We start from the raw sequence: 68,904 nt of genomic DNA on the forward strand, positions 1-68,904 counted from the left end.
AGAATGTAAGAGAGTGAAGAAGATAGAGAGAGCTAGAGTGAGTTGAGTAGAGAAGAGTTTTTCTCTTCCTCCTTGTTTGTATTGTATCAAAGATTAGTTAATACAAATCAGTAGTTCCGTGGAGTAGGCAAGTTGCCGAACCACGTAAACTTGTGTGTGTTTGATTTCTGGAATTTTCTAACACCTGGTAATAGAGCTTGTTCTTGAAAAAGAAGGGTGTTTGATCCAAACCCAGAAATCAAAGTTTTCAAAACGTGTTTTTGAACATACCACCGTGTAGGGGAAGACGATAAATCCACTGGTGAAACTCCGGCGAAGAACTGACGTGCTGCATGCCTGAACGCGCCAGCACGGCCGACGTCAGGACTGCCCACGCGCATAGACGCGCCATACGCATTCCATGCTCCTTCACCAGACTACCCGTAACTGAACAGGGTTGAACCGCCACGTCATCAACCAGCACAACCATTTCGCATGGTCATCTGCCATGTCACCTGACCAATCAGTAATCCGCCTCAAAACATGCCACGTCAGTGATAATGACACACGACTGTGCCACGTCATCAATGGTGGGCCCGGTTTGCTTACGTGGACGATACACCATCAACGCCACGTCAGTCGTTGGGTTTTGATCCAGTGCGGCGCAAATACAGTTTCATCTGACACGCGACCTCATCTACACTGTCGATTGGTCCAAAAGTTGATTGATCAGATCTGAGCCATCCAAAGTCTGATTTTGGTGATTTCAGAGACGTTTCCAACGTTTTTGGCCATTCCGGACACAACCGTGAAATCAGATTCAGCAGATTCAAATTCTAAAATTATTAAAAATGATAGATTAAATAAAGGGTGTTGGAATTGAAAAATTTGATGAGACAGATTTTGGATATTAGAAAATGCAAATTGAAGACTATCTGTATGGGAAGAAACTTCATCTTTCTCTGTTGGGGAGCAAACCAGAGAATATGCAAGACGAAGAATGGCTAATTCTTGATAGACAAGTTTTGGGCATTATCCAGCTATCCTTATCTAGAAGAGTTGCTCACAACGTTACAAAAAAAAAAATCCACTACAAGATTAATGGAAGCCTTGTCTGGGATGTATGAGAAGTCATCAACAAATAATAAAGTGCACTTGATGAAAAAGTTGTTCGCCTTGAAGATGATAGAAGGCACCTCTATTACACAACACCTCAACAACTTTAATACCATCACAAATCAATTGTCATCTATTGAGATTGAGTTTGATGATGAGATTCGTGCACTCATTTTGCTAGCTTCACTTCCAAGCAGTTGGGAAGGTATGAGAACAGCCGTGAGTAACTCAGCCCGAAAATCCAAACTAAAATATGATGACATCTGAGATTTGATTTTGGCTGAAGAAGTGCGCAGAAAAGACTCTGGTGAAAATTCAGGTTCAACTCTCAACATTAATACTCGAGGGAGGAGACATGATATAGGCTTATCAAGAGGCAGATCAAAATCAAGATATAGAAGTAAAAGCAAGTTTGGACCCAGAAAACAGGTTGAATGTTGGAATTGTGGCAAACCTGGTCATTACATGAGGAGTTGCACAAAACTAAAAAAACCTGAGGCTGACTCTGTGAACGCTACCATTGATGAGGTACAAGATGCTTTGATTCTTGCTGTACAAAGTTCAATTGATGACTGGATTCTTGATTCTAGTGCTTCATTTCACTGTACACCACACCATGAAATGATGCAAAACTATATTGTTGGAGATCACGGTGTAGTCTATCTGGCTGATGGAAAATCAATGGATATAGGAGATGTGCAAATCAAGACAATGAATGGATCTATATGGAACTTACAAAATGTAAGACATGTTCTGTGGATTAAAGAAGAAACTGATCTCCATTGGACAACTTGACGATAGTGGTCATTCAATCCTTTTTTTTAGGTATGTGGAAAGTATCGAAGGGAGCAATGGTTTTGGCTTGTGGAAAGAAAACCGACACCTTGTATATGACCATAAGATTTGAAGACATCATTGCCTCTATTGAAGCAGAAAATCAGGCACAACTATGGCACTGTAGACTCGGTCATATGAGTCAAAAGGGGATGAAGATACTTCAGTCAAAAGGAAAGCTGCCAAAGTTAAAAAATGTTGATCTAGACATTTGTGAAAGTTGTATTCCTGGAAAACAGAAGAAGCTCAGTTTCTTAAAGGTTGGCAAGACTTTATGATCAAGAAAGCTAGAAATGGTACACACAGATTTATGGGGACCTTCTCCAGTGGCATCTCTTGGAGGTTCTCGGTATTATGTGACTTTTATTGATGATTTCAGCAGGAAGGCATGGGTCTACTTTCTGAAAAATAAATCTGATGTGTTTGAAACATTCAAGAAATTGAAGGCTATGGTTGAGACTGAATCAAGTTTGAAGTTGAAATGATTGAGATCTGATAATGGAGGAGAATACATTGATGAAGGTTTTAAAGAGTATTGCGATGTCAATGGTATCAGAATGGAAAAGACCGTTCCAGGCACACCACAACAGAATGACATTGCTGAACGGATGAACAGGACCATCAATGAACGAGCTAGAAGCATGAGGTTGCATTCAAGGTTACCTCATACATTTTGGGCAGATGCAGTTTACTTAATCAACCGTGGACTATCATTTCCTTTGGAATTCAGATTGCCCAAGGAAGTGAGGTACAAGTCTCTCATCTAAAGGTCTTTGGGTTATTTCCTATGTTCATGTAGATTCTGATGCTCGCGACAAGCTAGATGCCAAATCCAAGAAATGTTTCTTCATTGGCTATGGAGATGAAGAATTTGGATTTCGGTTCTAGGATGATCAGAAGCAGGAACGTTATCTTCAATAAGAAAGTTTTGTACAAAGACAGATCAAGTGTAGAAACAGATATGGCTGATTCAGATACAAGTCCATAAAAATCTAAATTCATAAGATTAGAAGGGCTTCCTGATGTTACCAAGCAGGAAAAAAAATCAAGAGCCTATACAAGAAGATTCAAGCATATTTGTACCCACTACTACACAGGAAGATACGAAGCCAAGTGAACCTATTGTTTATGTTCGCAGGTCGTCAAGAACTGTAAAACCCCACAATGGTTCACATTTCTTCTGAATTATATTTTGCTGACAGATGGTGGTGAACCACAAACTTATAAAGAATCATTACAAGATGAAAACTCAAGCAAGTGTGAGTTGGCCATGAAGGATGAGATGAACTCTTTGTTGAAGAACAAGACCTGGGAGCTAACCACACTACATGAAGGAAAGAAAGCTTTGCAAAACAAGTGGGTTTACAGAGTAAAGACTGAGCATGATGGAAGCAAACGGTTCAAGGCAAGACTTGTTGTAAAAGAGTTTCAACAAAAGAAAGTGATTGACTACTTTGAGATATTTTCTCCAATTATGAAGCTCACAACAATTAGAGTTGTTCTGGGGATAGTAGCTGCAGAAAATTTACATCTTGAACAACTAGATGTAAAAACAACATTTCTTCATGGTGACTAGGAGGAAGACATTTATATGCAACAACCAGAGAGGTTTGCAATACAAGGAAATGAGAGCCAAGTCTGCAAGCTAAAGAAAAGCCTATACGATTTGAAGCAAGCTCCAAGAAGTTTGACAACTTCATGGGTAGTTCGGGGTACACAAGATGCCAAGCTGATTATTGTTGTTATGTCAAACATTTTGACAACTCCTACATCATTCTACTATTATATGTGGATGATATGTTGATTGCAGGATCCAGCATTGAGGAGATTGACAAGTTGAAACAACAGTTGTCAAAACAGTTTGAAATGAAGGATCTGGGAGTTGTTAAACAAATACTTGGTATGAGAATTATTAGAGATAAAGACAAAGGCATACTAAAGCTTTTAGAAACAAAGTATGTCAAGAAGGTTCTCAGCAGGTTTAATATGGATAATGCTAAACCAGTAAGTACACCAATCATTTCAAGTTCAGCAAAGACCAGTCTCCAAAAATTGAGCTAGAATGTGGATACATGGTGAAGGTTCAATTTAAGGCATAAATGGTGGCATAAATCCTGCCGTGATTTATGGCCCCTGCTCCCAGCTTGGTCTATAAATAGACTCAATAAAGAGTTGAGAATGTAAGAGACTGAAGAAGATAGAGAGACCTAGAGTGAGTTAAGTAAAGAAGAGTTTTTCTCCTCTTCCTTGTTTGTATTATATCAAAGATTAGTTAATACAAAACAGTAGCTCCGTGGAGTAGGCAAGTTGCCGAACCACGTAAATTTGTGTTTGATTTCTGGAATTTCCTAACAGTACCCACATTCTAGCTCAGTTTTTGGTGACTGGTCTTTGCTGAGCTGTAAATGATTCCCCAGAGGTGTACTTACTGGTGTAGCATTATCCATATTAAACATGCTGAGAACCTTCTTGACATACTTTGTTTCTAAAAACTTTAGTATGTCTGTCTCTGATAATTCTCATGCCAAGTATTTATTTAGCAGCTCCCAGATCCTTCACTTCAAACTGTTTTGACAATTGTTGTTTCAACTTGTCAATCTCCTCAATGCTGGATCCTGCAATCAACATATCATCCACATATAATAGTAGAATGATGTAGGAGTTGTCAAAATGTTTGACATAACAACAATGATCAGCTTGGCATCTTGTGTACCCCGAACTACCCGTGAAGTTGTCAAACTTCTTGGAGCTTGCTTCAAATCATAGAGGCTTTTCTTTAGCTTGCAGACTTGGTTCTCCTTTCCTTGTATTGCAAACCCCTCTGGTTGTTGCATATAAATGTCTTCCTCCAAGTCACCATGAAGAAATGTTGTTTTTACATCTAGTTGTTCAAGATGTAAATTTTCTGCAGCTACTATCCCCAGAACAACTCTAATTGTTGTGAGCTTCATAATTGGAGAAAATATCTCAAAGTAGTCAATCACTTTCTTTTGTTGAAACTCTTTTACAACAAGTCTTGCCTTGAACCGTTTGCTTCCATCATGCTCAGTCTTTACTCTGTAAACCCACTTGTTTTGCAAAGCTTTCTTTCCTTCATGTAGTGTGGTTAGCTCCCAGGTCTTGTTCTTCAACAAAGAGTTCATCTCATCCTTCATGGCCAACTCACACTTGCTTGAGTTTTCATCTTGTAATGATTCTTTATAAGTTTGTGGTTCACCACCATCTGTCAGCAAAATATAATTCAGAAGAAATGTGAACCATTGTGGGGTTTTACAGTTCTTGACGACCTGCGAACATAAACAATAGGTTCACTTGGCTTCGTATCTTCCTGTGGAGTAGTGGGTACACATATGCTTGAATCTTCTTGTAAAGGCTCTTGATTTTTTTCCTGCTCGGTAACATCAGGAAGCCCTTCTAATCTTATGAATTTAGATTTTTATGGACTTGTTTCTGAATCAGCCATATCTGTTTCTACACTTGATATGTCTTTGTACAAAACTTTCTTATTGAAGATAACGTTCCTGCTTATGATAATCTTTTTATTCTGATCATCCTAGAACCGAAATCCAAATTCTTCATCTCCATAGCCAATGAAGAAACATTTCTTGGATTTGGCATCTAGCTTGTTGCGAGCATCAGAATCTACATGAACATAGAAAACACACCCAAAGACCTTTAGATGAGAGACTTGTACCTCACTTCCTTGGGCAATCTGAATTCCAAAGGAAATGATAGTCCACGGTTGATTAAGTAAACTGCAGTATGAACTGCATCAGCCCAAAATGTATGAGGTAACCCTGAATGCAACCTCATGCTTCTAGCTCGTTCATTGATGGTCCTGTTCATCCGTTCAGCAATGTCATTCTGTTGTGGTGTGCCTGGAACGGTCTTTTTCATTCTGATACCATTGACATCGCAATACTCTTTAAAACCTTCATCAATGTATTCTCCTCCATTATCAGATCTCAATCATTTCAACTTCAAACTTGATTCAGTCTCAACCATAGCCTTCAATTTCTTGAATGTTTCAAACACATCAGATTTATTTTTCAGAAAGTAGACCCATGCCTTCCTGCTGAAATCATCAATAAAAGTCACATAATACCGAGAACCTCCAAGAGATGCCACTGGAGAAGGTCCCCATAAATCTGTGTGTACCAGTTCTAGCTTTCTTGATCATAAAGTCTTGCCAACCTTTAAGAAAATGAGCTTCTTCTGTTTTCCAGGAATACAACTTTCACAAATGTCTAGATCAATATTTTTTAACTTTGGCAGCTTTCCCTTTGACTGAAGTATCTTCATCCCCTTTTGACTCATATGACCGAGTCTACAGTGACATAGTTGTGCCTGATTTTCTGCTTCAATAGAGGCAATGATGTCTGCAAATCTTGTGGTCATATACGAGGTGTCGATTTTCTTTCCACAAGCCAAAACCATTGCTCCCTTCGATACTTTCCACATACCTAAAAAAAAGGATTGAATGACCACTATCGTCAAGTTGTCCAATGAAGATCAGTTTCTTCTTTAATCCACAGAACATGTCTTACATTTTGTAAGTTCCATATAGATCCATTCATTGTCTTGATTTGCACATCTCCTATACCCACAATATCCATTGATTGTCCATCAGCCAGATAAACTACACCGTGATCTCCAACAATATAGTTTTGCATCATTTCATGGTGTGGTGTACAGTGAAATGAAGCACCAAAATCAAGAATCCAGTCATCAATTGGATTTTGTACAGCAAGAATCAAAGCATCTTGTACCTCATCAATGGTAGCGTTCGCATAGTCAGCCTCAGGTTTTTTTAGTTTTGTGCAACTCCTCATGTAATGACCAGATTTGCCACAATTCCAACATTCAACCTGCTTTCTGGGTCCAAACTTGCTTTTACTTCTATATCTTGATTTTGATCTGCCTCTTGATAAGCCTATATCATGTCTCCTCCCTCGAGTATTAATGTTGAGAGTTGAACCTGAATTTTCACCAGAGTCTTTTCTGCGCACTTCTTCAGCCAAAATCAAATCTCGGATGTCATCATATTTTAGTTTGGATTTTCGGGCTGAGTTACTCACGGCTGTTCTCATACCTTCCCAACTGCTTGGAAGTGAAGCTAGCAAAATGAGTACACGAATCTCATCATCAAACAATCTCAATAGATGACAATTGATTTGTGGTGGTATTAAAGTTGTTGAGGTGTTGTGTAACAGAGGTGCCTTCTATCATCTTCAAGGCGAACAACTTTTTCATCAAGTGCACTTTATTATTTGTTGATGGCTTCTCATACATCCCAGACAAGGTTTCCATTAATCTTGTAGTGGGTTTTTTTTTGTAACGTTGTGAGCAACTCTTCTAGATAAGGATAGCTGGATAATACCCAAAACTTGTCTATCAAGAATTAGCCGTTCTTCGTCTTGCATATTCTCTGGTTTGCTCCCCAACAAAGGAAGATGAAGTTTCTTCCCATACAAATAGTCTTCAATTTGCATTTTCTAATATCCAAAATCTGTCCCATCAAATTTTTCAATTCCAACAGCCTTTATTTCATCTATCATTTTTAATAATTTTAGAATTTGAATCTGCTGAATCTGATTTCACAGTTGTGTCCGGAATGAAAAAAAACGTTGGAAACGTCTCTGAAATCACCCAAATCGGACTTTGGATGGCTCAGATCTGATCAATCAACTTTTAGACCAATCGACAGTGTAGATGAGGTCGCGTGTCAGATGAAACTGTATCTGCGCCGCACTGGATCAAAACCCAACGGCTGACATGGCGTTGATGATGTATCTTCCACATATGCAAGTCGGGCCCACCATTGATGAGGTGGCACAGTCGTGCGTCATTATCGCTAACGTGGATTGTTTGATGGTCAGGTGATGTGGCGGATGACTGCAAAATGGTTGTGCTAGTTGATGACGTGGCGAGTCAACCCGGTTCAGTTACGAGTAGTCGGGTGAAGAAGGAGCGTGGAACGCGTAAGGCATGTCTGTGCGCGTGAGCAGTCCTGACGTCGGCGCGTGTAGGTATGCAGCACGTTGGTTCTTCGCCGAAGTTTCATCAGTGGATTTATCTTGTCTTCCCCTACACGATGGTATGTTCAAAAACACGTTATAAGAACTTTGATTTCAGGGTTTGGATCAAACACCCTCCTTTTTCAAGAACAAGCTCTGATACCAGTTAGGAAATTCCAGAAATCAAACACACACAAATTTACATGGTTCGGCAACTTACCTACTCCACGAAGCTACTGATTTGTATTAAATAATCTTTGATACAATACAAACAAGGAGGAGGAGAAAAACTCTTCTCTACTTAACTCAACTCACTCTAGCTTTCTCTATCTTCTTCACTCTCTTACATTCTCAGCTCTTTATTGAGTCTATTTATAGACCAAGCTAGGAGCAATGGCCATAAATCACGGCAGGATTTATGCCACCATTTATGCCTTAAATTGAGCCTCCACCTTGTGCTAAGTAGAGATGAGTTGTTCTCATTAGTATATAGTGGAGGTGGGGCATTGTTTGTCTCCATTTTACTAACAGATACATGGATAAGATTCCATACGCCTCAACTATCGGCTCTTTGATGTATGATATGGTCTGTACCAGACCAGATATTGCATATGCAGTGGGAGTCGTAAGTCGATATATGAGCAATCCTGGAAAGTAGCATTAGGAGGCAGTAAAATGGATCATGAGGTACTTAAAAAGTTCCTTGAAAACCTGTCTTAGTTTCACAGCTGGTGGTTTAAAACTTGAAGGGTTAGTAGACGCTGATCTAGCAGGAGATGTTGATAGCAGAAAGAGCACTACAGGATATGTATATACTCTAGGACGTGCTGTTGTTTCTTGGAGTTCTACATTGCAAAAGATCGTTGCTCTTTCAACAACAGAAGCTGAATATGTTGCAGTCTCAGAATCAGCAAAAGAGATAGTATGGTTGCAGAGTTTCCAGAAAGAACTAGGCAAGATGAATGGAAATGGTACTCTATATAGCGACAGTCAGAGTGCAATCTTACTTGCCAAGAATCTAACATTTCACTCTAGGACTAAGCACATTCAGATCAAATATCACTTCATTCGACAATTGCTTAACGATGAACAACTAATGCTAGAAAAGGTCTGTGGAAGCAAAAATCTAGCTAACATGTTAACCAAAGGAGTTACACTTGATAAACTGATATTGTGTAAAACTACGATTGGTTTTCAAAGATAAAAGATAATTTCATTGTTTGTCTCCAAGTGGGAGATTGTTAGTAAAATGGAGACAAACAATGCCTCACCTTCACTATATGCTAGCGAGAACAACTCATCTCCACTTAGCACAAAATGGTGGCTCCATTTAAGATATAAATGGTGACATAAATCCTGCCGTGATTTATAGCCCTTGCTCCCAACTTGGTCTATAAATAGACTTAATAAAGAGCTAAGAATGTAAGAGAGTGAAGAAGATAGAGAGAGCTAGAGTGAGATGAGTTGAGTAGAAAAGTTTTTCTCCTCCTTGTTTGTATTGTATCAAAGATTAGTTAATACAAATCAGTAGCTCCGTGGAGTAGGCAAGTTGCCGAATCACGTAAATTTATGTGTGTTTGATTTCTAGAATTTCCTAACACTTATGGCATAAAGAGGTCATCATGGATTGTAATATGTAGACAGAATGCAGGCAATCCTTGAAACGTTAATATTCCGGAAAGTAATTGCAGCAACCCAGAAAAATCATGAAAGAATGCTGATCTTTCATTTGGACAATAGCCACTGCATAGCAAGGCTAAAAGAATAACTTCTCTGACCTTTCAATTTCCTAAATGTTAAAGGACAAGCTTGGTGACAGCTTTGGTGTGGTGGAAGTCAATGGTGTAAAATAATAAATCAAGAATCGATCAATCAATCAAGTTGAGCAATTGCCTTAACAGCTTCCAAATTCAAGCAATAAATTTGAATCTAAACTAGAGGGTTGAAACTGTCTACAAATTACAACAACACTCCAAGGAACAAACTTACAAAAGAATAATCAGAAAAAGGAATGGCAATCAAATGCAAAAGCCTCTTGGATCCATACCCCCTTCTTAAGCTTTCTCTCGACTTCAACAAGTTTGCTTGTCTCTAGGCAAGCAATTGGACTACAACTATCCATCTGAACATTCTTGTTGTCTGAAAGGCGACTTCAAATAATAAAAAAGCAAATTATAAAATAGGAGAAAATATTACCACCAATACCTCCTTTCTTCATCTATTCTGACTATGCGGAGCAGCATCCAACCTTTTTCACAGCTGATACATCATCTTTGCCAACATTAATAGTCTGTCCCTTGGGCAAGGCTGCAGGGTCATCCCCAACATCAAGAGCCTTCCGGCTGACTACATGATAAATCTGAGTGAGCACTTCTGTGAAAGCATTTTCAACATTCAAGGACTCCAGGGCAGAGGTCTCCATGAAAAAAGTGTTCTCTCTCTCAGCAAATGCAGTGGCATCCTCAGTAGTAACTGCACGCAAGTGACGCAAATCTGCCTTGTTTCCCACAAGCATAATCACGATGTTGGATTCGGTGTGATCACGAAGCTCCTTTAGCCATCTCTCCACGTTCTCAAAAGTGACATGTCGAGTGACATCATAGACAAGCAAGGCACCAACGGCTCCTCGATAATATGCACTAGTAATTGCACGGTATCTGTATCAATGAATACAAAATAAAATGAAAACTGCCTTCCTTATTATATAATGAGTGGAAATAATACACACACACACACACACACACACACTTCCATTCTCTCCCTTTCTTTCTACTTGTGTCAACACAACTCATACAAGAGCAGATTGGATCACACTCCATCTCTCAAAATGATGTTTTTATCTCCTAGGGTGGATGCAAAATGAAGATAGAAAATAAACACAGAGATCAGATGAAAACACTGGACTATCATATTTCTTGTTCTCACTTTAGTCTTTTACAAATCCAAAAATGAAAACTAGCAGCAACTCAAAAACAGCTATTTGTTATCGAAGGTGCAAACCTTTGATCCCTTCCTCAGCAAATTCCAAATCTCCAAATAGACCAATTCAGGTCATTTCAGCTCCTAACATTTTTGGCATGGGAATCCCATTTTGATCTTATTTTCCATAACGTACATTTTACATTCATGCAAAAACAAAAAAAATTTTACAGATTAAGAAGGCCATTAACTACTCTACAACTACAACCAGAGCATATCATAACGAACTTGATCTCAAGTAACCAATGAAATGCACATTATGGCAATCTACTAACACCCTTTACCATCTTCAATATGCAAAAACACTAAGGTATCAAAAACCCAAATCAGAAAAGAAAGAAAAAACAAAACTTTATAGCATAAACCGCTTAAAGGCATACAGATCTGATAAACTCAAATGCAGATTTCACAAAACAAGACAAAACCCGTGTTAGAAAACTAGAAAGATCCATGATTTGAGATTAAGAAAAAAAGATTAGACCTTTCTTGGCCAGCAGTGTCCCAAATCTGAGCCTTGACAACTTTATCATCAACATGGATACTACGTGTGGCAAATTCAACACCAATAGTGGATTTGGATTCCAAACTGAATTCATTTTTCGTAAATCTTGACAAAAGATTGGATTTTCCAACACCAGAATCACCTATTAACACTACCTTGAATAGATAATCATAGTCATCATCAGCCCTGTAAGCACCCATCTGCTTCGCTAAATTTCTTGTTTTTGTTATATGGAAAAGGAAAGGAAAGGAAATGGAGAGTAATAAAGGTTTGGTCTTGTTGTGTTGTTGGGCTATATGTGGATCTGTGTTGTAGAGTTTTTGAATTTTAAAATGTTGAACATTCTTTGCTTTTTCTTTGAGGGAGGGAGGGAGGGAGGGAGCTTCTTGTGTGTTTTGTATAGAAAAATGGTGTTAGATATGAGAGAGAAAAAGAGAGAGACTCAAAGCTTTATCAATAAAATATTAAGGTTGAATTATTTCTTTTTTATTTTTATTTTACTTTAATTATAATAATTTATTTTTATTTCAGATTTATTTAGAATTATTTAAAAATATAATAATTATTATTTTTTAAAATATTTTACTTGAAAATATATTAAAATAATATTTTTTATTTTTAAAAATTATTTTTAATATTAACATATCAAAACGATCTAAAAATATAAAAATATATTAATTTAAAATAAAAAAAATATTTTTAAAAACGTTTTTGAAATGCAAAAACAAACAAACTCTTAGTATATATTTAATATTGTTGTAGCAATTGCTTTTTGTTTGAAAATATATCAAAATAATATATATATATATATTATTTTTTAAATTTTATTTTTAACATCAATGTAACAAAATAATATGGAAAAATAAAAAAAATTATTTTTAAACAAATATTTTTAAAATACAAAAACAAATTGTCTCTAACTATAAATTCACATGACTACATAGTCAAGATTAAAATGGAAAAAAGTTTCATTAACTAATAACTAGTTACTGTTACTATATATTAAAATTATTTTCATAAATTTTCTTTTGGTTTTTACCATACAAAAACAAAAACAAAATTATTTTCTTGGATAAAGTCATTTATCAATTATACTCGAATTTTCAAATAAAATAACTCCACCATAAAAGAGTCTTGAAATTATAATGATTTTCAAAAAATAAAAATAAAAATGAAATGTAAATTTGTTCAATTATATTTAATATCTCACAACCAACCCGTGTCCATCAGAGTCATGCCTTCCTGTTAAAATATTTTTAAAATTTAAAAATATATATAAAAAAAATCATCAAATTAATAATAAAAAAATAGAAAAAAAAATCTGAGAGCATATAATATGTTCTTCTAAAAGTTGATTCAAAAGAGACAGCGTCGTAAGATGAACAGTAAAATATAAAAAAATAGTTCTTTATAACATTGTTTCTGATTGCTATGCATTCATTAATTTTATTTATTTATTTATAATTATTTTTCTTTTCTGGTCAATTTTTGAAAGTTCTTGAGAAAATTTACAATTCACCTTAAGCTAACCACCTGGCTTCGAGCCTTCTAGATATTTGAAAAGGTATAGCACAAAATGGCAGAATCAATCAACATAGAGTATGAACATGGATTTATTTAATCACACCAAAAAAATAAAAAAATAAAAAAGGTGTACATAGAAAGGTCGTTAGTTTTCCATTAATTGAAAATCCCATTACTAAATTGATTTCCAATCGTGTTCTCCATTATGAATTTTAAATTTCTTAATCATGTTCAACGGTTCAATTTTCAACTTTTCTTTGGGGATCACACTTCCAGATGAAAATCTGATGTAAACACCAAAGTGGGATGTTGACAACATTGTTTGTCGTTGTCGTTTTCCTTTTCATTCAACAAGGTACAAGAACATGTAACGTTCATGTTTTTCCATCTCTACAAGGCATATATCAAGAAGATGATTTCAAAGATTGGTCCTTGAACAGTAGAAAATTCTTGGAAACTTCGAAAAATGCTCCCCCTTTAGATTAACCTTTAGCTTGGAAACAGCAGTAGCAGCAGGATTCTTCAGTACATACCAATATGATGAATTTATCAGACATTATTGTTTCAAAACCAAAAACACAAGATCCCTTGTATTATTTGTCAGTTTGGTATTTTTCTAGCATTACCTATATAGAGGCAGACAAAAAAACGAGGACAACAGGTAACAGCTTCTGGTGCACTCGATAGATTTCACTCCTTCAGCCTTTTACTCATGGTTTTACGCTTGTTAACTTCCAGGTATCTTTTTCTCAACCGGATGGTCTTAGGTGTGACCTGCATGGGCAAAGATTGTATCAGACACGTTATGGAAAAAGGTTCACTGCCATATGAAAATATACAGGACCTAAAATATGCAGCTAAGCAGCATGTGAAGGAGCTCGCGGTAGCAGAATTCAAAAGGAAAATGGATACAAAGTTCTGAACCAGTTCTTAAGAACCATGAGTTATATGCAAACTAAGTGTAAGTCTGGGGTCTGATATTCGATACCAGAAACAATCAGAGCAAAAGGTTACCCCTGTGACCATGTCAACCAAGAATGGTAAAGAGAATATTAAGAGAAATGTACCTCAATAAGCTCATCGGAAGCTACATAACCAATGGCTTCTTCAAGCGTCATCTGCACAAAATTGTTTTGTGATGTTAATAATCACGTGTAGATCTGGGAAGTTTTAATTCATAGCATGCAAAAAGCTGCCTAAGCTGTCTACAGCCCTTCACTTTTAATGGACATTTCTTGTTCAAGAGCTTAATAGAAAGTGTCAAGACTGCTTTCAAAGTGTTGTCAGAGTTAAAATTGAAACTGTTAAACTCAACAGAAAAGCATCAAAGTAGGTTTTCACACGTATGGTACTCGTATTCTAGAACAGGTTCCATAAAAATGATGTCCTATTTGTGGTGTCCTAGAAAGATCCTTCACTCCCATCCAGATGCACTTTCAATTTGTGCTTGAAAACTTTACTGTTATCTCTAAAACCTGTAAAAATTAAAAAATTAAAGTAGGTCTTCATACATATGGTCCTAAAATCCCAAGACAAGTTCTATAGAGCTGATATACTATCTGTGTAAAGTTCTTGTGAAACCCTTTTGCTCCTGTCCAGATGCATTTACAGTTAGTGCATGTACGAGGAAAAAGAGTTAAGAATCACTTGAACAGTAACTCTTCATGTTTTTTTTTCCAGGTTTTGTTTCTTATTTTTTAAATTTTCCAACAATTCTTCGTCTTTTCTCATTTTGTTTGTTTACTTGGGTGCGACACTTGTGCACAACCTGGATACCTGGATTATTCCTTCAGTGATTTCTAATTGTTCACTTCCTAACCATGAAGAAGAAGAAGAAGAATTAGTTTCCAATTGCATACCAAGCGAGGTGGAGAAAGTTTCACATTCTCATCCTTGCCAGCAGCACGCATGTTACTAAGTTCCTTTGCCCTAACTGGGTTGACCTGTTTAAGGAAAAAAAAATTAGTATCATTGAACAGTAAATGAAAATGGATAACATGGGAGGCATAAATCCTTCTTACATCAAGATCTGTATCCCTTGAATGTTCGCCGACAATCATGCCATCATATGTCTGCAAAATAAAGGATATGAAAGTAAGCAGACACGCTTATGCCTTTGAAAACAACTTTTAGCCAGTAAATGGCCATTGTCCTAGGATAACCAACCAGCCCAAAACTGCACAGTGAATGAATTATGATATAATCAACTTTTTCATGACTCGTGTGCATTCCATGTCAGTCCCATTTGTGCCTGGAGCAATGACAAGATGGTAAAGCCTTGATAGCATGAAAAATGGTTCATGAGAGAGATATCCTATCTATATTATTAACGGAATCTTTTGAGAGCACCTATTTTCAAAGGAGTACGGCGTAGTTGTTATGAATCAGGACTTAAAAAAAGAGTAATCTTAACAGAAATTAAATTTCTCTATGCATGTCTAACATGAGGAAGCATGGGAAAAATGTAAAAACATTTCTTCACTAGTTTCAGAAAAACACAGATTCAACAGTCAGAAAGATAAACAAACAGGTAAGTGTTTTCATTTTTGTAAGAAAACAACCTCCATCCCAGGACTAACAAAGAGTATTCCACGAGGTTCTAGACTCGTTAATGCATAGGCTGTAATAGCACCATAACCCATCGATACCTGTTCAATCAAGCAACCAAAATTAAATCAGGCCCAGAACAGAAAAATAGTAGTAAAAAAAACACACAACTTCTTACTTCAATGACAAGAGCAAAACATACAAAAATTAGGTCTCTATTACCAACACATGATTCCTAGGGAAAAAAAGACTGATGGAATACTCAGACAATTAAACATGTTCCACCATATAAATTAGGACTCTGCCAGCAGTGTTTTAAAATTTCTCCATACCCCTTAGATGAGGTTCTTAAATGGGTATTGAAAAGCTCATTCCAGTGATGTATCAATACAGGGCACAAGAAACAGGATATAAGCAAGTCACGTAAGACCATTCAATGAAATTACTCCGCTAAGTCACCAGGATCTAGGGAGTGGATGTTAAAAAAAAAGAAAACACTAGGGAAGGGGGGGAGGGGGGGGGGGGTGTAAATGACGAGCCAATAATCCCATCTTCATAAACAAGCCGGACCAATAGGGTCTACAGGAAAAATCAATGTCAAGGGTTATTTATAAGAGAAAGAGTAACAAGTACAAATAAAGCCACTAATGCTGAATAACACCAATTTATATGCATAAACATGGAGTATGCACAAACAAGGAGGTTGCTAATGCTCACTTAACAAGGTGATTGATTGCCACCTAGCTAGCAAAGTTTCCCAATACAATAAGAGTGTTCACATAAATATATAATGCCCCATGTAGTAGTAATGAGGAGAACCTCGATTGAATCATAAGACGATCTCCACTCAATTATGATAACAGTTTGGCTATTATACAATTTCAAACAAAAAGGAATGAGGAAGACATACCAATACTCCCTTTCTAACATTTCCAAGTGGGCCCCGATGTTTTGCATAGGCTGCAGTTTGCAAAATAAACCACATGAGCACCGTACAATAGAAAGAGTAAATAAAAAAAGCTTAAGCAAAATATTGGGATATGGGGGAAATTTAAAACACTGCAGGCAAATTAAGCATTTAGTTCACGGGAATTTTCTTCCAGTGCTCACAATTTAGATAGAGATTAATGCTAGATGGGGAAAAACTTTTGAACTGTGTTTGAGTCAGATCTTGCACATTTTGTTTGAATAGGAAGGCTGTTGAAAGTTGCAAGTTCTGCCATTTCTGAATCACATCAGTGCGTGTAATAGATGTACGGTAGCACCCACATTATGGATGTATTACACATGAAATCATTAGCATTTCTCTTGGATCAAAAACAATTCAATAATTTAACATACTTGCTCTGAGTTGGCATTGAATGAGATTTGTGAGATCCCTGGCAACAGCCTGTTGCCAAAACAAGCCAACCTAACTCTAGAAAGACTTGAAAATTTCCCCCACATTTGTATAGCTGGACAATGGACAGCCATGAGCATAGACAATGATTACAAGTGAAACCTCCCACACTAGAATTTGTGGACTATATATGGGAGGCCAGCACAGATAAACTAGGACCAGAGTCAGGTAAGAAAAAAAATTGTCACATCAATTAGGGATCCAATTACATCACACTAGGGATAAAACAATTTCCAAGAAAAAAGACAAGGAAACAGAATCTCAAGTAGAGCATACTCAGGAAAGCACGATGCATAAATCCAGTTCCACGTGTGTCACTGCTGAACACACTTCTGTAACCAACCAGGCCTCTGCAGAACACAATGAAAGAAAAACACGGATGTTGTACATTAGTGGCTTGATATAGTTCATAGTTGAATCAAGTATTCAGCAACTCCTTCTGTTAAAAAAGGCCCTCAATAACTCCAAATAGTAGCTTATATTACAAGTCACTAGGCCCATGATATCGAAAGGATTAAGTTGCAACATAATTGAATCATGCCATGTGCTCAAGCAACCAATGATTGAACTTATGTGAGAATGTTATAGCACACAACATAAAAACTCAAGCATGGGGTATTTCAAACTGAAAGCACAAAATATGAACTTTTTGGATAAAAATCAATAAATTTAGCAAAATATGAATTAATTGGATAAAAATTAATAAACTTCAGAAAAAAATGTATCCAAGTTTCATGGGGCGCTAGAAGCTAAGTTACTCATATTTGTACATATGCATATATACCTACAATGAAATGCATAATGTGCAGAAGGACAGTATAACCACACAAAAAAACCATTATTCATAATGTGTCCAAAAAATAAATGCTCTCATGCAGACAAGTTATACACCGACCTTGATGGACAAGTCAAGGACAATCTAGTCCTGCCAACATGCCCAGGAACAGGACCCATATCGAGAACCTCAGCTCGTCTATGAGATAAAGCTTCCATTATTAACCCCACATGCTCTTCATTTATCTGAAATAAAATCATATGTGAAAATCTCACAAATCTTGTGAAAGGAAACCATTACACATATAATTTTGAATTCTTACCTCAATGGTCACTTCTTCAATTGGTTCAAGCTTCTCCTTATTCTCAGTTTTATACCTGATTCAACAAAGTAAATTGTCCAAAATATATAAGAAAAGGGACATCACCTGGTTATGGTCCCCTCTATAGCAATGGAAATTAGATTGCAATAGTCGGTGCCTCATTTAACAATCAAACTCACATGACTCTAGGAGGTGAGACGGACAGCTCAAATCCTTCACGTCTCATATTCTCAATCAAGATCCCTGTAAAGCATAAACATCTGAAGTCAGAACCACGGTCAACAGATATTACACTTCATGCTATCAGAAATTTGAGACACATGAAAATGAAACTGATGTCATTGTAAACCTTAGTACTGTGAATTTTTTATGCTTAATATGAAATAAAATAGCACCACACAATTTAGTGTCAAGAAGAACAAACCAAGTTGAAGTTCTCCTCTTCCCTGAACCTCATATGACTCTCCAATGGCAGGAAGCACATTGATGGCAAGATTAGTTTCTGCTTCAGCCATTAACCGATCACCGATTTTCCCTCCAGTCAGCTAAAAACATATAAGAAACACAGAAGTAAAGAAGTACACAATTACTTCTTGTGCAGTGGATAACATTGAAACATAAATAAATATAATGGTTGCCCTAAATTGATGTCAAGCAAAACAATATGGAATCAACATGACATCTTGTAAGGTGTTAAAAGAAATTCAACAGGGAAAACTATGATGGCATTATTGATGACACTCTCGTAGTGCCATGACCAGTAACATTATGAAATTCCTTCTAATATCTTCCAAAGAAAAATCTAAAGAGATAGAAAAGGCTTGAGGATGGGAAAGAGCAAGGGATAACATCTTGGATACTCTTCTGAGCATCACTCCATAATTTAACAACATGTTCTAATTTATGTGCATTTTTTTCTTTAGTGGGACAATGGGGAAAAAAGCTCTGTTAGATTGAAGAAGATACATGAATGCAACAAGTCTTCATTGTTAGAAGTACATGAGATGCTAATCCTTTATACCTATCAAGAAATCAAGTCTCCTATCAGAAAAAAAGTCCAAAACAAGGAGATCTTTATCTGCCTATTTGTCAGAAGAGAAGCAAATAAGCATGCTTCGCAAACAGGAAATTGATTTGTCAATCTACTTCCCAAAGTGGCTTTAAAATCCCGAGAAGTTCATATAAGAAAAATCCAAAGAAGACAATCCACAATTAATTAAAATCTATATAAAAGTCATTTTCAAGTGTGATTCTCCACCTTATACGTGATATATATATATATATTGATTTACAGACATTACACATTATGACAGAAAAGAAAAGTGAAACACTTACATGGGTTCCATCTCGACCAGCAAGAGGGGAGTCATTGACACCAAAAGTCATAGAAATGGTCGGAGGATCTAGCTCAACAGTTGGCAATGCAGTCATAACCTAGAAGATACCATCATGACTAATTTAGATTAAACCCAGCTGTTAGCCTTTTAATTGGCATGGTACTTATAAAATATCATCATTGTTTCATGTAAAGAAAAAATCAGATCATGCTGAATTCAAGAAAAGTACGAGAAATCACTTAAATTCAGGGGCAAAGACCATACAGATTAAAAGGCATACAAAAGCCTATATGATGGATGATCGGATAAGTATTAGCATTTATATTTAGTAGGTAGTTAGAGATTTAGTTTCCATATCTACTTAGTAATTCTATTAGGTTTTCCTTTTTCTTTTTTTTTTTTGTTTGGGTGCCTATAAATAAACACCCAACCAGACATTCAGTTTGATTGTTGAACATTGAATAAAATAAACTTGAGTTTCTTCGAGAGAATCAGTTCTCTTTGTTTTGGTGATCTTAGTGGCGGTTCTACACAAAAGGTGCTCACGATGATGTACATAATGCTGTAACTAAAGTATGAATGAAAGAAAGCCTTGGCAATCATTTCATTTTGTCATACATAAGGTAGTTGCTTATGCTATTTGAAAGAAAAGAAGTAAACAATAATCTGCTAACATGCAGCCATGAGCAGGTATGTAATCAAGAATTCTGTGCTAAAACAAAGTGGTATATATTCAGTTATTTTTCAAAACAACAAAAATGTTATGCATAAATGGCAAAACACCCCACTGACACTGCGCAAACAAACTAGCAGTATACCTCCACATTAGCTACCGTGTGGCCTATTACTGGACTAGCCATCCCAGCCATGGATATTATATCACCAGCTCCAGCGCTATCAATTAGAGCCATGCTTGTACCCTTCTTTTTCATTAGCTTTGTAACCTACAAGATAAAAGATGAAAGTTACAAATTATCACAACCACTAAACAGCGCAATCATAGCATTGCTACAGTAAGTTATGGCATATTACATAAAACTGGTATCATCTTAAAATACAATTCTGAAGAATTAAGTATCCAACCTGAGCTATTTAAGTAATGTTATGTTCGGAACCAATGCCAGCCATGCATTTTTCAGCATAACTAGTTTACCAGATTTCATGATTTCAATGGAGTTGAATAAAAGTTCTTAATGATGCTAGTGGCGTTTGTCACTGGGTGGTAAGAAAAAAAGAGAGTTACAAAAAAAAGAGATGCAAGTACTTGGGGTTGCTGAAACTTAATAACAGTTGGAAGGGAATCAGAAATGGATAGACAAGAAAATCTTTACTAGAATTTATAAAAAATGAGTCCGAATATTGAGCATTGAAGCTTTTCTGCAACCACCCAAAAAGTGAAACTTTTCTTTGGGTTAAAAGGAAATGAAACTTTTTGTTCAGATCCAATGACAGGCTGAACTGAAGAAATAAATAGCTGCTGCATGAAGCTTCACGAACTATCTATATAGTTAACTTCTAATTATTTAAGAACAAGGCATTTCTTCAAAAGCATTTAAAATTAGATACAAACCTTTCCTTCTTCAATTTTTGTAACCCCAGAATCTGTGCTCCGTAGTCCATGAATTCTGTCTCCAACACGAACAGCTCCAGAAAAAACACGCCCAGTTAATATTCTTCCAAGATAAAAATCTTTTTCCATCATGGAAACCTGAAACGCAAATCTAGTTTATTAATTGAGAACATGAAAAGAACCCAAATATTTAAGGGGGGGAACAACACTATAATGAGTTTGGGGAAAATGGCAACAAGATCTTTTTCTTTTCAAATGTAAGGAACAATGTGTATCCTGGATTCTTAACTGACAGGCTTTACTTCCTAGTAATCTAAACAATTTTGAAATATCTACAGTGCATCATTCCCTTTGAAAGATGTTGAATAATCCTAAGACTCCAGATTCATGCTAGGTTTATCTATCTATTTCCTTTTTTCCTCGTTCTTCATTTTTCTTGCAGCTTCAGCTAGTTATATTGTGTACAGCTATCATCCTAATCACTTCTATTCACTTATTAACAAGTTGCAATGCTGTATGATTTCACCTAGGCCATCCAAATTCTAACATAGATTCCAGCATCAGGGCTATCCTAAATCTGCTCTTAGTTTCACATAATACATACGGAGAAATACCATCAACTATGTCTCTTGCTTATGCTTAATAGTTATTTTGTGTACAACTATCATCCTAATCACTTCTATTCACTTATTAACAAGTGGCAATGCTGTATGATTTCACCTAGGCCATCCAAATTCTAACATAGATTCCAGCATCAGGGCTATCCTAAATCTGCTCTTAGTTTCACATAATACATACAGAGAAATACCATCAACTATGTCTCTTGCTTATGCTAAATAGTGTACGATGGGTGGGACAGGATGTAGGTTTGGATATTTGAACAAGAGAAGAAAAGAAATATGAAAATAAAACTAAATTCCTATGATACAATATGCACACAAACACGAGTGTGCATATAAGATACATACATGCAGTTCAAGGCCAAAAGAAGAAATGCACACAAGCATACATGCAGACATGCCACATTCAGGTGTTCAATTTAATGCATCTATTAGTGATGAACACCAACCAGCATCTGAAAAGGGGCATCAAGGTTAGCTGTTGGTGGAGGAACATGTCTTATGATGGCATCAAGCAATTGTGACATATTCTTCACATCAGCGGGAGGATCTTTGGTGAAGGAGGAGGATGCCCATCCTTCTTTAGCAGAAGCATAAAGAACAGGAAAATCCAACTGCTCCTCTAAAGCAAAAGGAAGTTATTAAATTGAGAGTTCATTCCACTGTATCAATCAAGATGGTGAAAAAATCATTTAAGTTTTCAGTTTCCCATTTTTCTTTCACCTGTAGCTCCAAGATTTGCAAACAGATCGAATACTAAGCTCTCAACTTCATTGCACCTCTCCTCAGAAACTGCACAAATGAGGACCAATAACACGAGAATCCATTTGCTAGTTAGAAGGTTTTGTACAAAAAAACACAAAAGGATCAACACTGTGTGTAAGCAATAGATAAGCAGCTTGAAACTTTAAGTTTGCTTCTGATTCCCTATTTAAAAACTCCCATTACATGATGGAAAGATCATGTAACAGCAAAACAATCAACTTTTCATAAAATGAAATCTTAAAAAGAATTCAATCTAACCTGCAGGTCGATCTACTTTGTTCAAAAGTAGAATAGGACGTAGACCATACTTCAAGGCTTTAGCAAGAACAAATTTTGTCTGTGCAAGTGGACCTTCACCCGCATCTACAACTAAAATTGCTCCTTCAACCATCCCAACAACCCGCTCAACCTATTATCATCAGAACTTATGAATAAGTTAAAAACAATACACATGAAAAATAGCATAATTGACTTCTAAAATAAAATCAATCCTTCTACAACAACACTGCACAACCACTTCAGCCAGTAGACTGGGAATTCTATTGTATTTAACTCCTGAGACCCTAACAATAGTCCTAAAAATAAAACCAAAAGAAGGCATACCTCTCCACCAAAATCAGCATGTCCCGGTGTATCGACCATGTTTAGCTCATTCTCCTTCCATGAAATTGCTGTAACCTGCAAACAACAATTCCTTCATCAGAAACAAACATCAAATACGAAAGACTTCCACTTCACTGACAGTTCAAAACTAGAGGTACCTAACAAGCATAAAACTAAACAAATTGCATAAATCTTATTACATAGACAAAAATACTGAAGAAAAATATCTCCAAAAAAGGATTTTTCTGAAAATAAAAATGTTACTGAACGAAAATACTGAATTGGGTAACAATTAAAAACAAAAAAATGAGTGACCTTTGAAGCTATAGTGATTCCTCTCTCACGTTCAAGGCTTATAGAATCCATGGCTCTCTCATGGGGTATATCAGCTCCACACTGCCTCAGCAACCGATCCATTAATGTTGTCTTCCCATGATCGACATGAGCTATGACAGCAACGTTTCTTAGTCTACTTGGATCCAAGGATGGATTTGGTGCTGTAGTGGCAGAGGTTGCGGAGGCGGTGGAGAGGAAGCGGGGGAAAAGGGTGCCGCGCGGGGAAAAGGGTTTTCTGGTGGTGGACCAGAGAGAACGGAGGAGTGGAGCTACCATTTGTTTGAGAAGTAAAGCGAGATAAAATGGTAAAACAGACACCGAGGTTTTGGTGATGTCTTTGGTGTTTGAGATGTGGTTCTATGTAGGGTTTAAGAGTTACCTGGGATTTTTTTTTTTCCAGGATTTTGAGACATGAAAGGGTTTTGGAGTACGGTTATTATTATTATTTTTAACCACCTCAACTTTTTTTTTTTCATTCAAATCTTATTTTTTTCATTTTTTTTATTGGGTATTTTTACTTTCAATTTAATAATTATAGTGTGATTTTATAAAATTAATGTTTTGTAAATTATAAAATAATGTTTGTAATTATGAATACACAAAAGAATAAAAAAAACAATAAAAATACAATATAATATAATCTATAGTTGCAATAGTTACCTATAATATTTTTTTATTTATTACTTGATTTGTTTATTCTTAATTTAATACTTTCATACTAAGTTAACATTTTGATTGAGCTTAATGTTTTGTTTTAATTGATTTTATAGGAGGTTGTTGTAATATTAATAATAAGTTTTAATATTTAATTTGATAAAATAAAATTTAATTTTATTAACTCAAACTAGTTAAAACTTTAAGAATCTAATTTTAAACTAAAAAAAATATTTAAATTTTTTTTAAGAAATAATATTTTTATCTCAACTTCTTAGCTTATTTTTTTATTGGAATCAGTATATTTATTATTATTTATTGATATATATAATTCTCGATTTATTTTATTAAAGTAAACTTTTTAATTTATAATTAAAATCTAACAATGCCCTTATTTTTTTTTTGCATTGAGAAAAAAAAAAAAGTTTCTTCCCACAATGCAGCGCAGGATCAAACTAGTTTAAAATTAGAAAAAAAAAAAAAAAAGACATTGATGAATATATTTAAATACATTACATAGCATTTTCTTTCATTTAAAATGCATATTGCATTTTTTTTAAGGTAGAGGAAAAAATGCATTTTTAACTAAAGAAGAGGAAGGTTAGGAAATTGAGTTTTTTTTTTTTTTTTAGTCTTGATATTCGTTATTTTTTAAAATAATTTATATTTAAAAATATATTAAAATAATATTTTTTTTATTTTTTAAAATTTATTTTTAATTTCAGTTAATATGATAAAAAAAAATCAAAAAAAGTTTTTAAACGAAAAAACAAATACACTTGCTAAACATTAGGGTCTCCCTAGATCTCGAATTCGATCTTCTCCTTCATAACAAAAAACAAAATATAGATTTCTCCCATGTTCTTGCCCTCTCTGAAGAAAAAACCTTCTGCTAATCCATTCAAAGAGAGCAAGATATTTGCAGTAATGCTTAGCACTTCAGCTAGATTTCTGGAGTGCAATATTTGCTGTATTGTCCACCACTCTCAACACAGCCTTCTTCTGCTGTGCATAATTCATGTTTTGGTGAGTTTGACAGGACAGCTTCACATCCACTAGGGAATTTTCGTGTAGATTGGTAATAACATTATAGAGATCATAATCTTATATAGTGTTTTGATGCACAAATTTTACCATCCAATACATGAAAGCAGAAATAGTAATACTTGATAGGAACATGTTGCATTACAAGAAAGCAATAGAGGCCCAGAGAGAACTGGCAAACAGAAATTCTATGATGACTCTACCAAGTCATACAGGCTCATGACTTGGCAGAGTCATGAAGATTTCATTTCACATGGAAGAAACTGATAGCTGAAATTTGATTTAGAGAAACACACATGGTGGCCTACGCTTCTGTCTCCTTTTCTTTGGCCTCGGAGGCTGCAAAACAACCTTGATTGCAGCATCAAAGACAGCTTTCACATTCTGGGAATCAGACATACAACATTAAGTTAAGCTACAGTTAAAGCTATCAATTATTAGTAGTCCTACAAGCGGCTACCTGCTAAAATCTGGAAACATTGGCCTATGAAGCAGTGTAAAGTTGTTGTTCCTAGACCGAAAAGCAAATAATTGGCATTAATTATAACTTACTGAGTCTGTTGGGCTGTGAGTGCAAGGAAAATGACTTCTAACTGAATTTTAATTAAGGCCAGATTGATGGCTGAGAAGTGAGAGGAAAATCAAAGACAAGTGATACGGGAATCTTGAGTTGTTGGATAATAGACTTATTCTCTGACTTTTCATCAATTTGATGTAGTTAGAGTATGGCTCTATTCATAATTCGTATAGAAATGTTAGCTAGAGACATTTCTTCTCTTTGTACTATATCTAGAAAAGGCTAACACAACAGTTATCTAGAAATCGTAGTAGGTGGGCTAACCTGCTGAGTCTTGGAGCTGCACTCTATGTAGACAGCAGCACCAATCATCTTCTTTAGTTCCTCCCCCTGCTCAAAGTGAAAATTGTCGAGTTGATTCATGAAGTGTGGAAAAAACACGTATTTTTGTTCAATTGGTTGCAAGAAAGAAAACCAGTTTGTATGCAACTTGCCTGAGCAGTTGTGATTGGTGTAGCGCCGGGATGATCTATCAAATATTGCTTATCGTTTCGTAAATCTGCAGTCCATTACATCTTTCTGACATTAAATCCAACATGAGAAAAGAAAAAAACATAAAAGGTACTAAAATTGATCTTACCAAGTTTGGTTCCCACAAGCACGACTGGCACAGTTGGGGCATAATGCCTTAGTTCAGAAATCCACTGGGACCAAAAAAATGATAAAATTAAAGAGAAAAACCAAATTAAAAAATTGTTTTTTTTTTAAGAATCAAACTCAATCATCCAAACGTGCAAAACAGAATTGACAATGGTAAATCAAACCTTCTTGGCAATGTTCTCATAGCTAGCTTTGCTGATTAGAGAAAACGCCAATAAGAACACATCAGCACCTCTATAACTCAGAGGCCTCAACCTGTTATAATCCTCCTGTCCTGAATACACAAATTGAATAGACTTTAGTACCACCTGTTTTCAGAGATCTTCAGAATAGTTTAGTAGTCTCTTGTTCTCTGCTTGGAAAGTTAATGGCAGCTACAAGAATTAAACCCCAGAAAACAAAGCAAACTAACCTGCAGTGTCCCATAATCCAAGGTTAACTGTGCTGCCATCAACCACCACATTAGCACTGAAGTTGTCAAACACTGTAGGCACATAATCCTATCAAAACAACACCAAAAAGGTATAATCACAACACGAAACATGGAAATTAAAACATCATAATTACAAGTGTGAAGTCCCTTCTTCATGATAGGAAAAGATGAAGAAGAAGAAGAAGAAGCATGAGGCATAATAATAATGTTTAATCCTTACAGTAGGGAAGGTGTTGCTAGTGTAAGAGATGAGCATGCATGTCTTGCCAACAGCTCCATCCCCAACAGTGACACACTTGATGAACCTAGCTGTGCTCATTTTCTGGGACTAGCTACCTGATCTCCTTGTTTTCTTCACCCACTTATTCCATTCATACAGGAAGGTAAAGGGTATAATCAAGGAGTATGTATCTTTTACCTACCTTTCACAAATATCCAAAAAGACTCGAAAGAATAAGAGAGAGGGGATATGCTGTGTTGGGTTTGAAATTTGAATAGGAATGGAGGGGAGAGTAAGGTGAGGTAGGCTTTTAATAAGGTTGAGCAACTAAGCAGCACTACCCAACTTTAGCTGGACTTTCTTTGCTTTCACCATGATTGCACAAATGGCTTTCTGTTTCTTTAAGGGGAAGGCCGAGGGCTAAAGACACTAACAAAGGGAGTGTTTGGTGCTAGTGTTAGTTGGTTAAGTGTTGGACAAGGGAGTTATATTGAATCATGAATACTATGGAAAAATATACACACATTGCTTAGCTAGACAAATTATTATCATGAATGTAGGAATTAGAGTAGGATACAAAACCCCAAGTGAAAAAGCAAGTCCTATGGAGTCAGTGGCCTATGGAGGCACGGGGCCTCCATGCCACCAAGTCGATCTTTAGACACTTCGTCTCTTGATTGAATGATTCGTCCATGACTCTTATGTGTGAGAGCTTCAGCTCGATTGTATGGAGAAATCAATGCACAGCAGGGTAACGGAGCAGAAAGTAGAGGAGAGAGCCACCTTTTTGTGGGTGTCACCATTATTAGTGGACAAATTTATAACAAAGTGTGACAATGGGCTGGTCACTAGCATGCATTTGCACTCTAAAGCTTACTTTTGATAAACAAATAACATTTTCCATGGCATAATTAAGAAAATTGTGATACAAGCATCAACTAATTATGGAGAGATTTATCACATGAGAAATGCTTGCCCAATTATCCAGTGATTGTTTTAATTTGAACTGGATGGCAAGTGACTTTGTCCCTTATGATCCAAGATTTTAATGGTAAAATCTTGGTCTCTTCTACCACGGATTTGCATGTATCTGATTTGATTATGGATGAACTATTCAAAGAAACTAAAAAAAAAAAATACATAATTTCATGCGTGTGTGGGGATTGAATTTTGAACTGGGGGAATATGTAATGTTTGATGTTGTTTAATACATGGTAGGTGACAAGTGTTCTATAGCTATTTTCAGCATTGTACTTTCTATTTGGGTAAAAAAAAAAATTAAATTGGGTTTAAAATTATTTTTTTAATATTTTGATATCGTTTTGATATTTTAATATTAAAAATAATTTTTAAAAAATAAAAAAATATATATTATTTTAATATATTTTCAAATAAACAAATTCTTAAAAATAATTACTACATTTTCAAGTACAAATATATTAATTTGATGTGTTACTCAGGTAACAAGACTAGCCTTGAAAACTTGATTTAAAAAATTTAATTATCCAACAACTCCGAGAATCTCATTGTTAGATTTTTTTCGCATTAGTTCGAGATTTCAGCCTATTTTTTCTTATGTAAGAAACTTAAAAGTTTTAGCTAAATGTTGGGTAAGCAAATTGTTGTTATATTGCTTAATTAATTTTAGAAAATTGAAGTGATTTTTTTCCCATGTAAGGTATATTAAATTCTATTTTAAAAAATATGGAGACATGCCTTTTTTAGATGAAAAACTTGGTACTCTTTGCGAAAGATTAAAAAAGTAAGAGTAAAAGTAAAAATAATCTTGATTTTAAAAAAAAAAATAATAATTTTCAATCGTTGATAATACATATTTGTCTTAATGGATATCGCAATATTCCAAGTATTATTATTTCGAATTCCCTACCTTAAATCCTCGAATATAATCTAAAAAGCTACAAGTATAAAGTTTATTTTAAGCAAACTATATATTTTATTTTATCATAAATAATATGTTTCTACACTACCAGAAAATTGGTAAATACAAAAAGAAACACCAACAAAATGTTTCCGTCGATAGATTGCAGTGAATTTTACCAACAAAATATTCCCTCACTCTATCTGTCTGCAAACACCGACAAAACTATTTCCTCGATATATACCGAGGAAATTAAGTGGGGAAAGAAAGAATAAAAATAAAACAAAAGGTATGATGACGTGTCATTTATATAGACGTCATTACTGATGATATTAAACCCGTCAGTAAAATCCATCTGTAAACCCGTTCGTAAATTGTTCCCTTCTCTATGACACTATTCATTGTGTTAATTATAAAGAGTGTCATCGACGAATTAATTTCGTTAGTATATTTCAAGGAGCTCTGGAACTATTCACTTCTCAATTGTACTGTTCATATTGTCAATTACATACGGGAACACCGAAGGATTAATTCCATCTGTATTTTTCAAAGAACTTTAAAACTGTTCACTTCTCAATTGCACTATTAATTACTATTCTTTACAAATAGAATCACTGACGAATTGAAAAATCGTTGGTAATATTTAGGATATTAATTATTACCCTTCTCCATGACACTATTCATTGTGTTAATTATAAAAGGTATCATTGACGAATTAATTTCGTTAGTATATTTCAGAGAGCTCTGGAACTATTCACTTCTCAATTGTACTGTTCATATTGTCAATTACATATGGGATCACCGAACAATTAATTTCATCTGTATTTTTCAGAGAGCTTTAAAACTGTTCACTTCTCAATTGCATTGTTAATTACTATTATTTACAAATAGAATCACTGACGGATTGAAAAATCATTGGTAATATTTAGGGGGTTTCTAAAAATTTTTGATTAAATTAAAAATTTAAATTAAATATTACATACAGAATCACCAACAGAATAGTTAAAAATATTAATATTTAATTATCCGTCGGTAAAATACCCCAATAAAAAGACCAGAATCTCTCATTTCATAACAGACGCACCTCTTCTTCTTCTTCTTCTCTCTTCCCTTTTTATAAAAACACCAACATCCATTTCTTTCTTTCTCTTCTCTTCTCCTCCACTTGCAGGTATGTCTTCTCATCTCTTTTTCTTTTCTCTTTTCAATTTTTTTTAATTAACATACTTTATGAATTTATTTTTTCTTTTTTCTTCTCAGCTTCACTAGCAATTAAATTAAGGTAAGATTTTGTTTTGTTTTTTTTTTTGCATTATATTTTTTTTAAAAAAAAATTTGTTCTTAATAATTATATGAATGTTGTTGTAGGATATTTTTTTTCATATGAGATCAATTTTGTTGGATTTGTTTTTTAATTTTTTGTACAATTTCAATTAAATTAATTTATTTGTTGTTGGATTATGGGTTATAGAATAGGTTTTCTAGGCTATGTGAAAATATTTTTTAGTTGATTTATTTATTTGTTACTATTGTTTATTTTTTTAGTATTGTTGAGTGTTACTATTTTTCTACTTCTGTTAAATAGATGTTTTAAAAAAATATTTTTAAATAATTACTGATGGTATTATCGACGGATTAAGTTCGTCGGTATATTTCAAAGAGTTGAAAAATAATTACTGCAAATATCATTGTACCACTATTTAATCACCGACAAAATTGCACATGGTATTTATGTCGGTTATATGATAAACTTCCCAAAAAAAATACTAACAAAATAAAGTGAATAAAAACTTTTTTTGGCACGCTTTTCTCATTAGTAAATCCATCAGTAATAAAATTACCGATTGACTCATCGACAGACCAAAAATTACTGATGATAGTTTTACTGACATAACATTTTCATCAGTGAGCCCATAGATAAATTCATTGCCGACGGAATGATAGTATAAATATCAACAGAAAATTTCGTTGATAAATCTAAGAATTCTAGTAGTGTTAATGGAGATTTTCTTTTATGAATAACAATATGAACATTTAAACTTTATTTTAATTAATCTAACTATACCATCCAAATTTAATTGCTTCTCAGTCTCTAATCTCTATATATATCTCTAGGGTAACACAAATTTTTTGTCTGACACTTTTGTGGTAAAATTCTCTCTTAATTCTTTTTACGGCTCGCAAATCAAAGTAATTAGGTAATTAACTAGATGTAGTTGCCAATTAAAAATTTAGATTTTTTTTTATTTTTAATTCTTTTAGTCTCATATTACTGTGCCAAGAGATTGGTTCGGAGTGAACCCATCAAATTAACCAATCAGATTTTATAACTATGGACTCATGATTATGATGATAATTGACAAAGAGGGTCTTGCCACGCGGTACTATTAAGCAATACTGGAAATTAAAAACAAATTTGTACAGAAATTATTTTTTTTCCTGTTATGAACTATTTATTTAATATAAGCCCATGTTGGCTCATTGAAGAATAATGCACTTTCCTTGAATGTCTAGATTATTTCTTAAATGGCCACATGATGACTAATACAGGCTTAGATTTGTATTACCTATTATAAAACTACCTTTGCGACAGGTTTAGTATTTACTAATACTTCTTAATCTTCATATGAGCTACCTAAACCCTAATCAACCACTCTAAACTACATCCCTTTGTCTCTTTTACGGTGGCCTGCCATCTTTTCATGTGCCCTAGCTAGGCAGATTAGACTACAATTTGTTCTTCATCTTCTTGTGTAACATATAGTATTATATATTTATACAAACATCTCGGTTTCACTTAGCCCACGCACAGACAAAAAAAATAAAAATTCTTTACATGTAAGGCTTGATTTCCTTCCTTATTTCTATTCGTTAGTGTGCTAGGGCATGTATTGGTTCTTTTGGTGAATAGGGTATGTGTTGATTGGTTTGATTTCTTCGTTCTTTGATGCTATGCGCATGTTAATTTCATGAAAAAGAATTGTTCGTCTCTGCTATTGTTTTTGTGTGGTTTCTTGATATAGTGTTTGGTTTTTAAGGATGCAAAGAGGTAGAGACAGCAACAACCGTGTCGCGATGCATCAGGCTTGCGCATCGTGCAAGCATCAGCGAAAGAGGTGCGCGGAGGATTGCGTATTGGCACCATATTTTCCGGCGGAGAGAATGCAGGAGTTTCAAGCTGTCCATAAGGTTTTTGGTGTTAGCAATGTCATTAAATTAGTGAAAGATGTCGATAAAGAGAGACAAAAGGAGACGGCGGACTCGTTGGTGTGGGAGGCTTCTTGCAGACAAGATGATCCCGTTTTAGGTTGTTATGGAAAGTTTAAGAAAATACAGGAAGAACTTGAGCTGTACAAAATGCAAACACCATTGCCAAACCAAAACATATTAAGGCAGCGACAAGGCGGCGCAGCGTATAACAAACAGCCTCTGCTACTTGCATGGAATGCTACTCATGGGATAAATAATAGGGGGAACGGCATTGGAGGAGGATTGGCTAACAATAACGTGGCAAATTATTGCCATGACAATTCGAGTTTGATGGTTGATTCAGTCCCACATAGTTATCCCTGGCAGTTTGTGCGCGGCCAAGACAAATCAAACCCAGAAAGAGATGCTACCTCTCTTCTTCTTCCAATCCAGCCTTCGCCGCCGCCGCATCCCTTTTCGGTCAATGGATTTAATCAACAACAATATTACCATCCAGGTAATTATCTATCTATACACATGCGTGTAAGCACGAGTGAGTACGCTTGCATGCGTGCTCACGCACAGGTATTTGGTGTAATTACTGTCAGCAAGTATTTTCTTGATCAGGAAATATGCATTTGTGGTTAATTTATCCTCATATATTTCTCTCTGGAATCATTAGGGTTTAACTAATTAATTTCATAGTGATGACATATGCATGCGAGTGATCCCTTGTGAAGCAGTCCTGAAGCGTTTGTGAACTTCTTTACCTTTTATGTTACTAATTCTTCGAGAAAAAAACAAATATTTGGTCACATTTTGATTCTTACCGCTTGCAATTGTAAGCAAGCTTTCATGATAAAACTTCATCAAAAGCACCACTAGAACAAAAACATAGTTAAATACTTGTAACCCATGTTTCTGAACATTGTTTTGTAATTGAAACTTGAAAGTAACAAGAGATTATGTTATCCTTGTTAATTTCCAATTCCTCACTTTTCAAAGTTCACACTCTACACTTCTATCCTCCTTTTTAGTCGTTGTTAATTAATTTAATATATTGAGAACTGTTTGATAGATCGGTAACTTTTGTTCTTAAGTTTTGTTTTACTTGGAAAAACTTCAATGTTTTAATTAATAGTTTTGATATGCTGATATTAAAAATAAAAAGATAAAATTATTTTGATGTATTTTAGTTACGATTCTATATATTTAGAATTGAGGTCGAACATGTTTTTTGTTAAAATTTAATTTTTTTCTTTAAATTATCTTTTTTTAGTGATTTTGGATCATTTTGATATACTGATATAAAAAATAAGTTAAAAAAATATTATTTTGATGCATTTTTAAGCAAAAAATACTTTAAAAAATAACTTTTACCGCACTCCCAAACGCTCCGTATATATCTAATCACATGCTTTTACTTAGAATGGGCTGTTCACAAATCACAAAAGGATTCTATCATTGCATTATGATATTTTTTTTCCCTGATTCAAAATGGGATATAATATCATCTGTGTTTTTGTGTTTAGGACAATTTGGTTCATTGAATGGCAGACCAATGGACAGCACACTCTTCATGGGAGAAGAAGATGGACCATAGATCCTTCTTGCTAAGCTTGGGCAGAAGAGAACACAAGAGGATAAATATTCATAGCTAACCACCTTGAACTGGCCAAGACAGCAGAGTTTAATTAGCTTCTTTTCCTACCTTGTCTGAAGGCAGAGATTTCCTCATTGTTCCCTGCGTCCTCTCTAATCTTTAGTAAAAAAAACATATATGTATAAAATAGAAATTCAGAAGAGTGCTGTTTTTTTATTAATATTTTAATGTTTAAAAACATGGATTATTTTCATGTAAACAACATTAATTAATGAGAGATTTAAATCAAACCAGATTTATGCACTTTTTTTTTTGCCAAGTCTTTGAGAATATAGAAATTCTCAGGAGTCAGAACCTATTGTTTGATCTTAATTAAACTATATGTATTAATTGATATATTACATTAAAGTTGACATGATCTTTATTTTGATTTTTAATATCATAGTGAATTATTTTACGTTGTTTGGGAGTGTGGTTGAAGTTGATTTTCAAAATGTTTTTCGTGCCAAAATGCATCAAAATAATATATATTTTTTATTTTTTTAAAAAATTATTTTTAAAATCAGCGCATCAAAACGATTCAAAATACACAAAAATTTAATTTTTAATAAAAATAAATAAATTTTTGGAACCACGTTCCAAATAGAGTATTTTACTCATTATTGAAAACTGATAAAAAGAAGAGAAAAAAAATCTAGAAAGAAAATAGGCAGTCTCATCCCACTTTCTCTACTATATATATATCCAAGAACAGCAGTTGATTATATATTATATAACTGGTAAGCATATATCAAGTGATTTTGATTAGCAACTAATTAACTTAATTAGCTTATCTCTACCCACAGTTTCAAGACTATTCTCTTCTTGCCCATATGGAAGATTTTTTTTTTTATCATTAGTTTTAGTAGGTCAAATGTTTTTTTTTAAGGCATTTGTCTTTATTTTTTTTTTCTCTTATCTTAAAATCCTAATGAAATCAAACAATTAAATCACAGTATATTTGATTTTCAGTAGCTATGTAAGCAATTTCTCAGAATTTGTTGCATGTTGTGGAAGCATAAACTGAATTCTACAGAATATTTTATTAAGTAATGGAAAATAAATAGAAAATATTTTCTTTTGTTTTTTTTTTACGTAAACATAGAAGCAAATCGAGGGATGGAAAAACATTATAAAAATCTCAATAAATCCTTACATAAATAAATAAATACAAATGAAATATATTAAAAAAAAAAAAAAACAACAACACTCCAAATGCAAAAGACGAAAAGCTTGACTTGAAGAAGTCATAAGTTCAAAACTCACTTCCACTCCCTCAAAAGTTAGAGTTAGACAGGAGAAGCCACAGCCCATAATGTTGTAATGCAACCCCAATTGAACTTCAAAATCTTCCAAGAATCATGGAGGCAACCCCCCTTTGTACTAATGCCAACAACTTGATTCCTTTTATCATCTCCTTGTATTTCCTTGTACCCTCTGTTCACTCTTTTTCACCTCTTCTGGGCATCCACCCTTTAGGTACCTCTCTCTCTGTATATAAATATCCTTTTTGTTTTTCTCTTCAAAACCCAGATCTTCAGTTTTCTTATTATTGTCAATTTCATGTAAAGTTTTGATTTTTTTTGTTTTTATGCTAAGTTTGATGACTTGTGCAGATGAGAAGTACTTTGGTTCACAGGTCATAAAGTGCAAGGATGGTTCGAAGTCATTCAGCAGAGACCGTCTTAATGATAATTTCTGTGATTGTCTTGATGGGACCGACGAGCCTGGTATTAAGTTAGTACTTTATTTTGCATTTGCACTATTTTGATTGAGAAGAGTGGATTTGCCATGGGGGTTTGACTTACTGACTCATAATTGAATTGTGAAGCTTTGAAAATATGATTTGATTTTGTTACTATGGTGGTGTGGCATATGCTTGTACAATGGTAAAGTTTGATCCTTTAGTTGATGGGTCTAAAATCTTTGCTTTGTGTCGATATTGCATATTTGCAGTGGGAATTCAAGAAGTTTGACACTTTGTTCAGTGCAATATCTTGTTATCTCAACTTCATGGATGATTATACAGATTGTACAAATTGAATGTGTGACTCTTCCATCCCTCTCCTTCCATCCTTACTATGCATGCGCCGACATGTTTTGTTTATTGATTATGGGTTATATTCTCTTAGCATTCCATGCCTTCTCACTCAGTCATGTTGGCTGTGATTTTGATTTGTATGCAGGAACTTCAGCCTGCCCAAGAGGAAAATTTTATTGCCGGAATGCGGGAAGTACACCTAACTTTATTTTTTCATCCCGTGTAAATGATCAAATTTGCGGTAAGAAAAGGAGAGGAACTGCTTTCTTTCCCTTCCCTTCTCGATCCAGATATTTGCCTGCGGCTTCTATACGAGATATTTTCACCCCATGTTAATGATTAAGCATCTTGCATTGATTTGTGATTGTCTAGTTACGACTTTGGGAGGCATTCTAGTGAATCATTTGTTTTGATTGTCTACTTGCCTCATTAATGCACTTAACATGATTACTGTGCTGGTTTCTGCAATTGGATGACTTGTTACCTAGAACCTCATCGATTTTTTCATGGTTTATCAAAGGATCAACTAGAGTTATGGAATAGTAATGGTACGACTCTCATGGCATTGTAACTGCTCCTCAATTCTTTTTTTTTTTTTCGTCTCGCTAATAACTGATTTTGGCTCAAATGGTCTGGTTGGTTCAAGTCATTTATACTCATTGATGTATCCTATATGAAGTTTACCTTTTAATCTAAAGTTTACCTTTTCATCTGGTTAAATGGAACTTAGATTTGCTCTCATGTCTGTGAATATCGAATTATTAACCTGTAGATTGCTGTGATGGAAGTGATGAATATGATAGTGGCATCAATTGCCCCCGCACCTGCGTCATGGGAGGAAATTTGGAGTACAGGGCTGGAAATTATATCTCACGTATTGATCTGAAAGAATCGAAAAAGGGACTTATTTCGGAGGAATTATTACAGAAGGCTAGAGGTATAAGCAGCGATGATATACATATTATATTAAAGTGTAATGAGAATAATATAATAAATGAGCTTGCACTTATTCTTACCAGGATTGAAGGTGATAATCATCCTACAGGTGGTTATCTTTGGCTGTGTAGTGATTTACAGAATATTCAACCGGCGGATCAAATCCAAAAAAAGGCGTTACCATTGAAGAAAACAGCAGCATCCCCCCAATGTCTCTGGTAAAGCTCGCTCTTCTGCACCTTTTGTTCTGCTTGGCATCTCAAAATTCTAAATTCCCACATCATGGTTTATGCATTTATCCTTGGTCCCATATCACCAATTGCAGGTTCCATAGATTTGTTCCAGTTGTTATTGCAAGACCAGCCTTTGCCTAGGGGCATTTTTTCTTTATACAAGACATTCATCAACCGAGCTTGACAGGATTTGAACTTGATATGGAGGTTGATGTATAAGTTACACTAAATATACGAGAGCATATGTTATTGAGGAAATAACGGGTTATGTCAAGCAATCTAATGCATTGTATATACTTAACACGGGTAAGTTTAAAAGGCTTTGGTTAATGAAATGACTTGAGCATGAATGCTCTTCAAGATTTTTCATATTTTGTAGCATACACCTCTGAATGAGAACGCAGAGGCATGCTGGATTTAGGCTTATCTTTGGCTCTTGTTAATAGATGGAGTTGTACTCCAACATTTTTTGCTCCACCTTTTCCTCAATTTTTTTTGGCTTTTATCTACCATGAATTGCCCCTGAAATATGCTATTTCGCTGCCATGAAACTAGTGAATTTTCACTAGTTTCTGAGGCCTAGATGAGACATGGAATGCTGGTTCGCTGGAGTTATTACTCAGCAAGAACGATCCCATAATAATAATAATAAACATGTGTACTAAATGCACTATGATCTAATAAACTATGAGCCAAACATATCATCCTTTCCACACATCAAGACTCTCTGAGTGAACAAAATAAATTGATATAATATTGTGATGCAAAACATATATTGGTTAAAATAAGACGTTTACATAACTTTCTTTTTTCTGGAATTTTAACTTTAACAGAAGGATTCCTTTATTCACTAAAAGAAGCAAACCACGAGTACCGCAGTTTCTAATATAGATCACCAGATACCTGCTTTTCTGGCTTTTTTTTTTTTATATAATTTTATAGGAACTGTTCTCTAACAGACTACAAGCATATTATCCTGGACACCTACATCACCAAAAATAGCTCGAGTTCAATGAACACTATAGGTAACATTTTCCAGTCCGCTGGCAGATGACAGCAAAAATCAGCCTGATACCAATTTGATTCAGATCTTACACAAACCGACTATCATTTTGATGTCTCAGTGGAGGGTTCCTCTGTCCCACAGCCATGAACCAGCTGCAAATTGAATAGTCGGAATAAGACGCAAAAAAACAAACAGAAGAAAACACTGCAGTAAAAGCACTAACGAGGATTGACATACCAACGAGCCAACTCGTTCATATGCTTCCATTACTTTAGGATCTTCCTCATCTTCGTATCCAACTTGTAATATACGTGGTCCATTCACAGACCATAAGGCTCTTAGACCTGCCTCCTGCAATGTTATGGAAGGATGCACAAGAACTAAGCTGATAAGAGCATAATAAAACACCAAAAACTGATTTCTCTGATTAAAAACCAAAACAAAAAAAAGGAAAAAAACAAAAAGAAAATACAAGGAAAAGGAAACTGTATTAATTTTATCTGAACACGAGTTTTTACATAAATTGGATGGTGGAGATTATAAGTTACTATACCTAAGGGCCATTCTTGCTAATTTACCTAAAAAATATCGACTTAAAAGCAAGGAAATAACCAAGTCATGCCAGATTTGTCTACAACTGTGTGGCCAGACAACTAATTGAAAAGTTGTTTAAATCTAAAGCCAGCCGTCCAATAGGGTCTAATGTGAGGCTCCATAGTTTGTTTTTGAAATTTTTGACCTATTCAAAGTCTTCTTGCTCATTGAATGGTAACACCTAAACAAAATTTGACCTGCACACTTCCTGTCAGAAAAGGAGAAACAGAATGCCTGTAATTTTACCTGTACTATGATCAAGTAAATAGATTCCAATGCTTCAACACGAATTTCAGGATCATCCCATGGTTCACGCTCAATTGAGAGTGCACTGCCAAGCTCAAGAGGCATTTTTGATGTGTCTTGTTCACTATATATCTGGGAAGACAAACCAGATTAATGAAAAAAAGAGTTCATGAGCTTTTTCAATATACTAGAACAAGAAACAGGGCAGACAGAAAAATTGGGATCAATATAGGCTGAGAACTATATACATAAACATATTTACATGCATGATGACTATTATTAACAATTTGCTATCATGCATCTCTCAACTTATTTGTTGGACACAAGATTGCAAATTAGAGACAGTGGGAGCTTTTTTTAGTACTTCAATGGTTCCTATTCTCGAGAATCCAGTGACAAAGACATGTGTTGGACCTCAAGGGTGTGGCAAGTTTGATGTTAAATCTCTTTCTACACTATATGAAAATATTTGGCACATTAGCATCCCAAAGAGAGGTGTTTTATAATGGATAGCTCATAGAAAATCCATATCACAAGGGAATTCAAAACGTCAACTAGTTTTGCATGTGTAGATATGCTGTAGAGGATATAGATCATTTGTTGTCAACTGCTATAATGCTGCCTTTAGCCATGTAATTATGAGCATGAACTTATATTTTCAAACTGAATGGATAATAGCATAAAACTATTTCGTGGGTGATGTGCTTAGAAATTGAAACATCTTGTGGGTTATGTGCTTCAACTAACAACTATTTTTTGGTTCCCCTCGCACTCTCTCCCAACACTATGGTTGAAACATGAAATAAAATTTAATTACCTTCTTTTCTGGTTTTCCTCCCTATTCTATTCTATGGTTGAAACATGATATAAAACTTAATTACTTATGAAAAAGCATGCATCACTCTACACTAGTGTTTTATTGAAGCATAGAACTTAAATGAGTGACAAACTCTATAAGATCAAGACAGAGGTAACATAGGTACCTTTTTACCAGCAACAGGAAGAAGTAGAGCTGGCCAAAGAAACTCAGATATCAAAAGAAAATTCTGAAGTTGATTCTCAGCTTCAAAACAACAGTTGCGGAGTGTTCCAGAGACCTGTAAGAAAAAGCAATCCCACTAAGCAATGAAGTTTGACTCTATTTATCTTGGTTGCGTTCAGCCATTCAAGGTCACCCTGAACTAAGAAGGCAACAGATAGGGTACCTACAAAAATACTTCTATTGGAAATTGAATTTAAGCACTTTAAGTATTACCAATCTCAAACCCGTCCTAAGGTATTGGAAATCTTTTTCTTACATCCTAAACTCATCAATAGGGGCGGCAGCAGCAACAGAGAACAACAATAAAAAGAGGATCAGCACTAGAAGGATGGAACAATTTGCTACCATTGGCTAATACATCTAGATGCAGAAGTTCTTGAACAAAAAGAAATATTTAAATACGCCAAAAGAAGAAAAGGTTGATAAATATCTATAGAAAATAAAGGGCTATATTGTAGCATTTCTCCTAAAAATGGATCCCAAAGAGCACAAAAATTCAGACACATATAATACCAGGTCACTTGAACAAATCTGTAGAATTGGCCAGATAGAATTCAAATTTAGAGTAATTCATCATTATTAGAAGAACAAAGAAATGGAGGACTTGGACCAAAATACATCCACATATCAGAAATTGCTTGCAAAATTCATCCCATACATTTTTCTTGCATAAACAGATACCTAAAATGTTGAAGAGAACTCTAGAAGAAACCTTAGCAGTTAGAATTAATAATTTATGCATACCCCTTTCTTCCGTAATGGACTTGTTGAATCAAATTGGCGGAGAATCTGCTTCAGCAACCCTCTCTTAGAGTCTAGTAACATCTTCCTTCCAGCTTCTTTCTTTGAAATGTTCACAAGAATTGAACCAACATGATCAAATGGATCATCTGCCATACACATGGCATTAAGTTCCCAAAAAAACATTGTAGCATACAAAAAGTATGCATAATATAAAAGACATGAAGCCACAGAATAGATGGATAAGCTAAAGAAAAACAACTTCGCTATCAATTTTTTAAGTATGCTATACACCAATTAAGTGTATTGCTAGAACTCAATTTGATAAGTAACATGTGACTATATGACTTTAAATTTGGATACATACTGAATCATATAATAAACTCAAGTTGATAAGAAGCAAAACAAACCTCTCGTTTCATCAGAGGATCTACCAAATGATCTCACCAGCTTCATAACGAATAGTCCTTGCATTTTCTCATCCTCAATCTAATAAGCAAGTGAAGTTACAACCATTTCTTGTTACTATTTTTTATATGGTGATCATGGGAAACAAAACACTCATCTCTCCAGGAAGTGTAATGAAGAGCCGTTATGAGAGCCGTTAATTTCCAAAATCAAGAAATACAATTTAAATTTTTTTGCTGAAAAGTACCTGAAGCAAGGACACAATTCCAGAATCCAATTGAGTGAGGTTAACTAGTAGCATCACCAACAAACGAGTTATGCTACTATCTGGTTTATACAATACATCCATTGCTGTTTTAATCATTCCCATTTCAACCATCTTTGCAGCTAAATTCGAGTTGAGTGAAAGATTTATAAGAGCTTCTGCTGCAGGTTCAGAAACCTCCTGAAACATATTAGATAAAATTCCATTAATCCAAAGTTTATTCTTTTCTCAGGCCAATATATAAACACAAACCTATGATAACCCTACTAATGTAAGACTTTGCTAGGTGCATCATGCCATCATCTTTGCAATCCCCGCACAATTGAGGCCAGCTGCTCTTGAGAATGCGGGGGTAAATGCAGTCCCACTTTCACAACTGCACTTAGAATCTTCCAACATGGAAATGCACGCACTTAACAGCACTATGAATGAAACTCAAAACATATGCCTAAACCGGACAACTCAAGTAAGTCCTTACCCAATAACCACTAGGCCAATCCGACGGGATTATTAACAGCAATGTTACATTCAAGAAAATTATCAAATCATGTAACTTTTGTAATTTGTAAATGATAATTGATATTAGCGACCTTTTTTTCCTTAAGTAGCTGAGATAATGATGGAAGCACAGTACTGGCATACTTGGAAAGAGACAGTAACCCATCTTCAGACCCAGTTAAGTCTCGAACAATTTCAACAGCTGCCTTCTTCACCTATAAATATTTTTATTCCACTAATTAATATACATCAAAGAAAAAAAAAAACCCCATGAAAGAAAGAAAAGGAAAGAGCAGAGAGACTCTTACAGGCGGGGAAGGAGAAGACAGAAAGCCCACTAGTTCTTCAAGCTCTGTGGCCATGGCTACTCTGTGTTTCTACTGTTGTCTTTGGCAGTTCTGCTGTCTCTACTAGCTAGGTTGGGCTTGCTTCTGCATTTTAGCTTAGATTTTTCTTGGGTTTTGTTTGTCCCATGAGGGGTTTTAATTTAAGGAAAACTACAAATCAGTCATTAAACTATACATATGATTTCATTTAAGTGCTTAAATTCGGAAATTAATCAATTTCATACCCATTGTTAGAATTTTAGTAATATTATGACAACAAAAATTAAAAGAATAAGTTATTTTATATATATTTTCTTTTTCGTATGTCTACTTTTACATTATTAAATTCTAATTTCAATTTCAAGTTCAAGTTGGTAAATAAAATCATGAATACTTGAATATTTATATCATCTTAGCAAGTGATTCTTTGCAAAATTGCTTGAATACACATGTTTTTTTTTGTTAATATATAAAATCATGCATTAAACTATTTACAAAAATTACTTGAATATAGATTTTTTTTTTGTAACATTTGTAATAAAACTTGTTGTCAACACACAAAAAAAAAATGACATTAATGTTGACACGAGTAAATATTTTATTAATTTTTATTTATTTATAATGATATTGGAATAATATGGATTAATATTTAGTAGTATTGGGAAAAAATTATTGGATTTAATTTTGATATTTAACTTCTACTTTTTTCCAAAAAATGAACACAAACAAATATTAATGATAAGGATTCTAATCCCAAAACTAAATATCAAAAATAAATTTGAGAAAAATATAAGGTATTTATCAATGATAAATCTTTATTATTTTGTGTTTGATTGAAGTTTTTGCTTACAAATATTTTCCAATTAATAGCGTGTTGTCAACCTAATGGGGAGTTAAATAATATTTGTTTTTGCGATTTAACTATGTTTTTTAAAAAAATTAATTTATTTTTTTTTAAATTAATTTTCTGTGTGTTTTTAGATCGTTTTGATGTGTTTATATCAAAAATAAAAAAAAAATATTATTATAATATATTTCTAAATAAAAAATATTTTAAAAAATAATCGTTACCACAAAGCCAAACTTTATCATAGATTATTGAACATAATGTATTGACAAGTGCAACATTGGAAGTGCAAGAGTTGATTTAACCAAATTATTTCTGCAGGGACTGATTTGACATAATGTCTATAATAGAGTGTCTTGTGGCAATGTTTCGCCGGCTGAAAACCCTTAGCGGGTCCACTGCTTGTTTTTCATGCCCACGGCCACAACCTGTTTGATAATATTCCCATGTCGAGATTTAATTTTATTTCAGTTTGAATCATTATTTTGATTCATTTACAGATGACAAATCTAGCAACAAAGCTGAGCAAATCTCTTCTTCCTTACAGTAAAATCCTCCTTCAGTTTCGTACACTCTCTACCTCACATACACCACTTGAAGAAACCCTCAAAGCAGCAGTTGAATGCAAATCCTACTCAAAATTCCCTGACCTTTTCGACTCCTTTAAACAATCTAACAACATCCCAAGTCCTTTTTCTTTCCTCTCTACCTTCCCTTTTAATCTCAGGACTCAAGTCATTGATGAAATCATCCAATCTTTGATCCCCATTAGACCCCGCTTTCGAAACTCTATCGTTTATAGCTCTCTTCTCTCATATACCCTTAAAAATTCCAATCTTTTCTCTCTTTCTCTTGCTATAATCCAATGCACTCTTCGTTCTGGGTGCTTACCTGTGCCTCAAACACATGTTTCTCTCTCTTCTGCTTGGCTTGATCGCCGGCGTGAAGGTCAGTCAGTTGGTGACATTCTAATGGAAATGAAGTCTATTGGGTATAATCCTGATTGTGGTTTGTGTAATTATATTGTGTTGTCTTTATGTAATGTTGATCAGTTGATCGAGGCAGTGAAAGTCTTGAAGGGTATGAAACAAGTGGGTTGTTTTCCTGATTGGGAAAGTTATGGGATTGTTATTGGTGCCATGTGTAGAGTTAGAAAATGTGACGATGCAATTGAGATGATGAAGGAAATGGTGGTGAGAATGAGATTGTGTCCTAGGCAGGGAGTAGTGGTGAAAGTATTGGCAGCGTTGAGGGCGAATAGAGAGATGAGGAAAGCTGGTGAGATGATTGAGTTCCTGGAGAAGGAAGGGTACGGTGTTGGGTTTGAGAGTTATGAGTTGGTAGTTGAGGGATGTTTGGAGTGTAAAGATTTTTTTTTGGCCGCGAAAGTTGTGATGGGAATGACAGAGAAAGGGTTTATACCTTATATCAAGGTGAGGCAAAAGGTAGTTGAGGGATTGATTGATGCTGGTGAATGGAAGCTTGCTTGTACTGTGAGAGAAAGATTTGCAGCATTAAGTTCATAGTTTCTTTTTTGGTGTTTGATACTGAGGCTTCTTAGAGAACTGAACTTGTGCATCTTCTGTGATGGCTCATATAGACTTCAGTTTTTCTTTTTGTTAGCAGCACCAACATTTTATCACCTCGAGACAGCTAATCCATGGCGGCCGTTCGGTCATTCTCTCACAAAATGGACAAGAGGGCGATGGAGTTGAAACTTACTGGTGCGTGTTGTTACCAATGCATAATTTTGTATTTACTTATAGTTCCTATATACAGACTGAAGCATTATTTGTTATTTCTTGATGAATCATGCCAATTGCATGATCATATGGATATCGGGGTTGGATTTTGGTAGTTAAGAAGTGTTCAATGCAAGTTTTCTATTTGTTGCAATTCAAAATTCTGCTGACAGAATAATGCTAAACTCACATAATTAGCTTCTCTATTTGTAGATGAATTTGAATTTAGAAATTCTATGGTGTTCCCCTTTATTTCACTTCTTCTCTGTCCCAAATCACTAGTGGTAGGTATTGGAGTTCGTTCATGTTCCTTTCTCTCACAGAATCCACATTGTTGATGTTGTTTGCTCAGGGGTGTGATTCTATATACCACAAGTATCCATTGGTTAGTAGTTGAGATTATTTCTGGAGGAATAGTGCCCCCAACCTCCTATCAGTGGGCTATTATTTTGCCTCATTGCCTGCATTATACAGCTCCAAGCTGTAGCTCAAGGCAAATAGTTTAATTATCCTTTTTTTTTGTTTGATTAAATGCAAATCAGAACCAATATTCTCTAAAATAAAATAAAATGAAATGAATCTATGCATCAGTTTGTAGTTTCCCCATCCTGCATCTTTTCCACTCTGTTTTTGAAGGGCACCCAAGTGAGATTAATGTGACTTAATTAGTTGACTGGGTTCCTATCTTTCTTCAGCTTGATGTCATACTCTGTTTAAAATCTGAATTGTCATGAAGCTTTTGTTGATTCACCTTCAATTTTAATTCCAAATTTTGCTCTTGTGCATTTGTTTAAGCTGTAAGGGCAGGAGATGGGACGTAATCAATCTTAGTTTCTCAATTTCACAGAAAAGAAAAAAGACGAAGAAGAAAATCTAAGATTTGCTGATATAAAGGAAGATATGCATAAAATTTGTTGCAAAGACAACTTTTGAGAGCAATGTTCGGGCGTTACTGTAGAATATAGTTGCTTTAATGAAATATATAAACCTCGATTTATTTCAAGATAAAAATCTAATTAATATTAAAATATTAAAAAATGAAATAATAATTGATCTATCATTTAATTTTTAATTAAATATGCAATGCAATTCCCGAAACTATTTCTCTCTCCAAAAAAGCATGTTTCTTTTTTTTCTTTAACCGCTGCACTCAATTTTTTTTTGTTTATTTATATATTGACAAACATCCAGCACATAAACAAGGCATACTGTCTCAATTTTCCAAAATGTAAATCCTTTTTTTCTCTCTTTAAATCACAGACAAAGAAGACGATAGTATGTTTAGATTACTAGGGAATACAGAACAAAAGCTGGGGATGTCGAGTTAGAAACAATAACTGTGCATCGAAAACTTATTATCCCTCAAGGACCATTTTGTCATCTCTATTCCATATATGGCGTAGTTGTCGCCCACTTATGCTTTAGCCACACATTTGCAGTAGCATGCTTCCAGTGAATCTCAATTATTAATAAGTTCAGCTTTCCAATAACATCTTTTCTTTGAATTACATATGTAAACAGCATCATGAAGCATCTTGTTAAGCTAACATCCATCATGTTACAATTTGGATCTGGTTGATACACTTAAAGGACTGCCTACTACTTGACTGGATAGCTGGGCTCCATGGCAATGCCACAGATACCTTTCTTATTTCCAGAACCACGTCTCATCCTTATGTAGCTGATTCACCCCAGTCTCTGCCCCAAGAGTTTTTCACAAGCCAATATTCTCTACCCCTAGATTCACCATAACCAACTGCTGCTACTCCATGGTTGAGTTGATCCGCACAGGAGCCACTGAATATACCACTGGAATAGAGTTGAAATTCAAAATTACCAGCGTCAATTGCAACAGAGACAGGTTGCTGGGCAACTGCAGCTTGTACTCTATTCTAATTATTGGCAGGTACTGCTTCATAACCACTTATTTTCACTGCATGGTCCCTAGTTTTCTTTTTCTGACAGGTGCCGTCTTTTCCTTTGTAAGGGTAGTCATTTTCGGTTGTGATTCCACCAATCTTTTTGATGTATTGAAATGTTATCTTCATGTCTCCGCCTTCACAGCCCTGGGTATCACTGCTAACGTCACATTCCATGAGCTCTTGTTCTGACAGAGATACTAATTTTCCTGTCTTGATTTTGTTGATGCCTTCCACAGCTGCCACTGCAGAGAAAGCCCAACAACTTCCTGTGTTGGAAAGAAACTAGCATCAGCTGTTCTTATTGAAAATGATTTGAGATAAGAACTGACAATTAGCAATTAAATGAACTTGAATGAGAAAAACTCATACCACATTGACCTTGATCCTTGATAGGAGTCACAGCACCTTTCTTCCTCCAATCTACTGCAGCTGGCAACTCTGTGCTATTTTCGCACCCCGCACCGTTGTTTATCTTTTTAGCTGTATGTCTATTACTCTGAAAACCCAGGTAGGTAAATTTGAACTCTTCATTTGTTAGGTCTGCAAATTTGTTGTCAGTGAGCCTGAAGGATAAGTTTTGAGAATTGATGTAGTCAATGAACTGAACATTAGATTGGTATATTCCAAAACACAGTGACCATTCGTCTCATATTCTCTGCCATATCGGGCCAGCCAGTCTTCAAACCTCTGCTCTATATCCCCTGGGTCATAAATTGGGGTCACCTTGTTTTCAGACGATGATACCCTTGAAGGTATCCATAGAATACACAAAACCATTAGAATCAAGCCACAGCTCCTCAACGTTATTGGTGCCCTCATGGCTAGCTTAAGATGTTGATAGAGTATAGGGGCTTATAAATGAAGATGTAGACTGGGACATGTATGTTATTATTATTATTCAGATTGGTAACGCAATGAAGTCAATAATTTATGCTAGTTCATACCTTTGTTCAAAGTTTTCAGTTGCGTTTCTATTCTGAATTCCAATCATGCCTTTCGTACTTCCCATTTATTTTTTTTTGGAAAAGTCTTTTAGTTTTGTTGCCCCACTGGTTACATAGCGTGCAGGGTAGACTATTGTTTGCTCAGGTCTAGCCTCTTCATTGTATCTTTATGCACCTGAACTTGCTTGAGCTGGTTTCGGTAGTGCAGATAGGACCAGATCTGGCATTATTTAAAAGAAACATTAGAAAACTAAGAAAAAGGTTTTGAAAGTTATTATCTAGTCAATGTCTTGTGGTATTAGGGTCTTGGAAGGATAATTTAGCGACAAATGTCTAACCTTTTAGTACTACTTTTGCCTGAATTCAAACATTATAGAGTTACAACTCAAATCTACACCCGCTATTATTGGAAGGTTGGAAAATTGCCAGTTTTAGCTTTTCATTGAGGAATGGTTTGTAAACAAAAAGACAGAAGTGTAATGACTGTAGAATTCATAGTTCTTGCTCTACTTCCGTATCTATTGATGGATTTTGATCTTGTTATTGCTGTGGAGAATGGAGATGAGGATGTTTGACAGATGGTGTTGAATGTCGTATGAGTATGTGAGGGTTTTTGTTTCCCAACTTCTGTAATTAACTCCCCATTTTGATGGTGAAACAAGTTACAGCCATCTCTCAGTTTCATTTAACTACATGTAGGTTCATGGTTGCATTGAGCAGTCACTGTTATTGTATCAATTTCTCTGAGACATCACTCTATTGAGCCAGCCACATGATAAGAACCTGACTCTGTGATTAGGTAGTTGTATGCATCAATTGTTCATCTAACTTGTTTTTTAGGTGCATAGGATGTGGATTGCTCAGATAGTGTGATAATCATACGGAAGATACTCCTGAAAATTGCCCATGAAAAAAGGAGAAGCATGAAAAATCATGGAATCATCAACTAAAGGAAATGGAGGATGTGGCCAGAGAAATTTTGTCCCCAAATCTTTAGCCTCTTCTTTATATGCGGCTTCCATTATAATTGGAGTGCTTCGGTTGAAGTGAAAGAGTAAAGCTTGAGGAATGAAATTGAGATAAAAAAAAATTAATAGAATTAAGATTAAATTTGATATAAAAATGAAATGAAATTAAATGTCTAGGGAAAAATCAAATGAGATTAAATGTTTAGGGAAAAGTGTACAAAACTAATTCATTATGAAAATAATTAAAAAAAATAGTATTTAAAAGAATTAGGACTAAATTTAACATAAAAATTAAATGAAAATAAATGTCCAGGGATGGAATTAAAAAAAAAACAAATCAATCAAGAAAATAATTCAAAACAAATAAAAATTAAAAAAATCAAGATTAAATTTAAAAAAAATAAAAAAAATCAAATGATCAGGAATGGAATCGAAAATAAAATCCAATTAGAAACAATCAATGTAAATAAAACAATTGCAAATAAGAGAAGAAGGATTGAATCAAAAAAATAAATAAATTGAAGAGCTTATATGAATTTTTGCATGGCTAACACACAATCCAAAGAAGAAAGAGAAGGAAAAGAAGAAAAAAAAAGAAGCAATTTCAAGCTAAACCACGCCGAACTACCTTACATGCGCCACCCATAGAGGAAGAGGACGCTGAGATGAATTAAATGATATGGCAGAATCACAGTTACAACTGCCAGAGCTAGCCGCACGCACCACCAGAAGGCGACTTAGCGGATGACACGCTGACACGTGCGAGGTACGCGTTAGCAACTTTTTCATTTTTTTTGTGCAAAAATTAAAAATGCTTTCAGAACTAAACAATATTAACAAACAAACTATGATAAAATTACAACCAAGCTCCTGAAGCTAAGATTAAAAAAATTTGAATTGTAAAGGTAATGTAGTAATTCTACTGTTCTATAAATTTTGAAAATACAAAAAACACCCTTGTGCAGAAGGCATCGGATTATTTTAAAGGGTTATATTAGTAATTTTATCGTGCATTTAAAAATTCAATTACCAAAATAATCTTATATAATCATCAAAAAATATTTATATCTCCTCCCTCTGAAGCTAAGAAAAAAGATAAGATAACCAAAAGATAAAATAGTCATAACATTATTTTCTAGAGTCACTTTCAAATATTGACTATAATTACAAGACTTACTTAGATCTTATATAAAAAAAGCCTTGAATCACCAAATTATTACGTCAATCTAAATTAATTATTTTTTTAATTAAAATAATATTATTTTATTTTTTAACTCATTGTTGACCCGATTAAATATAGATCAAGTTTGATAAAGTTAATTAGTAGGTAAACCATAATTAGCCAGGTTAATGTGTTTTGGTTTTGAAATTAAAACGAAGTCAAAGTAAGGTTTCAAATCGTGCTGGGTCAACTCGCTAATCCGAGCAGGTTCAATACTCATTGTATGGAGAGAATGTTAGTTCACTTACTAGGGAGTTTCTTTTTCACGATTTGATCACGTCTAGAGCAAAAACCCACCGAGCAGAGGAGCCAAATTAACATCTCAAGAGTTCAAAGTACTAGTTGGAGTATATTTTATGCTGTAAAGGATTGTGGTTTCCATATCTGTTGTATAACTGGTGCGGAACTTGTGGCCTCATGGCGCATGCATCTGCGAGACGTGAAGGGTGTTATTAGCTTCTGGTTTCATTGCAACTCGCAACGCTCACGAGACTCGGCGTCAGGAGTTGTATGCGACGACGCCATTGTTTATACACGAAACCTCCAAGTCACAAACTCTAATTTTCGTTGCTGGATTTGGACTGTCCCATTGAGGGATAGTGAACAGGTTAAGGGTATTTTCAGACCAGTTTTTAAACATTAACATCGATTTTTTTTATTTTTTTTCAACGAAAGATCATCAATGTCCAGATCAAACCTAAAAGATCACATGGGAGTAAACCTAACTCACTCATTACCAACCGGTTTAAACCTCCAAAACACGAATCTTGGTTCTATAAGCAACTCCCTGCCTATTATTCTATGGCTGCTTGACAGGCTGCATTCATGCATGCTTTCTTGTTATATTCTAATCAGTTGATTACTTGCTAAGAACTTTTCTAATCATGTGATACAATATAATGCTAATTATTATTATGATCATGACTCCATTTTCTAATCAAAGTTTCTTGTTCACAGCTGAGAGAGAGGGAGGGAGGGGGAGGGGACATGATCACATGCCATTTTTATTATTAGTAGATGCCTGCATGAAGATTGCCTGATTGCAAGGCACTTAATTTCTTGAGGTAAAAGGCTTCAGAAATAATAAAATAAAAAAAGAAAAAGAAAAGAGAATTCCCTAAACATCTCTGTCTGATAATGATTAGTGCATCCCATAAAGTTGAATTAATAAAAACCAACATAAATTCGGAAGGTGCCGAGCTAGGAGCTGTTTGTAGATGTGGTAGCTAAGCCAAGTTATTATAGAAAATAAAGAGGACACAGTGCCCTACATGTGGGTATGGTTTGGGGACAAAGCAAAGAAAACTTAGAGCCTGCAAAGCAATTCACATGGTCTGGGACTGACATCATCCCCTTGCTTTCCCTCCTCCTTCCCTTTTCTTTCACACCATTTCCCTAGTCTAATTATTAATAGCCACTGCTAACTTCTTCTTTTTTTTGTTTAATATAAGTAGTTAATAAGTTACGTCGTCGGAGATATAAAAATAAAAATAAATTTTGATTACTCTCAGAATTAACCATGACAATTATTTGCCATAGAAAGCTCAACTTGTTCCCTGCCTGTATGGCCAAAAACTCTATGGCTTCGTCGATGGTAGCTCTCCCGCTCCACCAAATTTATTAATGCCCCACCAAATATTGTCTATGATTTTTGGTGTGAACAAGATAAGTTGATTTTGAACACCCTTATCTCTTCTTTATCTGCACCTGTTCTTCAACAAATTGTTGGTCCTGAGACCTCTTGTGATGTTTAGATATCACTCTGTAGAAAATATTTTCTGTGACGTTTCGTGCCCGTCAAATGAACACTCTAGCTATATAAACTTAGTACGTTTGAAAACGGGAGGTATCTTCATTCTAGATTATTTTCAAAAAGCTAAAAGCTTTACTGATGTCACTATTGGACATCCTCTTGGTGATTCTAAAATCACATCACATGTTTTTTCTACACCATCCACTGAAAATGATTTTTTATTACCTTAGTTAATACATGTCTGTGTTAGAGAATTATATAAATTATATCTTAGAATCTCACCTAACAGTTTAAACTTTAAAATTGAATTTGTTTTTTGACATGGTATCAGAGTTTTGTTGACTAAGCGGTCACGAGTTTGAATCTCACCACCCTCACTCTATTTGATAAAAATTAAACACAAGGTGGTATGAGTCCATGCAAGTTTCTAGCTCAAATTTAAAGAGATATGTTAGAGAATTATATAAATCATATCTTAAAATTTTACCTCACAATTTAATTTTTTAGATTGAATTAATTCTTTAACGATATATTTAGAGCTCTATACATGACCTATGTTTGGAAAAGGTTGTTATTTCATCTGACATACATCTCTTCTATTAATATGATTGTATGAAATTCTCAATCTCATGGCCACGAACGCTACACAAATAATCAATCATTTCAAGGACGTGGTCATGGACAAAGCCATGGGAGACCTAACTCATCTGCAACTCTAACAAGCTCATCGTGATCATTTTGTTAAACTTTCCTCAAGGTGGGTCATATTACACCCAAATGCTAGTATAGGTTTGATCATGATTGCCAAGCTCCTTCGACTCCATAAGCATATAATAAAACTCAAGTATCTTCGGATCAATCTTGGCATCCGGACACTAGTTTTACTCATCATGTCACCTCTAACCTGTCAAATCTCAACCTTCACACTAAACACTACACTGGACAAGATCAACTCTTGAAATTAAAGGATAGTTCTACTTATCCTTTTCTCCTCTTTCAAATTATTTTTCTCTCAATAATGTTCTCAATGTTCCTTATATAAAAAAGAACATTCTTTCTGATTATCAATTCTCCAAGATAATTATGTTCATTTTGAATTTCACCCTTTATTTTTTATATGTAAAGTATTAATTATCAGGAGTCACCCTTCTCAAAGGCAAGAGTAACCATAGACTTTACCGATTACAATACCTTTCCAAGGCTTACCATTCCCCCTGCAGTCCATCTAAGTAATTGAGTCTCTGTTGACCAGTGACATCATTGTCCAGGACATCTTACATTACACATTGTTCATCAAGTTCTCTCCACACATCAGTTAATCACTTCTAATAATTTCTCAAATAATATTTGGTTGGTTGTGCTTGTTGGCCTCATCTTCAAACCTTATAATAAAAAAAAAAGATGAATTTTTGATCCTCTCATTGACTTCTTGGTTATAAAACAAACACAAAGGTTATAAGTGTTTAGACCCTTCCACTAGTTGAATTTTGATTTCTACTAATGTTGTTTTTGGATGAACAGTTCGACTCCCCCGGTCAAAACATTTATCGATAAAGTAATTCTAAAGACCCTCGAATGGTCATTGCCACAACTTCTTCAAAACCAACTATAGTTTCTAGCTACTCCTAATCCAATGCATTCTTAAGTGTATTAAATTGCCATGTTTTTAAGCATAAAAGATTTTTTTTATATAAAAGAATAATTAAAATAATATTATTTTAAAATATTTAAAAAAAAATAAAATCAAGTTTTATTTAAATTTTAATCGAGTTAATTAGATCATGAATTAAGCTAACTAAGTTTGATGAAGTTAATTCTTACTTAATTTAACATGAAACTCATTTCTAATTAGGTATTAATTTATTGAATTCAATCAGGTTTAATAACCCTTGATAAAACAATGACACCGAAGTTTATATTCTAGTTCTACAAAATTAATAATATTTAAAAAATCCTCCCTTGTATTCAAGTTTATTTCATAAAAACACAACACCCTATTGATTCTAAAATCCTATTTTTGCTTCTAATTAAGTATAAGAATACCATTGGATTAACCAAAGGCACTCTATAAACAAGGAATGATCATCTATACAAACATCAAAGAATCGTCGAAGCTTCTATCTTAACAGAAGAGAGAAGACGAGCCCTAGAACAACGGTGTTGGTAATTGGTAATTTGATTTTTGAAAGGAAGCCTTTGATTACTAATTATAATTATTATTCTTATAATTATTTTATTTTAAAATTGCAAATACAAAATAAACTAGTAGCAATCCACAATTTTTTTTTCATTTTTGTCCTCAATTTGTATTATTTAATTCCAGCTTTATGTGCCTAATTTCATGACAAATTTGTTAAAAATTTTAAGAAAAGAAAAAAAAAATCAACGATAGAGGATCAAAGTGTAAAATAAAGAGAAAACCCATGGCCAAACTAAAATTCAGGAGAGTTTTTATCATCTTCATACTTTCTTTTTTCTTTCTTCATAGTTTTTATAGTTTTTGTAATTTTAATTTTGGTCCAAAACTCATTTTCTTAACATTTATATAAGTCCTTGAGTTAGAGAAAGAAGAGAGAAAATCACTTGACAATAGTAAGGAGAGAGAGAGTTTCCAATTTGATCACTTTTCACGGATGAAACTCGTCATTTTTTATGTTAATGAGAGAAGTTCGATGGTGGGGAGTTGTTCCTATAAATATGTTTGAAAAGTAAATCATGTTCTGCTTTGATTTTTTTTATTCAGTTCAATTTTTTTTTTTTGTGATTTTGAATTGTTTTAAGGTTAATATATGGTTTAAGGAGATTTTTATGATGTTTACTATGTTTTTTGGATGAAAATAGTTGAAAATGAATTTTCAATCCAAAAAGCCTCACCTTAAATTTTCAGCCACCATAATGATGGTCGAATTCTAGACTGATGCCTAACAAACGATACGTCATCTATTTAAAAAGAAAAGGAAAAAAAGAATATGACCTTATGCTTTGACTTTTTTGTTTTCAGTCATAAGCTTGCTAGGCCACCCTTTTTTCAGCTTTATTTTTTAATATTAAGTTTTTGTTGATTTTTTTAGTTTTTATTTTTTAATTTTATATTTCAATATGTGGTTGATTTTGAATTGGTCTTTATTTTTTTATCAAATAACTAAATAAAAAAATGTTATTGAATCCAATAGAGTTTATAATCTGAGTTACAAGTTGGACGAATTAATCTAATATATTTTTATTTTAAAAAAAACATCAACTTAAATTATTTTTTAAACCAAAATATAATTTTACATATTATTTACATTGGCTTTGAACTTCCAGGCAATGCCTGGGTTGCTTTTTTGTCATTTGTCAAGAAAAGATAGCTAGAAAATGAATGAGCCATTGATTGGAGTTGTTTATATATATTCAAAGGGTAAATGGTAATTTTTTTTTTTTTTTTTTTATGATGTTAAAATAATGAGACTATTATTGTAAGGGTAAGGTACCCTTCTGAGGGAGGGTCACTAAGGGCACGTGGTCACTGATTCCGCTACTTATTAAACAACTAGCGACTTTTAAGTAATACCGTTGAGACACAACACAAACACAACCTCCTCACAGCTGTTGATAGTTGTCCAATCTTCTCCCCCATGTGACCCCACTGCATGCCCCCCTCCCGCAGAGAGAAATAAGTTTTCTTTCTAATAATATATACTTTCATGGGAAGACACGAGATCAAAAGATTGGCCTTTTAATGATGGTGTTCTTCTTCTTGTTGTTGTTGTGTCTTTCTTCCCCCCTTTTCCTTGCCCTCTCTCCAGCATCACATTGTTCTGTTTAATTTTATAGTCTTGTTAATCATCATCATCATCACAGCAACAACTTGTTGAACATTGCTGGCGGATGGTTTTTATATAAACATATATACACGTGTATGTATATGTCAGTTTGTAAGAGATTGTTTTTGAAGTTTCTCTTGATCTTTCTTTGATCATCTGGTTTTCTTCTTCTTCTTCTTCTCTGAATTGTGTCATTTGGGATTGTTCGTCATATTGCTGTTGTGATTATACATATTACAATACCAAATGGCACAATTACCTCCGAAAATACCAAACAATATGACACCGAGTTGGCCTGATTTCTCTCATAAGAAGTCACCTTCCATTTGTATTATGGGGACATCGCCACCCCACGATGCTAATGCGGTCATTCCTACCGTTACCGCTAACACCACCGCTACTGTCGCATCGCAAAACCCTTCGTGGGTTGATGAATTCCTCGACTTCTCGTTGACGAGACGTGGGACGCACCGGAGGTCAGTGAGTGACTCCATTGCATTCCTAGAAGAAGCACCGACAATGCTAGAGGAATGTCGTTCCACGGGTGCACCGGGATTAGGGTCACGGCATTACAGTAGCAGTGACTTTGACAGATTTGATGATGAACAGTTTATGTCCATGTTTAACGATGGTATCTCAAATGCTGTGGCAGCTCCTAATTCAAGCTCCACACCTTCTTCGCCGTCTGATCATAACAGCATTAATGACGAGAGAGAAGCTACACTGTCTGAGCAACAGCAACAGCAGAAAGTGAGGGATGAGAATGATGAAGGGCAAAATCTATCTGAATGGGAGACACCAAGTACCGTCCCAAGCGCAACCAATCCTGCTATTACTTCTAATGAAAACAAAATTGATCCCAAGAGAGTTAAGAGGTAAGCATACACATAATAACAAAAGGTGATTTTTTTCATTTTCGGAACACAACGATATTCTGTAATTTTTTTTATTAATTAAGTTAGCAAACATGAATTGTTCAAACCCTTCTTCTGATCTGCAATTTAATGCATTTCTATGATAATTTTGTGTATTTTAAGTTTACTTTTAGTTGGTTGATCCACTGAAAGAATCCCAAGCCATAAATATTACTACTAGCATGCAATCTTGTTGCATTCATGTCCGTGTCAGTTAATTTAGGTATCTTTAACATGAAAAGAAAAGGCCATCTCAAAAGTTCTAAATTAGGATAGGAAGGACTCAAGGATTAGCTTGAAAATAAATTATTTTCGACCACTAGATAGTTTTAGAGAAAGCAAAAAAATCAGTGCTCCTAGAGTTATATACGTGTATATATATATACTAGACAATAATATTGTTAATTTAGAGCCCTTATGAGAAATCATGCTCTAGTAATTAACTTAATTTGAGTGATTACACAATTTAATTATTATTTTTTTCGCTTTATCAGAATCTTGGCAAACAGACAATCTGCTCAAAGATCACGAGTGAGGAAACTGCAGTACATATCTGAGCTTGAACGTAGTGTAACATCATTGCAAGTATGTAGTTTTCAATTATCCCTTGAATTGTCTCTTACATCTCTTCATAATTATTCAGCTAATTATTCTGTATGGTTTGAATTCTGTGCTTAATGAAGGCTGAAGTTTCTGTGTTATCACCAAGGGTTGCATATCTAGACCATCAAAGGTTGCTTCTAAATGTTGACAACAGTGCTCTTAAGCAAAGAATCGCTGCACTGTCTCAAGATAAGATTTTCAAAGATGGTAATTAATCTCTTACTTAATTATCCTTAATCTCATCTTGATCAGGATACAAAATACTTTAACAATAGTCTCAGTCCTACGTGCACAGGTTAATTATAGTGATCAGCTAGCTATATATCTTGAGTGAGCTATAATCCATTTCATAATTAAAGCAACTGTTAATGCATGTTCACAAATATTATACAACTCCATTATTTAATACATAGCATGTGAATCGATCCCCTTTTGTTCTATATAGTATTAAGGAATCAAATTATAATATATGATCAATTCTTAAGATTTCAAAAGTGGGATTTATAGTTTTTTAATAAGTATTGCTCAATTTTCTCTGGGGGGACCAAAATTGAAATGGGAACTAAATGCAACAGCTACACATTAAATAAGATGTTATTTTCATCATCATCATCATGTTATTATAGACAAGACAAATTCGTATACTATATATATAGAAATTCTCTCAGTACTTGATCCACTGATAGTTAATCTGCGAACAAGTAGCTAGCTAGCCTTGAATAAAATGCATCTCGTGGTAGGTTGCCCAGTTCATTTATTTTACAAGATAAATGTTTGGTTGAATGGCTGTTCTGGAGGGTGGAGAGACTTAATTCACAAGGGACAGCCAAGCCAATTTTAAGTCCTTAACTGCTATATATAAATTTCTTAATCCACAGGTGTTAATCCCACATGGGTTACTAAGGTAGTACATTTTCAGAAAGGAAATGAAAAATTCCATTTAAGTGCACCCAAATTGTAATAGATCCGGCTACAATCATGAGTTTTCGCGGTGATTTTCTATAATGTGACTGGTTTGGTCTACACTAACCTTGTATATGCAATAATGTTTCTTGCTTGCCATGCTAGCTCAAATGCATTGAATGTTTAAATTTGGAGTACTCAAGCTCAGTTCATCAACTAATGCAGCTCATCAAGAAGCATTGAGGAAGGAAATAGAGAGACTGAGGCAAGTTTATCAGCAACAAAACCTCAAGATGGATAAAACGAACAGCAGCATCAACCAGAACAACTGACCCCACAACTCCTACTACCGAAAAAGAACGGCAGCTTCTTCGAGTTTAGCTCCTCTCAAGTGATTGTTTTAAGAATGTTAATAGTGAAAAGTAAATCCTCTTTATCATGGGACAACAGGAAAATGGTACAAAGTGACATGATTTTATTATCTGACTAGTCCCTACAAAACAATGAAGAAAATTTTGGAGCATCTTAAGCGTCCAAAAATTTTTCTTGGATGCTTAATTAAGTGGGATAGGAATATTTTGGTGTTTGAAAGCAAAGGTAGGTAGAGTTCATTACTCACTTGACCATGCTCGGAAAATTTACTGGGAAAAGATAGTCACAAACATTTTGAAGAGCTGGGGCTAAGATTTGGATCTCTCCCTGTGCTGCTGCCAACTAAGCTGTGCATTCACGTGCAGTGTTCACATCTTGCAGGGACCACTCAAGATTTGCATGATTGGATGGCTAGCAGAGAAAATCATGTGCATCTGTGATTTAAAAGAGCCCAAAAAACAAAAAGAAAAAAGAAGAAGTAGCTGATCAGAAAAAAAGAAAAAAAATATTATTTTTCTTGCTTTAACTGCTTAGGAGGAGGGTTACTATGGCTGGTGATGATGATTCTTTTGCATATTAAATGTTGTTTATTCTTTTTATAAGTCATGTTGGAAGGCAAAGTATGATGGTTTATGGGTCTGAAAGAAGGAAGGGTGGGCTGTCAGGGAAGTGTTTTTTGATACTTACTTTGATGTCAGAATTTTTTTTCTTTTTCAATGTCATCTTTGTTGTAATAATTTTTATTTTTCAAATTATTACTAAAAAACTGAATATATATATATATATATTCCCAATTGTATATAGTAAAATTTGTAAAAAGTTGTGTAATATTGTATGTGTACTGATGCATGGTTTGATCGTGGATACATTCTGAAGTTTACACCAACATTTATCAGACATGAAAAATAATTATCAGCATTGTCGGATTTCCATGTACGAGAGCACTTGAACCATAAATGCTTAAATAATTTTCTGACAATAGGAATAGTAGTTCCAGTTTTTGCTGGCTTTGCCATTAATTTTCCCTCAAACCCTCTGAGAAAGAAGTCTAGATCTTGAATCTGGGTCCTGCTGCTACCCCTTCCCTTGCTTTGGAGCTGAGAATAAGAGTGTTTGGACAGAACATAGATGATTCAGATTTAAGTGTATCACAAAATGGCTTGAGATGAATCCTTCTTGGAAACTTATGACCTATGTATTTTAAAGAAGTCTTCAGTAATCTTAACAACTGGGGTTTTCCAGACTTTACAGTTTACATGTTAAAAGAGACGTTGGTGGCATGCCCTTTTCATTTAGGACATTAGGGTATACATACAAGTGTGAGGCATTTCTTTTTTCTATTGATGATGAAATATGGATGCAATTTATCTCAATTTATCCACCAAAACCTTGGCTTTTCTTTTGCCTGCATTTTCCATTTTCTAAACGGAGGACCCTTGTTCATGTGTGGCTGGATCTTGCTGCGTTTCCTTAATGTTGTCCAGATCAATCATTCTGTTGCAGCTGGATCAGGTTGCTGCTGCTGTGGCTGATGCTGCTGGTCCTGGTGGTTCGTCTGCTGCTGCTTCTTCCGGGGCTATTCTTATTTTCTCGCGGGGGCAAGTACAAAAGAGCAGAAGAACAGTTGTGGATGTTCCAACGGTAATTCCAAAGAGTCCCCGGAAGCTGGAAAGTCGTAGTCTGTCAGTATTTTCATCGGATTCTGAGGCCAAGCACTTGTACGAGGAGGTCAAAGAATTACCAAGGTCTTTTAATGCCCCACTTTCTGCTACCTCCACAACTGCTTCTGAAATGTCAAGAAGGATACGGGGAACTTCTTGGAAAAAACTGTAAACATAAGATCAAATAATCTTCTAACAATACTGAAAACGCTGTGGAATTGAAAACACATGGAAACAATGAGACGTTAATGGTGAAACGATATTCACAAATCCAAAACCGCCAACTCTGTATGTTGGTCCTGAAGTAGTGAATCCCTTGCAATGTTTAGCTAGGAAAACTTTGATGCAAGGAACCTCAAGATATGCTGCTGCTATCTCTTCACTAACAAGAGCTTGAGCATAACCATGCATTTCCTGAATAAATCCTTACAATATTGTCAGGGTGAATCTTTAATACATCTCTCAAATCTGCCACCGCAAAGGAGTCTCCATCACACCCAATCTTTGCTCCCGTCTTCCTCAGTGTTTCACATCAACAGTTGCCGGACCAATCCTTCGAGCAGCAAAGATGGATGTTAAATTAGCGGTAATGAAGCTTTGAGTGAGAACTAATTCAAGAAAAAACTACACAACCATCACGATCCGAGACAAATTGCTACGCAATTTACCACCTGCAAGTATGTGAAACAAATATCCAAGTCAGAAACTCTATGTAGGCAGTGTTTTGGCTTGAGAAAGTTTTTACCGTTTAATGAAAATAGTGTTATGAATGCTGAGGAGAGCATGAATCCAATTTGGTTCCACAGACTGCCTTTCATGATCTCTGCATCATGATTCCGTTTATCATTCCGTTCAATCAGCCGAAGAACAAGTCCATTATAGACATTGATTATCCCTATTGAGATCCACAAGATTTTTATTAAATAACATGGATCCCTTCTTTAACAAACAAGCACACCAAGATTCTTCAATCAGAAAACAAATAGCTAGATTTCCCTCCCTCCATGAACAATCAACGGTATGCTATAGATTTAAAGCAATCACCATAAACTAAAGTCCTAAAAAATTAGTTGTCTAAAAAGAGAGAGAGCATAAATCTAAGGAAAGGGCCATATGGGCCGATGTGTGTAAATGGCGGGATTTTCAAGTAAACTTAAGACATAAAACGAGACATTGGGCCAAAGCTCAATAATACGAAACCATCTTCTCAGGTCCTAAGCCCATACCAATGAAGATTGGACCTTGTTACCAAGCCCGGGTCCAAATCAATATCTTAAAAGCCCATTACCTTCAACGATCAAAATACACTTACTTTTTAGATGATTTTATACACGAAAACTCATAAAATATTTTAAAGTGATTTTAATTTTTTATCTGACATAATTAATACGAAGAATATAAATATTAGTTAGGTTTCTATTTATCATAAAATAAGTGGTGATTCTTTATTTTATTTTAATTTTTTTATTAATATGGATATTTAGATTAGTTTTCGCGCACCTCGATTAATCTCATAAGCCATGAAATGATTCTCTTTATCTTTTTGTTTTTGATTGAAATGTCTCCACTAAGAGAATTATTTCAGGGCTCATGAGAGTAATAAATATATATATTTATGGAAAAAAAATGTTTGAGTAAAAAAATTAGATTGTTGATTAAAAATATAATTTATTTGTATTTTCATTTCAAATATATAAGTATGCTTTCAGGGGCTAATGAGGGATCCAAAATTAATTGAATGAGAACGAATCCGTGGGACAGGGATGGGATTGCAAAGTGTAACGAGGAAACGTGCCAAATTGAATGGCGTATAAAATACAAGGATCCTTCTGATCAGTCCAATCTTTTGCTTGCTCTCCAAGTATCAATTGACGTTTGATTGGCTGCCTCTGTCCACTGTTGTACTCTTCTGTTGATTTGTCCTTTCACCACTCCCCGTGAAAGTAGACCATCATTCCCGAGGCTTTAAGGGGTGTTCCGCAGTGTATTACCTGTTAATTTTTAAAATATTTTTTATTTAAAAATGTATTAGAATAATAATTTTTATTTTTTTAAAATTATTTTTAATATTAATATATTAAAATTATCAGGAATATAAAAAATTAATTTAAAATAAAATAAAATAAAAAATTCAATCTTTTAAACTATTTAAAAAACACAAAAACAAATCGCTCTAAATAATCAGTTTGTCAACCATGTGCAAAATTTTAACTAGGTAACCAAATTATAGAGTTTTTTCGTTTGTTATTAACTGTTATTTTTTAAAATATATATTTTTTAAAAAATTATTTTTAATATTAATATATCAAAATAATTTAAAAATATAAAAATAATTTAAAATAAAATAATTAAATTTTTTTAAAACTTCGGATTGAAAAAAGGGCCACACCCCTAAGTCCTCAAAATACTAGAGATGCATGAATTAAATTTCCTCAATTAGACACTCTAGTCTCTTTTTAATTATTTAAATGGTTATTGATATTGCAGTTAAACAATTTTTTATTATTATTTTTAAATTATTTTGATGGGTTAATATTAAAAATAAATTAAAAAAAATAAAAAAAAATATTATTTTAATATATTTTTAACTAAAAAATATTTTTAAAAATAATATCATGCTATCAAACAAATACTTACTATGCAACCGAAAAAAACCTCCATCTTATACTTATCAGTTTTAAAATATTTTAGAATATGATAAATATTGTTTTTAAAAGTATTTTTTATTTTAAAAAATATTAAAATAATATATTTTATTATAATTTTTAAAATTTATTTTTATTAATATAAAAATCATTTAAAAACATTATTATTATTATTATTATTATTATTATTATTATTATTATTTTAATTTTAAGCTAGTATTTTTAAAAAATTTCAAAAATACAGTTATAAAAAAGTAACTGTTTTAGAGTCTGTTTATAATTGAGATACTAAGAGCATTTGTGTTCTCAAAAAATTTAAAATTTATTTTTATTTTTTTGTTAAAATCTAATATGATTTGTATATTTTGGATCGTTTTGATGTGCTAATGTCAAAAATAATTTTTAAAAAATAAAAAAATATCATTGACATATATTTTGGCATGAAAAATTATTTAAAAAGCACCCGCAATCACACTGCCAAACACGCTTTATATGAGATTTTTCAGTCAAATGCGCCACCCCACTCCTGCATGCTATAAAATTTAGCTTCCCTAATATTCAATCTTTTTCCCTTGAAGAATTAAATCTCTGCTTCATCTATACCAGAGATAATGGGTAGTGGTAGTAAGCCTTCTGCAACACGCCAAGGATTTGATGAACGTGATGCTAATGCAAAAGAAGAAGTTCATGCTGATGAGGCTGTTTTTCATGATCATTTACCTATTGTGTCATCTTCAAACGATCGTATCAGACCTCTCCTTGATGCAGTTGACAGGTTGAGGCAACTCAATGTCATGAAAGAAGGCATACAGCTCCCAACCATTGTTGTTGTTGGCGATCAATCTTCAGGAAAATCCAGTGTTCTTGAATCTCTGGCTTGTATCAATCTTCCCCGTGGCGATGGCATTTGCACTAGAGTGCCTCTCATTGTGAGGCTTAAACATCACCCATCTCTTGTACCAGAGATTTTCTTGCAGTTCAATGACCAAACAGTGCCGACTGATGAGGCCCACGTTGCTGATGCTATCAAACATGCCACTGATGAGATTGCAGGCAACGGTAAGGGCATATCTAACACTGAATTAACTCTTGTAGTGAAAAAGAATGGCGTTCCTGATCTTACACTTGTTGATCTCCCTGGAATCACAAGAGTTCCTGTTCATGGTCAACCTGAAAATATCTATGAGCAGATTGCAAATATTATAATAAAGTATATTAGTCCTGATGAGAGTGTTATCCTTAATGTTTTGTCTGCGAACGTTGATTTTTCCACATGTGAATCTATAATGATGTCACAGAAAGTCGACAAGAACGGCGAGAGGACTATTGCTGTGGTTACAAAGGTTGATAAAACACCTGAAGGGTTACTTGAGAAGGTCACTAGAAATGATGTGAATATAGGCCTTGGTTATGTGTGTGTTAGAAACCGTATTGGTAATGAGTCTTATGAGGATGCAAGGAAGGAAGAAGCTGCACTGTTTGCGACACATCAACTTTTGTCCAAGATTGAAAAATCTACAGTGGGTATTCAAGTTTTGGCTAAAAAACTGGTGCGAATTCAGGCTAATATAATTGCCAAGTGTTTGCCTGATATCGTCAGAAAGATTAATGAGAAGTTGAAAGCGAGTATTTCAGAGCTGAATAGGATACCTAGGAGGTTGTTGTCAATTGCTGAGGTCATGGCAGCTTTCATGGGCATTATTGGATCTTCCAAGGAGTCTTTGAGGAAAATCCTTGTAAGAGGGGAAACTGATGAATACCTAGATGAAAAAAATATGCACTGCGCTGCTAGATTGGTTGAAATGCTCAATCAATTCTCAACTGAACTTCATAAATATTTCTCTGACCATACAAATAACTTTATGATGAATGAGATTGAGGTTCTGGAGGAAACAAAAGGGATCGAGTTGCCCAATTTCCTTCCTCAAACTGCCTTCCGAACCATCATGCAGCGACAGGTTGAAGGAATGTCAAAACTACCAATAGAGTTTGTCGAAAAAGTGTGGACGTACATTGAAGAGGTGGTCATTTCGGTTTTGAATCATCACTCAGAGAGCTATCACCAAATTCAGTTATCTACCCGACGAGCAGGCCATAACCTTGTAGCTAAAATGAAAGAGCAGTCCATTAATTGGGTAACAGAGATTGTCCAGATGGAGAAGGAAACGGATTACACATGTAATCCAGAATATATGAAGGAATGGAACAAGCTCATGGCACAGCAGCATACAGTCATCGACAACGTTACGAAATTTGCATCTTCCAAGGTGGTGATTGATGGCTCGAGAGAGGTTGTAGTGGGAGATCTTAGGCGTTATAAACATGTTCTTCCTCAAGCTTTTGACTTGAAGATGAGGCTGATTGCTTACTGGAAGATTGTCTTGATAAGGTTGGTTGACAATATGGCTCTGCATCTCCAGCTCAGCATCCGAAACTTGGTGAACAAGGAGATGGAGAAGGAGATTGTTAATGAGTTGTTGGGTACTGGTGGCGGTGTTGCAATAGAAAAACTGTTCGTGGAATCCCCATCTGTGGCTAGCAAGCGTGAGAAGCTGAACACAAGTATCAAGTTGCTGAGGGAGTCTCAAGAGGTGATGGCAAATATCATGGACGAAATTGCTTCTGCGGGTGATTAAGGCTTAGCAGAAAATGTTACTTCTAATGCTTTTCTTGTTTCTTTTACGTAGTAAGTCTGTTCTATTAAGGTGTTTGTTATCTAGTATGTGCTTTAGGTTTGCTAACTAGCTATAAGCTACCATGAATGTATAATTAGAGAGCTCGACGGTGAACTCTGCCAGGTGATATGGGCAAGTACGTGGATCTCTGCAAAATGGGACCTCTTTTGTGCTGAATGTTTTGCTATCCTGTCTGAATGTATATAACCTTCAAGTGTTTCAATCCAGAGTCCAGGCCCTTCAATGTTTTGTTATCCATATTTGCAACTTATTTTGTATAACAGTTCAATTAGAACAAATCTTAAGAGTTGAAGTGCTGTGTTTATGTTTGGAGGTGTTCTATCTTCTGAGTACCGGTGGTGACTGTGATACCGATTCGATTTTTTTTTAATTAATATTTTTAGATCATTTGATATATTTTTAAATAAAAGAAACTTTTTCAAAAAAACTTTTTATCACACTCCTGTACAAACTCCCTTGTTGAAAAATTGTAAGCAAACAACAATCCCAAAAGTGCACTTAATAATTTCAACAGTTCGATAATAACATGGGTAAAGATGTTAGAAGAACTTCACAAAACAGGAAGTGCACACAGCTCACAGTACACAAGAGATTCAGCTCTCTACTGTACTAAGTTTTTCTCCACTTTTGGTGACTCAACACTATCTCCTCTTTTCAGAACCCAGAGCATGACTTGTGTTTATAAAATTCAGCTTGGCCAATGCAATGGCGCAGCGCTTTTGGTCGCAGCCTAGTTACAAAGGTTCTTGAACTATCCACCTTTTAAACATGGCAAAACATTCTGCAGGCCTGTATCCAGGAGCAGTGTGCCCTCCACCCTACAAATTAGCCAAACAAAGAAGTACAAAGTAAGAGCTTGAAATTGAGTCCAACAATATATATGTTAGAATCATCAGTGCAACAAAAATAGAGAAATTCTGAATCCCTTACCTTTACAGTCGCAAATGTCAATTGACTAGAGTAAGTCCTCGTGTATCTGCACGCACAAACATCCAAATCACACATTTTCTTCATTTAAGAGGCTCTTCCTACAGGAAAATTAAGGGCTAGAGAATAGTTACAGAATACCAGCAGATTGATCAAAACTAATATTCGTTTGAAGAACATACCCTGCAACTTGACCTTGAAAGTGCCATGGATGCCAGTCATCAACAATAGAGTAGTTTAAAGATCTTATCCATGCTTGAGTTCCCAAGAATGGTACCTCCATGTCATGATCGCCACTGCTCAATCAATAAAGGGACGGACTATATCAACCAAACTATATAGTGTCATAGTATGTGATATGAATAAAGAAAAAACCACCTGTAGATCAATCTGCGGTAACCTTCTATCCCAAGGTCTATATGATTCTTGACGCTGCTCTTAATTTCATGAGTATAAGGTGATTTATAATTGCATCGTTGCCACTCACCGATGCTTCCCTGCATCAAAACAGGATCGCATTATTCACCTAATCATTTCTTGCTAGTTAAAATTCTGACGACTATTCTCAATCTCATACCTCTCGCACATGGAGTGCTTTGCGGACATTATCGTCATTTGCCCAATAAGTAGCAAGAAGATGTCCATAAGTCTGTAGGCATCAAGGAAAAATCCCAAAATGAGGAAAGGAACAGAAACAAACTTGCAGAAATTCATAAAAAAGAACATTATGTTAATTATCTGTTTCCCTGAGGTTCTTCTGTCAACATTTTATATCATAATCTTGTGATGTTGCGACAAACTATATGAGTTTTGCTTTAAAGATTATTCTTTCCTTAACAAATTCTTTTCTTGTATATATGTATGTTGTATATCAGAGAAAGAGGAAAGGGAATTACACGACATCCGATGGTAGGAAGATCAGGTTTGAAATGGAGGAATTCTTGAGAGTTCTCACGGAGATTTCTTCTTTTGCCGAACATATCTATCAGACGTGGGGTAACACTAGGACACTTGCGTTCCAAAATATGGGACTCTTCAATTTCTGAAATGCACTAAGAAGGCAAATGGCTCTAGTTGCATTAACAATGAAATTCCAAGGAAAAACATGAAGGGCATTCACACAATATAGGTATGGTTGAATACCTTGTCACGAGCCTCTAGATTTTCCAAACACTCTGAATTTTTTGGGTCGATCGATTGATATTCTCCTCCGCAACTTTTCTTCAGTGACTGAAACAATTTGTGGTACTAGTTAGACATAACTCTGAGCTTGTAAGCAAGACATTACAATACCAAGTGGATCACCTCATAGAGTTCATCAGAAATAAGTCCCATTCCATGAGAAAATGGAATCCTTGAGTTCAAATCAAAAGTAGGATCAGTAAAAGGGTTCCCAAGTGTGTATCCCTGCAACCATACAGATTAAAACACCACTTCCATCAGCAAATCTTAGATGCAAGCATGAAAATAAATTCTTGTTTTCTTTCTGTTTTTCTTTTCTTCAAGTTTTTTAATACATAAAGTCCAGTTATTTTTCAACAAATAGGCACTTTAAAAAAAATAAAAATTGCAGGATCAATAAGAAAAAAAATGGTGAAATATATAATATGAACCTTGAGATTTATTAGTGGTTTGGTACCATCATTGTTCCCTGCAATCATTGAACAGCTTGCTTCAAGATAACCTCGAACGGGATTAAAGAAAAACTGGCAATTAAAAAAAAATGCAAACAGACCCTGTCATTTCGATATCATAATGGCCAATTTTGTATCATACCATTAGAAATCTTTTGAACAACAGCTGGAACGATGATGCCTGAGTAGGAGTCACCAGAAATGTAAACTGGATTTGAGAGGAGTTCTTGGTGATCCATTAGCCACTATATAACGCAATCAAGAAAAAAACAATAAAAATAAATCCACATATTCTGCCTATCAACTGCAAAACGGAACAGAAAGTTGCACCTTTCGAAGAAATTGCTCAGCTTGCGAAACTTGTTTGAAGTCGCTTCTCTGAAGAGCAAGTGGGGTTCTTGCATAGGAGAATCCAGTGCTAACAGGCAAATCTAAGAATATTATGCTGGAGACCTGAAAATTAATCAACAGCGCAGCCATCTATAAGATCAATATTGTAGAAAATGCACCTTCTAATCTAACAGTTGCTGCTAGGTACAAAGGGCAATATCACCTGTGTCTATGAGTATGGATTGAAAACCAATGTAGGTAAGCTCCCATTGTATTCCTTTTCCTCAAAATTTATTGGACCTACGCACATATAACATCAGCAATTCATGAAATTTCAATGGCTCTGGATAAACTCAATATATATAGTTTCAGTGACTGTCCATTTCAATTGCAGTATTATATCTGTAATTGAGTGAGCTGCTGTCGCTTCTCTTACCGATTTCAAAAGCAAGACCAGAGAACGCAGAGCAGCCAGGGCCACCAGTTAGCCAAAGCAAGAGAGGGTCGTCTTTAGAATTCCTCTGGGACTTGATGAAGTAGTAGAAGAGCTGCACATCCTCCGCTTCATCCACTCCAACATATCTGATAACTCCACAAACCCACCATTACATGAATGCAATTTTGATCAAATTTTTTAGCATTTTATGTACATGCATAGAGTAGTAAAATCAGTAAACCAATGAAAGTGAAGGTCTGAAGCTCACCCTGTTTCAAGGTGGAAGGGAAGGGGCCCCTTAAACCCAGGAAGATATTTGACGGTGGAGTGGGCGGCAGCAAGCTGTAACCAAACCTGTAATAACAAAAGAAAAGGAAGGCATTGTTTCGCCATTTGTTTTGGTGTCGATGTAGTTTTCTTGAGGTATACTAGTAGCCGACAACTGCTTAAAAGTTTAGTTTTCCCAGATGAGAAGGTCTGATATGGTCGCTACGAGACTTGTTTATTATATTAATATTCTTGAGACAGTTGACTATGTCTAAACTGCTTAAATTATTAACAAAATCTAAAGCACGTGGGAAAGCGAGGTAGCTTTCTTCATAATTAGTTTTGGCAATTAACAAAAAGTTAAAACACGCAGTTTTTTTTTTAATCTTTGAACATGTGTTTTTTTTTTATGAATTTTTTTTTATTTTTTTTGAGGATTTTTTTTTTAATATTAGAGGGGGTAATACTTATAGAAACATGAATTATAATAGTAATTCATGATGTTTTACTTTC

The 68,904-nt window shown here is 34.7% G+C and overlaps 11 protein-coding genes across 22 annotated transcripts in view; 5 read left to right on the forward strand and 6 right to left on the reverse strand.

Moving 5' to 3' along the window:
* Positions 1-9,791: 9,791 nt before the first annotated feature.
* On the reverse strand, positions 9,792-11,832 carry LOC18104558 (ras-related protein RABA1f). The gene is made up of 2 exons (XM_006376341.3): positions 11,407-11,832; positions 9,792-10,603 (listed from the first exon to the last, which is right to left on the reverse strand). The coding sequence occupies exons 1-2, from the start codon at positions 11,625-11,627 to the stop codon at positions 10,174-10,176; spliced, it is 651 nt and encodes a 216-aa protein (XP_006376403.3). The 5' UTR covers positions 11,628-11,832; the 3' UTR covers positions 9,792-10,173.
* A 1,577-nt stretch (positions 11,833-13,409) lies between these two features.
* On the reverse strand, positions 13,410-23,623 carry LOC18104559 (uncharacterized). Its single transcript, XM_006376342.3, has 19 exons — positions 23,205-23,623; positions 22,890-22,964; positions 22,545-22,695; positions 22,245-22,313; positions 21,971-22,143; positions 20,902-21,039; positions 20,150-20,275; positions 19,330-19,428; positions 18,419-18,539; positions 18,174-18,237; positions 17,995-18,049; positions 17,793-17,917; positions 17,174-17,247; positions 16,409-16,458; positions 15,513-15,599; positions 14,973-15,023; positions 14,811-14,894; positions 14,019-14,069; positions 13,410-13,725 (listed from the first exon to the last, which is right to left on the reverse strand). Exons 1-19 carry the CDS (start codon positions 23,499-23,501, stop codon positions 13,642-13,644), a joined length of 1,974 nt encoding a protein of 657 aa, XP_006376404.1. The 5' UTR covers positions 23,502-23,623; the 3' UTR covers positions 13,410-13,641.
* A 1,401-nt stretch (positions 23,624-25,024) lies between these two features.
* On the reverse strand, positions 25,025-27,238 carry LOC18104560 (rac-like GTP-binding protein RAC2). Of its 2 annotated transcripts, none has more exons than XM_006376343.3 (7): positions 26,754-27,230; positions 26,513-26,600; positions 26,265-26,374; positions 26,081-26,144; positions 25,935-25,999; positions 25,765-25,830; positions 25,025-25,307 (listed from the first exon to the last, which is right to left on the reverse strand). In XM_006376343.3, exons 1-7 carry the CDS (start codon positions 26,850-26,852, stop codon positions 25,206-25,208), a joined length of 594 nt encoding a protein of 197 aa, XP_006376405.1. In that variant the 5' UTR covers positions 26,853-27,230; the 3' UTR covers positions 25,025-25,205. The 2 variants fall into 2 exon arrangements, with proteins under 2 accessions (XP_006376405.1, XP_006376407.2); XM_006376345.3 differs by lacking the exon at positions 25,025-25,307 and adding an exon at positions 25,387-25,434 and having other exon boundaries at positions 26,754-27,238.
* Positions 27,239-31,382: 4,144 nt separating this feature from the next.
* LOC18104561 (LOB domain-containing protein 2) lies at positions 31,383-33,714 on the forward strand. Its single transcript, XM_024583183.2, has 3 exons — positions 31,383-31,544; positions 31,671-32,338; positions 33,354-33,714. The coding sequence occupies exons 2-3, from the start codon at positions 31,672-31,674 to the stop codon at positions 33,422-33,424; spliced, it is 738 nt and encodes a 245-aa protein (XP_024438951.2). The 5' UTR covers positions 31,383-31,544; position 31,671; the 3' UTR covers positions 33,425-33,714.
* Positions 33,715-34,688: 974 nt separating this feature from the next.
* On the forward strand, positions 34,689-37,150 carry LOC18104562 (glucosidase 2 subunit beta). Of its 2 annotated transcripts, XM_024584163.2 has the most exons (7): positions 34,689-34,942; positions 35,080-35,193; positions 35,650-35,745; positions 35,993-36,052; positions 36,277-36,441; positions 36,524-36,658; positions 36,766-37,150. In XM_024584163.2, exons 1-6 carry the CDS (start codon positions 34,825-34,827, stop codon positions 36,625-36,627), a joined length of 657 nt encoding a protein of 218 aa, XP_024439931.1. In that variant the 5' UTR covers positions 34,689-34,824; the 3' UTR covers positions 36,628-36,658; positions 36,766-37,150. The 2 variants fall into 2 exon arrangements, with proteins under 2 accessions (XP_024439931.1, XP_006376409.1); XM_006376347.3 differs by lacking the exon at positions 35,993-36,052 and having other exon boundaries at positions 34,692-34,942.
* A 251-nt stretch (positions 37,151-37,401) lies between these two features.
* LOC112323909 (uncharacterized) lies at positions 37,402-41,932 on the reverse strand. Its single transcript, XM_024584162.2, has 9 exons — positions 41,782-41,932; positions 41,566-41,688; positions 40,958-41,155; positions 40,713-40,791; positions 40,306-40,451; positions 39,503-39,616; positions 38,520-38,651; positions 37,917-38,030; positions 37,402-37,831 (listed from the first exon to the last, which is right to left on the reverse strand). The coding sequence occupies exons 1-9, from the start codon at positions 41,833-41,835 to the stop codon at positions 37,781-37,783; spliced, it is 1,011 nt and encodes a 336-aa protein (XP_024439930.2). The 5' UTR covers positions 41,836-41,932; the 3' UTR covers positions 37,402-37,780.
* A 1,069-nt stretch (positions 41,933-43,001) lies between these two features.
* LOC18104563 (pentatricopeptide repeat-containing protein At1g06270) lies at positions 43,002-47,267 on the forward strand. Of its 3 annotated transcripts, none has more exons than XR_008057161.1 (2): positions 43,002-44,370; positions 45,910-47,267. XR_008057161.1 is itself a non-coding variant. In XM_006376348.3 (1 exon), the coding sequence occupies exon 1, from the start codon at positions 43,147-43,149 to the stop codon at positions 44,170-44,172; it is 1,026 nt and encodes a 341-aa protein (XP_006376410.2). In that variant the 5' UTR covers positions 43,002-43,146; the 3' UTR covers positions 44,173-44,542. The 3 variants fall into 3 exon arrangements, 1 of the variants encoding a protein (XP_006376410.2); XR_008057162.1 differs by having other exon boundaries at positions 45,979-47,267; XM_006376348.3 differs by lacking the exon at positions 45,910-47,267 and having other exon boundaries at positions 43,002-44,542.
* On the reverse strand, positions 45,836-47,129 carry LOC112323780 (ervatamin-B). The gene is given in 4 exon segments (XM_024583157.2): positions 45,836-46,070; positions 46,073-46,576; positions 46,680-46,958; positions 46,961-47,129. Coding segments are annotated over 4 exon segments (1,035 nt in total). The 3' UTR covers positions 45,836-45,987.
* Positions 47,268-54,755: 7,488 nt separating the features above from the next.
* On the forward strand, positions 54,756-58,623 carry LOC18104565 (basic leucine zipper 61). The gene is made up of 4 exons (XM_052446257.1): positions 54,756-55,878; positions 56,412-56,502; positions 56,601-56,727; positions 57,649-58,623. Exons 1-4 carry the CDS (start codon positions 55,250-55,252, stop codon positions 57,753-57,755), a joined length of 954 nt encoding a protein of 317 aa, XP_052302217.1. The 5' UTR covers positions 54,756-55,249; the 3' UTR covers positions 57,756-58,623.
* Positions 58,624-62,597: 3,974 nt separating this feature from the next.
* Positions 62,598-65,066, forward strand: LOC18104567 (dynamin-related protein 4C). Its single transcript, XM_006376352.3, has one exon. The coding sequence runs from the start codon at positions 62,713-62,715 to the stop codon at positions 64,735-64,737; it is 2,025 nt and encodes a 674-aa protein (XP_006376414.1). The 5' UTR covers positions 62,598-62,712; the 3' UTR covers positions 64,738-65,066.
* Positions 65,067-65,290: 224 nt separating this feature from the next.
* LOC18104568 (serine carboxypeptidase-like 7) overlaps positions 65,291-68,904 on the reverse strand; it is an 11,250-nt gene continuing 7,636 nt past the window's right edge. The window contains exons 1-14 of one of the 8 annotated variants that reach the window (XM_024584118.2): positions 68,393-68,606; positions 68,125-68,270; positions 67,912-67,988; positions 67,689-67,811; positions 67,501-67,603; positions 67,338-67,375; positions 67,030-67,131; positions 66,868-66,954; positions 66,621-66,776; positions 66,302-66,373; positions 66,103-66,221; positions 65,907-66,020; positions 65,728-65,773; positions 65,291-65,615 (exon numbers count right to left, since the gene is read on the reverse strand). In XM_024584118.2, the coding sequence (XP_024439886.1) occupies positions 65,532-65,615; positions 65,728-65,773; positions 65,907-66,020; positions 66,103-66,221; positions 66,302-66,373; positions 66,621-66,776; positions 66,868-66,954; positions 67,030-67,131; positions 67,338-67,375; positions 67,501-67,597 (915 nt within the window). In that variant the 5' untranslated portion in view covers positions 67,598-67,603; positions 67,689-67,811; positions 67,912-67,988; positions 68,125-68,270; positions 68,393-68,606 and the 3' untranslated portion in view covers positions 65,291-65,531. Of the gene's footprint in view, positions 65,616-65,727; positions 65,774-65,906; positions 66,021-66,102; positions 66,222-66,301; positions 66,374-66,620; positions 66,777-66,867; positions 66,955-67,029; positions 67,132-67,337; positions 67,376-67,500; positions 67,604-67,688; positions 67,812-67,911; positions 67,989-68,124; positions 68,271-68,392; positions 68,607-68,904 lie in introns of those variants that run through there. The other 7 variants (XM_052446694.1, XM_052446695.1, XM_052446692.1 and 4 more) reach the window with 7 other exon arrangements.

This window comes from Populus trichocarpa, chromosome 13 (genome assembly GCF_000002775.5).
Source record: "Populus trichocarpa isolate Nisqually-1 chromosome 13, P.trichocarpa_v4.1, whole genome shotgun sequence".
Lineage (NCBI taxonomy): Eukaryota > Viridiplantae > Streptophyta > Magnoliopsida > Malpighiales > Salicaceae > Populus > Populus trichocarpa.

Bases quoted from the DNA above. Each gene is read 5' to 3' on its own strand.
- LOC18104558 (XM_006376341.3), bottom strand. From the start codon at position 11,627: ATGGGTGCTTACAGGGCTGATGATGACTATGATTATCTATTCAAGGTA. The intron at 10,604-11,406 runs GTCTAATCTTTT...TCATTGATACAG, and splicing joins GACACTGCTGGCCAAGAAAG to ATACCGTGCAATTACTAGTG.
- LOC18104559 (XM_006376342.3), bottom strand. From the start codon at position 23,501: ATGGTAGCTCCACTCCTCCGTTCTCTCTGGTCCACCACCAGAAAACCC. The intron at 22,314-22,544 runs GTTAGATTGAAT...TCATTTGTGCAG, and splicing joins CAAAGTAGATCGACCTGCAG to TTTCTGAGGAGAGGTGCAAT. The intron at 22,144-22,244 runs GTGAAAGAAAAA...CTTTTGCTTTAG, and splicing joins TGCAAATCTTGGAGCTACAG to AGGAGCAGTTGGATTTTCCT.
- LOC18104560 (XM_006376343.3), bottom strand. From the start codon at position 26,852: ATGAGCACAGCTAGGTTCATCAAGTGTGTCACTGTTGGGGATGGAGCT. The intron at 25,831-25,934 runs GCAAGTTGCATA...CACTTTGAGCAG, and splicing joins CACCAATCACAACTGCTCAG to GGGGAGGAACTAAAGAAGAT. The intron at 25,308-25,764 runs GTTAGCCCACCT...TCTGATTCCCAG, and splicing joins GCAGCTCCAAGACTCAGCAG to AATGTGAAAGCTGTCTTTGA.
- LOC18104561 (XM_024583183.2), top strand. From the start codon at position 31,672: ATGCAAAGAGGTAGAGACAGCAACAACCGTGTCGCGATGCATCAGGCT. The intron at 32,339-33,353 runs GTAATTATCTAT...TTTTGTGTTTAG, and splicing joins ACAACAATATTACCATCCAG to GACAATTTGGTTCATTGAAT.
- LOC18104562 (XM_024584163.2), top strand. From the start codon at position 34,825: ATGGAGGCAACCCCCCTTTGTACTAATGCCAACAACTTGATTCCTTTT. The intron at 35,194-35,649 runs GTATTAAGTTAG...ATTTGTATGCAG, and splicing joins TGATGGGACCGACGAGCCTG to GAACTTCAGCCTGCCCAAGA. The intron at 35,746-35,992 runs GTAAGAAAAGGA...CTTGTTACCTAG, and splicing joins TGTAAATGATCAAATTTGCG to AACCTCATCGATTTTTTCAT.
- LOC112323909 (XM_024584162.2), bottom strand. From the start codon at position 41,835: ATGGCCACAGAGCTTGAAGAACTAGTGGGCTTTCTGTCTTCTCCTTCC. The intron at 41,156-41,565 runs GTCGCTAATATC...AATATGTTTCAG, and splicing joins AGCTACTTAAGGAAAAAAAG to GAGGTTTCTGAACCTGCAGC. The intron at 38,031-38,519 runs GTAAAATTACAG...ATAACATTGCAG, and splicing joins TTTACTTGATCATAGTACAG to GAGGCAGGTCTAAGAGCCTT.
- LOC18104563 (XM_006376348.3), top strand. From the start codon at position 43,147: ATGACAAATCTAGCAACAAAGCTGAGCAAATCTCTTCTTCCTTACAGT.
- LOC18104565 (XM_052446257.1), top strand. From the start codon at position 55,250: ATGGCACAATTACCTCCGAAAATACCAAACAATATGACACCGAGTTGG. The intron at 56,503-56,600 runs GTATGTAGTTTT...TGCTTAATGAAG, and splicing joins GTAGTGTAACATCATTGCAA to GCTGAAGTTTCTGTGTTATC. The intron at 56,728-57,648 runs GTAATTAATCTC...CAACTAATGCAG, and splicing joins AGATAAGATTTTCAAAGATG to CTCATCAAGAAGCATTGAGG.
- LOC18104567 (XM_006376352.3), top strand. From the start codon at position 62,713: ATGGGTAGTGGTAGTAAGCCTTCTGCAACACGCCAAGGATTTGATGAA.